Source organism: Narcine bancroftii, chromosome 3, assembly GCF_036971445.1.
Source record: "Narcine bancroftii isolate sNarBan1 chromosome 3, sNarBan1.hap1, whole genome shotgun sequence".
Classification (NCBI taxonomy): domain Eukaryota; kingdom Metazoa; phylum Chordata; class Chondrichthyes; order Torpediniformes; family Narcinidae; genus Narcine; species Narcine bancroftii.
In genome coordinates this window covers 266,441,744-266,513,832 of record NC_091471.1, presented here as the reverse complement: position 1 = coordinate 266,513,832, position 72,089 = coordinate 266,441,744, and the positions used below count along the sequence as shown (strand labels likewise).

The window sequence follows — 72,089 nt, the reverse complement described above, 5'->3', positions numbered from 1 at the left end:
GGAGCAAGGGTGTACCCTACATGACCCTTATCCTGAGGACCACGTTTATGTGTGGCTGCATCAGGCTGTGCTTGGAACCAAAGTATGAGGGCACCAAGTGCCGCTATGTGCTGAGGTTCTACCTGTCCCAGATGTTGTGAAGGTCCCGTTGCCATCCAGTGTTCTAGTGAGGTGGACTTTTCCACATCACATCCTTCGTGGGAAAGTTTTTCCAACCAACACCATCAAGCAATGGTCAGTACAGAGCATTCTGCAGAAACTGAGAGGCAAGGTCTCAGTGGGATGGTTCCCTGAGCAGACTGTCCAGGTCATCTGGTGGAATACCTCATCACCAGGGCTTTCAAATAAGCACCAGGACTTAGCTTGGATGGCAGTGAGAGAAGTCCTCCCAGACAGAACCTTCATGTACAACCCGAGCATCACCCACCATGCACGTTGTCCTCGGAATGACTGTGGTGGAGTGGAGACTGTCGCCCACCTCTTTGCAGAAAGCAGTTTTTCCAAGAGTGTGTGGAGAGGGATGCAAGCGTCCTTGTCACTGTTCATCCCCAGCAGCAGTGTGACAGAGGACTCTCTGACTTACGGGCTGTTCCCGGGGACGCACACACAGTCAGACATCCAGAACAGCTGGAAGAACGTCAACTTAGTGAAAGGTGCATTTTAGTCTGCCTGAAACATGTTGGTCTTTCAGCACACGGAGATGTGGATGCGGGAATGCCGCCGACTATCACATTCCAGGCTGCAGGAGTAGGTGCTGAGGGACACACTGAGGCTTGGTGCAGCCAATGTGAGGGCGCTGTGGGAGAAAGGCCACAGTCTACAGTCCTCCCATTACCAGGCATTGAGGGGCTGAGACCGAGGGGACGCCCTTCAAATAACAGTGGCAGGAGGGAGTAACGACAAGGTGCCTCAGTAGTGGAAATGTTGCAAATATAAAGGATTGTAACAATGTACAGTGATGGAAATTTATTGATATGAAACTAAGGTTAGGAAGATACTTTGTACAGTTGAAAAAATAATATTGTAAATACAGTCTATTTTTGGTTAAAAAATTACTTTCAGTGTTCAACACATGACACATAACCTGATGCTATTAACATTTGATCACAATGGATATACTTCTGAAAAGCCTCAATGCTCTTCTCCAATTCCAGCAAGATTGGCCTTTGGCTGAATAAGAAATGTATGTCTAAATTTTTTTTAAATTTAAATTTGAAATTTAAATGCCTCTGACTTGGTGGTGGAAAGGTCTCCCAGTGAGCTACAGCTGGTCACAGAAACAGCTGAATCATCAGTGCTCTGAGTATCATGCCTCGACCACCCCCTTCCTGGGTCCATGTCAGCTGCTCCACGCTTGTCAAGGTCACCCAGTGGCCAAGGATTCAAGTGTTTCTACGAAACCTGGTTGACCCTTTTGGGAAAACCACTGTTTGATAATGAGAGTCAAAAATAAGTAAAGCACAAATGTTGGCGTGAATGTAGCCTGCGAGTCTGATGGAAAGCAAAAGGGCCCTAGGCAGCTCTGGGCTTGGAGTCTTTCAAACTGTCGCAGTGGATTCCAGGAAAGAGGTCACCTCAGCACAAATTTCCAACTTTCACTGTTCTTCGATTTTTGTAAACTTTCAGAGTTTAAACTTTTAAAGTTAAATGTGCATTGTACAAATAAACTTGCGCTGAAGCAAGTTTTCAAAATTCTAACATTCATTTCAATTAAAAAATTTAAAACATAAAACACCTTCACTCTGTCCGCATCGGTGACAGGGATCTCCCAGTGGCCAACTATTTCAATTCCACAGCCCACTCCCAGGATGTCAAGTCTGTCCATGGACTGTCAAATCAAGACCACGCATAAATTTTCCATCTGGGCTCTCTCCAACTGGGTGCACTAACATCGACTTCTCCGGCTTCAGCTAGCCTTCTCCCCATTCTCCCTCCGTCCCCCATACCCCCTGCCTTCTTTCCTCCAGCTCCCCACCTTCCCTCTCCATTCACAGTCATCCCCCTGTTTGCTGCTGTGCCTTCCCTCCCTTCTCCACCTATTAGCTCTACCCTTTCAGAATGTGCTCCTAACCCCCCCCACCCCCCCAACATCTGTACAGGGTGAGGGGAAGAAAATTTATGGGAAATGACAGGGGTAAGATTTACACTGAAAGCTAGGGTGTGGTGGTAGAGGCTGGTACAATAGGAGCATTTAAAAGACATACAGGCAATTGCATGGAAGTAAAATAGAGGTAGGGAAGGTTTAGATTGGTGGTTGGCACAACATTGTGGGCCGAAGAGCCTGTGCTGAGCTGTAAAGTTCTATTTTCTAATGCCTCTCATCATTTTACAGACTTCTATCGGGTCTCCCCTCAGCCTCTGATGCTCCAGTGAAACCAGTCCAAGTTGGTCTCTAAATTGTGACTGCATTCTTTTTTTCAGGAGAACATAAATTCTATAATCACAGAGCAGGGTAAGTTTTCACTGGAACCTGTCCCTCTCTCTGGAAAAGAGAAAATTATTAACAGTTTGCTGATTTTGGGAGCTTGCTGTACACAAGGGACTAAAGTATTTCCAGCGGTGAGAGTACATCAAGAAGGAATTCGTTGGTTGCAAAATGAGTTGACTCTTTCAAGGTTATTAGAAACGTTCTACAGATTCTCCTCACTCGTTGAAAGAGTGAAACAGCAAGGATACAAAATAGCTGCAGCAACAGGACAGAACCACAACGGGTTCTCGGATTAAAGCTTGTCTGATCCAGCTTTGCATTCAGCTAAAAGTTGCACTTTAATGGGGAGGAGGGATGGGAGACAAGAATTGGAAAGCAGACAAAAATGTTGTAGCTTTACTTTAAGATAGTGGCTGACCATGAAGTTAGGGTGAGTTGACAATAAGCCAATGGTGGATCAGTCACAACGGAGCCGGTGTTCTAGTTCATGTTTCTAAGAAACTGGAGATGTTTTGTTTTGCAACCACAGCGAGGCTGAGGATGAAGTTACTGCTCCCATGTTTTTCAGCTCTTCACTGGGATATTTTACGCACTGCTCCAGAAGTTCTCAGAATTTATTGTCAGCAATTCCTTCACTTAACCCATACAGTACTCAAACAAAAGATCTGCCTGCATGGTTGAAACATCACTTTTATTTTCTATTTTAAATTAAAAATTAAATGTAGACATACATCAAGGTAACAGGCCCTTCCGGCCCACGAGCCTGTGCTGTCCAATTACATCCAATTGACCTACATTCCCCCAGTACATTTTTTGGAATGGTGGGAGGAAACTGGAGCCCCCAGGGAAAACCCTTGCAGATGCAGTGAAAATGTACAAAATCCTTACAGACACCGTGGTCCCAATTTCCAGTACTGCAACCAGTCCACTAACCGTGCCCGAACTGTGACTGTGATTATTTATTTATATAAATATATATCAATTTATATTTACTCTTTTTTTCTGTCTTGGCATAATTTGGTAATTTGTTATTGTTATTGGCGTGAGTTGGCTGCTGCAAGTAAGAATTTTGGAGCATTGGGCAATGAACTCTCAAATGTTACGTCACAGACCAGCAGCAATAGAAATTCACCAAGAAACTGTTATTGTTTTTATTTTAAAACAATATATTTATAATAACTATGAATAATATTACACCTTAATTAACTTAGCCCCAACCATGTGCAAATATACTTGTGTGTGTGTGTGTGTGTGTGTGTGTGTGTGTGTGTGTGTGTGTGTGTGTGTGTGTGTGTGTGTGTGTGTGTGTGTGTGTGATACCCAAACTATAACAGCTTAGCCACAATTCTGGAATGTCAGTTCAAAGTTAAGTCTTATAGATCCTGTGTGGGAACGCAGACTCTTGAACTGATGCACAGAAGTAGTCATGAAGGAGGTGGGAGAGACTGAGTGACCGGACCACTGAAAACTCATGAATCCTTGTCGAGTTGCTTGCTGAGAAATGTCCTCTTGGATGAATGGTTGTCACAACTCCCCTTTTCCTTGGTGAGGGGAAATGAAACATGTGACTTTCACAATGCTTCCATAAACCCCGGCATGGGTCAGTCGAAGTGACTTTATTTTGGACATGGTGGGGTTCAATAAGTCCCCTTCAAAATTATCTTTCCTTTGGTGGCTGTGGGGTTCAATAATTCAGCTTTTAGGGAGAATCAGCCAAATAGTCCATTTCACGCAGAATCACTCAGCACAGTGGTCATGAGATGGCTGCGATCACCAAGTATGCTGTTCCTTTAAATGTTTCTCTCCTATCTCTCTCTCTCTCTCTCTCTCTCTCTCTCTCTCTCTCTCTCTTTCTCTCTCTCTCTCTCTCCCCACCTGTCCCTGAATAAAACAACAAATGTTTCTCTCTTCTCCAAAGGATCAACTTTGGGCACAATCAATACTTCATTGTTGCCACTCAGTTCTCTCCATATTTGTGAATGGTCACAGCCGGTACTAACCCTTAAAGTGACAGTCCTGAAATGAAATGGGCTCATAATACGCACAACTACCTATCCAATCTCCATTGCCCCTTCCCCACTCCTGGGAAATCAAATCACTGATTTGATTCAGATGCTTCAAAAATTTGTGAAAATGATTAGAGCTCAGGGCATTTTAAGATGGATTCCAGGAGTTTACAGAGAGGAGAGGATGGGATTTCAAGGAGGGGAGGGGTGATCATCATGGGGAGTAAGGACAACCAGTTGTTCTGTTAAATTACTCCAACCTTGTGCACTGTGTTCTTCTTGCACAGTTCCCAATATACAGCACTCTGATCTAATGATTTGTCTTTGGGGAGTGAACTTTGAATTATATGCAAATATTGTGTGAATGTGACTCAATAATGTGATATCACAACTGTGTAAATCATTTATGGAACATGTAGAACTATCAGTATTTACACACACATACACACACACACACACACACACACACACACACACACACACACACACACACACACACACACACACACACACACACACACACACACACACACACACACACACACACACCCCCTACATGAGCCTCCTTCTTTCTTGCTCTTTGTGCCACTTATTCACTGCTAACACAGCTTGACTGTATCTGACCTGAGTCCAAATGATTCATTTGCATTTACCTGATGTGATCCAGATCTGGCACAAAAAGTTCAATGCAATCCACCAAAGTGCTGGGAGAACTCAGCATATAAAGCAATGGTTCTCGACCTTATTCTTTCCACTCACATCCCACTTTAAGTATTCCCTATGCCATCGGTGCTCTGTGATTAGGAAGGAGTAAGGTGGTGTGTGGGTGGAAAGAAAAAGTTTGAAAACCATTGTTTTACTCGTACCTCATTGACTCGTTATGTGCACGGTTTCAGAACTCCGAATGAAATGGGCCAATGACAATTTTTCTCAAGCAAAATATTTCAGTAACGATTGGGTCTGGAGCAGTGATTCTCAACTTTCCCTTCCCAGCTGCATACCACCTTCAGCAATCCCTTACTCATCACAGAGCACCGATGGCATAGGGATTACTTAAATTGGTATGTGAGTGGGAAGAAAAAGAGAACCACTGACCTATAGGAAGTAACGGGTAACCAATGTTTTGGGGCTGAGCCTTTCGTCGAGATAATTCAGTCCTTTGAGGCTAGGGTTGGGTTTTCATCTTGAGGTGTTGCTGTAGATTTTTCTTTTTGTATTGAAAGGTTACTAAGATCAGGGGTCACAAACCCTAGGCGAACTTTGAAATTAGGCCCACCCTTGGTCTTTATAAACATTTAGGGTTGGGAGACGAATTAGTGAAGTTTAAAATCATGTCATTCACCTCTTGGCTGTAAATCTCTCCACACGTAGCACGAGTTATTGTAGGTGTAGTGGGCTGGGGTTAAAAACAGATGTAAAACCAGCATGCATTGGGTCCCACATGATGTGTATATGACAGATATTGTGACTGGTGTTGCTATCTTAAACATTAGGTGCAATAAACTTTGCTCTGTGTTATTTTGAGGCAGGTGTGGACACAGATTCTAATACTTGAACCTGCAGCAATTGCAGTTTACACTAAATAAAATCTATATTATTGCTTTTGTTTTGCCCAAATACTTTAAAATAAGAAAAATGTCACATAGCATTAGGAAGAATTTTATTTTCTTTTCAATAGCCTCAAACCTGTTCCTGAAGTTAAAATATCCATAAGTTTGAGTGTTTATTCATTGCCTCATCACTCACTTCTCCTTCCACCTGCATTATATTACCTCCCCATATCTCAAACTCTCTTTCACGTAAATCCTGACCACAATTCCACTTCTTCCACACTCCCATGGGTTAGCCCCTTGTATTGGGAGCCTTGACCAATACTTAATCTTCAATCAACAGCTTTAAACGATGTTAGCAGAATGCTGTTACAGCGCCAGTGACCAGGGTTCAAATCCACCTCTATCTGTAAAGAGTTTGTACGTTCTCCCTGTGTCTGTGTGAGTGTCCTCCAGGAGCTCAGGTTTCACCCCGTCGTTCAAAACATACGAGAGGTGTAGGTCAACTGGGTGTGTAATTGGGCAGCATGGGCTCGTGGGGTGAAAGGGCCTGTTATCGTGATAGATGTCTAACTTAAAATAAAATGCTGCACATTGATATGTGCTGAACCCCCTCCGGTGAGATTCGCACTCTCTGCCTTTTCATCTCCAATTGCCGACAGGATATCCACTGCCTTAACTTCTCCAACCCCTTCAGCCACCGAACGCACAGCTCACCACCCACTCAGCACCGTCATGAACTTTGTCACCTAACCCACGGGCAAGAGAGGCGCTTTTGGGGTCTGGCGCACTGACCTCTACTCAGTGCCAGCCAATTTCAGTCCACTTCCAATTCCCACACAAACATATCTGCTTTCAGCTTCATACGTTGCCAGGGTGAGGTTAAAATGAAACTTTAAGAGCAGCAGGTCACATTCTGTCTGACAAGCCTGCAACCCATTGTCATGAACATTTTCCATTTTCAGGTAACCCTGACTGCAATCTGGTTCCCAATTTCTGTCTTTTCCCTCCCCATTCCCACCACAAGTGGTCTCCTCCACCTATCTCCCTATTTTAATTTTTCCAATATCTTATCATCTCTCGGCCCTTCCTCAGCCTTGCCCCCACCCCACTCCTTTATATTCTTGTTATCTTTCCCTCCTGTATGATAAAGGATTCTCACCCAAAATATTTACATTTCTCTCCATTGATGCTTTGACCCACTGTCTTTTCAACTCTGCTTTGTACACAATGAATAGTTGATTTACAACAGCGACCACCCTCCAGTTGTCAAATAACTTGTGTGAAAAATGTCAAATAAGTCAACGCTATTTCTTTCTACAGTATTACCCAGAATCAGATTTAGAATTCATGAACATGTCACAAAATTCATTGTTTTGTGCCAGGATCACAGTGCAAACATTTGTATAAACCATCTTACTAAATAAATAAAATAGTGGAAGAAAAAAACCAAGAGAGATTTATTCAGGAATCTGATGGCAGCAGGGAGGAAGCTGTCCTTGTGCCGCTGGGTGCTCGTCTTTAAGCTCTTGTACCTTTTTCCTGATGGTAACAGAGTGAAGAGGATATGGCCTGGGTGGTGGTGGGTTCTTGAGGTCAGAGGTTTCTTTCTTAAGAAACCGTCTCTTGTAGATGTCCTCGATGTAGTGGTCTGGTGCCCGTGATGTCGGTAGCCAAGTTAACAACCCTCTGGAGTTTTTTTCTTGTCCTGAGTGTTGAGTCCTCACACCAGGCAGTAGTACAACCAATTAAAATACTCCCCACTCTACACCTGCAGATGTTTCTGAGAGTCTTCGGTGACATACTGAATCACATCAAATTCCTTACAAAGAATAGCTGTTGGCGAGCCTTCTTCATGATTGTGTTAACATGGAATCTCCAGGACAGATCTTCAGAGATGTTAACACCCAGGAATTTTAAGATCTCGACACTCTCCACTGCTGACCCCTCAATGAGGACTGGTTCGTTTTTTCCTGATTTTCTCCTGAAGTCCACAATTATCTCCTTGGTTTTGCGGATGTTGAGTGCAGGGTTGGTGGTTGTGACACCACTCAATGAGGTGATCTATCTCCCTTCTGTACACTTCTTCATTGCCATCTGTGATTCTGCTGACAACCGTGGTGTTATCAGCAAATTTTTAGATAGCATTTGAATTGTGCCTGGTCACACAGTCATGGGTATAGTGAGCAGAGCAGTGGGACAAGCAGACATCCTTGAGGTGTTACTGTGTTGAATCACATTGAGGAGGAGACATTAGCCTCTTGTAAATTGCAGCCCCTGGGTGGCCCTCCTTGGACCTGGGTGCAATTACTGGGGCAAAGGAAGCACCTTTTAAATTGCAGGGGGATCTACCCATTATATCACCAACCTGGTAATTTAAGGGGGATCCCGCCCCCACAATGATGCATCACGCACTCACCAGAAGTACTGCTGGATGATCGGATGCTGACTGCCCGGTGACGCACGCGCGCAAGTGCTGACGTCACCAGTATAAAAGGATCGGCCATTTTAATTTTAAAATCGCCTATGGACGTGACCTAGGTACGTTTAACTGGGTTCCCTGACTACCTCTGAGGTAGGTTAGGGACCCGGTTGGATTCTGACAGGATTGACCAGGTCAGACCCTTTCTAACTGCCATGTAACTGGGGCACTAACCCAGCAAATTGCCCGGTTAACCCCATTTCACATGGCAGTTTGAAAGGGCCTAATGTTTCCAGTTCGTACAGATTGTGGTCTTCCAATGAGAAAGTCAAGGATCCAGTTTCAGAGCAGAAGTGCAGAGGCCCAGGTTTTGGTACTTGTTGACCAGCACTGAGGGAATAATGGTATTGAAGGCTGAGCTGTCGACCATGAAAAGCAGCCGCATGTATGAGGTGATCCAGAGCTGAGTGGAGAGCCAATGACATTGTGTCTTCTGTGGAGCGATTGTGACGATAGGCGAATTGCAGTGGGTCCAGACCTTCACTTAGGTACATGTTAATTCTGGACATGACCAGCCTCTTAAAGCATTTCATCACAGTAGATGTGAGTTCTGCTGGGTGATAGTCAATGTGACAGCCCACCCTACTCTTCTTAGGCACCGGGATGATTGATGGCCTTTTGAAGCAGGTGGGGACCTTCGACTGCAGCAGTGAGAGGTTGAAAATGTGCATGAACATTCTGGCTAGTTGGTTGGCACAGATTTTCAGTACCTTGCCAGGTACGCCATCAGGCCTGACACCTTGCAAAGGTTCACCCTCTTAAACAATGTTCTGACGTCAGCCTCAGAGACAGATATCACAGGGTCCTCAGCCTTTGCAGTGATTCTCATAGGCACTGTTGGGTTGTCCTTCTCAAAGCGGGCATAGAAGGTGTTCTATCGGGTAGTGAAGCATCACTTTGTTTTGTCGGATATCAGGCCCATTGGTCTAGAGAGAAAACTCTCTCTGAATTCTGCCATCAGAATCAGAATATTGAAGACTCTGCAATAGCATCTGAATATAACTGAATTCTTCTGGCTGGTGGGTGAAGCCACTCAATTGTTATTGAGAAAATTAGTACTAAATACAGTGATTCAAGTGAAGGACTGAAGTGCAGTTCTAAGTGTATTGCAAATAACAACAAACAATGGAAAACACATGTGCGTGCATATCTGAAATTTATTTACTTCACTGTAACCTGTCGAACTAGTTACAAAAGGAACCTGGTCTGAATTTTATTGGATGATAAAAATTGGCTCCTTTTCAGAGGATGAAGGTAGTTTGGTTCAAACCGCATCAAAGGATTTACCAAATCAAAGCCAGTCTGTATTAGAGTGAGGGAGCAACGGCTTTATTTGTTGTTGTTTTTGCTTCTCTCGTTGTCCGGTTTGGCTCTGGCTTCCTCCTATGTCATAACTGCGTGAACTTACTGGAGACTTTTCTGGAGTGGGTAACTTGGCAGCTCTTGCCTTGCAGAACTGGGCTCTAGGCCAAGGCAAGTCAACACCTGGAGACAAGTTTTGTGTTTGTGTCATTTAATGATTAAGTCTCTGGTGAAACCTGCAGCTGAGGAGAATCTCATCATTCATGCCAGAATGAATGTACTCTCCTCCCCCTCCCCCATTCCCCCGTCACCACCCCACTAAGGCAGCCATGCTGAAGGGATTCCATTAGTTAATTTTTCTACCCTGTATCTAGTTTGAATGGAAAAAAGTATTTATAAATCTATTAATTGCAACAGTCTCTTACTCTCTATAAAACATAGTATAATTTTTAAAATCTCCTAAGGGGACCAAAAATATTCTACAGTACTAGCTCAATAAGCATTTATTCATATCTTTCATCAAATGAGCTCAGCCATGAAGCTCATTTGGGTTCACACAACGAACCGACGCAGGCTGTGGGCTTCTGGCGACTGCGGTCAAGGGATTCACACCAGGTGACAGTCAACTAGAGACTGGTTCCAGACTGGCTGAAGGGGTCATGGGTATTGGAACTGGGGTGCGAGAGGGCGCCAAGGGCACTAAAGGTTCTCTGATCATGTCGGAGGTTCGGATCTGGAGCTCTGGCTGTGGAGGCTGCAGCAGCGCTGGAGGCGAATCCACAGACAATTGGGGACAGTCTTTTGCTTCTCTTTCTCTGACTGTAAGAGGCGCTTCAAATACGTTATGCCAATGGCGAATCTGTCTGCCTTATGGCAGACGAAAGAAAATTCCATGTAATGTTGCCCTGTCTTTATTAAATAAAGGAATCTTGAGTCTTGACATTATGTCAGTATGTCAGTACAAGGTCTCTTCCTGAGGTTGCATGTTTCGCACACATCATTGCAGTGGGTAAGATCAGTGGGTGGAAAACCAGAAGAGGACCCCTGGGTGATTTTAGCAGAGGATGCTGCCTCATTCATGCTGGATGTGGTCCGCAGGGCAGTGCACCCAGGCGGGGATGGGAGAAGCCCCACGTAAAATTGGAGCTGCCAAAGGATGTATTTTGGCAGAGACTTGGAAGAGCATCCCTACCTCCTTCAATGTAATGCTGATCATGAAGGACTCAGAAGGAATGGTAATGAAACAGAGGAGAGTAGAGAATCTTTGTGTGGGAGTCACACTGTCTGTGGTTAAATATTACTCAGCTTGTCCAATGATAAAAGAATGTAATAGCAGATCACGGCATCTGATATTTAACTTGAGGGCTGATGGTAAACACATGACAGTTGCCGCTCTGCTGGCAAGTCATTGCTCACAGCACTTTCCAGAACTGCAGCTCATTCACTCTGTGTTCTACTTTCCACGAAACAGACCCTACCTTGCCCTATAAGGCCAATCTGTTATTTACAGTTTTGGTCTCCTTATCTATGTCAAGATGCCTCTTGACACAGATGCACATTCGAGAATGAGATTGCTAGATTTTTGGATCGGATTTGAAAAGCCAAAAATACAGCTGAAGACGGAATGCAAGAAATACTCAGGAGGTCAGGTAGCATCTGTGGAGAGGGAAACAGAGTTCGGGATATTATTTTGAACACCAAAGAAATATAGAAATCAAGCAGGACAGCAGAGTTGAAGGATGGGATGAGCCATGATGTCAGATGCTGGAGCAGGTTTAAGGGACTTGAAGTCTTGCACATCCTTTCGATGTCGCAAATTGCTTCACTCGCAAATACAGTAAACTTGACTTCAGTTGAAGTATTGGCTAAGAAACCTGGAGATCTCCCCAACTCATATTGAGCAGTGTTTGAGAAGAAACATGAGGCCTCATTTTCAGGATTCACTTGTAAAACACCATCTACAACAGTACTGTATTCTCTCCATACTGGAAGGAAATGTCATTCTTTCACCCAAAATATTAACTCCATTTCTCTTTCCCCAGATGATGCCATTTCTCACATTTCCTGATTCCAAGTCATTCTAGATGTTAGGGTCATGCCTTTGAAGCTAAACAAAACCTCATGACTTGCCAATTCAAAAGGAACTCTGCAGCTAACACTCAGACAGATTGTAATCATGTGACCTCCTATTGGTGACTATCAGCAGACTCAGAAATTCCATGTTTATCTCACATCTCCATTGCTCTCCAATGTCTGACGGTTAGGTTGTGTTCTGCAGTGTACAGAGCTCCCTCATTTAAAAGAGCACATAGTCATAAACACTCAGATTTGATGAGTAAAAAAAACACTATGTCAAAAATGCATTAACAGAATAACATTTGAATTTTCTTTCACAATGGAAAGACGATATCATATTAGATACCTGTTCACCAACAGACGCCTGCACAAATATATCAGACAGGTGTTGGATTTCGCATGGAGAGCAGGGTACTGCAGTTTAATTACCGTGAATGAGGTGAATGCTGGGCTCGATCGTGTGTTTTAAGAATAAATTGGATAGGTACATGGATGAGAGAGGTCTGGAGGGCTATGGAATGGGAGCAGGTCAGTGGGACAGTGGGAGATGGTAGTCTAGAGGGTCCAAATGGCCTGTTTTCTGTGCTGTAGCAATCTATGGTTCCATGGTAATCGTTTGTTCAAAATGTTAGCAAAGGTCTTTGTTCAACACATTGATATGCTAACACAAGAGAGAAATTTGAATTAAACATTTATTTAAAGCATGCTCATTTGAATAAATCTCTTTTGCATCCTCCCTGGGGCACTTATATCTTTGCCTAAGTGTGGTGTCTAGGACAGGAAATAAACACCAGTTGTGGAAAATAAGTGCTTGATGAAGGTCCATTCTGACTTCTCTGCTCTTTTACTCCATGTGGTGATTGAATATAGTTATGATTGGCTACTGTATTTATGGAGCTGGCCCGCCCACTGGTGACTCATACCCTATGACTCCTCCCCTTGGTCCTGGGCCATAGAGGTTGAGCCACCTGTCCCTTCCCACCATTCCTATACCTGTATCTGGGCCAGCAATGTTCTTCTGTACATTAAAGCCTATCGTTCCCTCAGCCTGGTCTTCATGGTTACTGGGAGTGCACTACACTCCATCTCTCTATTATTAATATTTTATTTAATTTAGACCTACAGCACGGTAACAGGCCCTTTCAGTCCACGAGCTCGTGCTGCCCCAATTGCACCTAACTGACCTGCAACCCCACTATGTTTTGAAGGAAACTGGAGCACCCGGAAGAAACCCACGCAGGCACGGGGAGAAGGTACAAACCCCTAAGAGACAGGGCTGGATTTGAATCCCGGACGCTGGCCCTGTAACAGCGTGGCATTAACCATTGATTTCTGATAAATTTCCTGATATTTGGTTGATAGCTCTTTTCATTAGTGTTGACAATTTCTCTTGGGTTAATGCCATATTTTGGATTATTTATGAGAGTTTGTTGTCAGTTACACGGATGCGATGAATGTCTTCATTGCTGCCAGCTTCCCACCTACGTAAAACAGACTATCAACAATTTAAATAAAATTAACATGGAAGATGCCAGGAAGAGAAAAAATATAGATAATAGAAAATAGATATAAAAGGAATGGAAAAGAACATAATAAATACTTAGTTAGCCCCTGTACAAAATATGTGTTGTATCAGTAGTACAGAGGGATCTTTGCTATCACCTTCTCAACTGCCCAGCTACTTTTAACACATCTTTGCACACATACCCTTGGATCTCTCTTTCCTTGAACCCTTTTTGACATTGGGCCCTCTGTTTAATCTTGCTTATTCTCTTCCTTCCTGACAAATTGCGATACCACCATCCTCAGCATTAAATTTCATCAGCCGTCGACTTACCCTTTCTAAAAGTTGGCTATGTCTTCTTCAAATCCTCCATCATGCCACTGTCATACCGTCGGCAAATTTGGAACCAACATTGCGCTTCACTGGGACTGCATAGGAGACCAGAGATGGGTCATTCAAAGCGGGAGTTATTGAAGAATTGAAATAACAGGTAATTGGAAGCTTGGGGTTACCCTCAAGGACCCCTTCCTGGTCATTTTGTCCTGCACAGATTGAACTTTGGACCGCAAAGTTCAAAGTATGTACTGTGACAGAGTATATAAATATGTGTTTGGGAGACAAATTGGGAAAGCTTTGTTAGAGTATGTCACATACAAACACTTTAAAACAGATTTTATCTGAAATACTGGAGCTCTACTAATGCTAGACTCGGCCCCACAGCCTTTGCAAGAGCTTTGGAGAGTGCCCAAGAGACTTCACTAATGGATTGTTCTTTACAAAAAGGCAACAGATGAAAGATCTTGTCAGAGCTGCAGATTGTCTCGAGCTGTTCTAAGACGGTCATGTGGTTTTGCAAGCAGAGAGAATCAAATAGGCTTTCTTTGAGAGAGAGAGAGAGAGAGACACACACACACACACACACACACACACACACACACACACACACACTGATTAAAAGGGATCAGTCTGTGTCCAGGAACAACACATTTCACTCTGAAAACTGACAAGAACCTTCCTGAGTGGTAACCATTTACTTTTCAAGCACCAAAGCCTGATGAACTTTATAAATGTTAAATTCTGTGCACAGTATAAAAATTGCCTGCAACCAGTGAACTTGGAGGAATGAGAATGGACTGTGAACCAAAGAACTTTTCTGAACTTACACACACATTACATACACGTGCACTTAGAATTAGAAGGGAGTTAAGTTAGGTTAGTTAAGTCAATAGTGATAAGTTAAAGTGTGATTCTGTTTTCATGTTTAAAGATGATTAAAAGCAACTTTTTTTAAAATAACCATTTGTCTTGGTGATTATCTATTGCTGCTGGGTTTTGGGGTCCTATGGGCTCATAATAGTACTCAATAGTACAAATCAAAGGAATCCGTCTTCTGACAATATTTCCGATAACACCCAAAAGCCATTGCATTGATGAGAATGTAATGCAGGGAAAGTCTGCGGATATGTAAAGGTTTGACCCAGGCTGTTCATTATTTTGGCTCTTTGGTCTGACTGCTTTACCAAAGCAAGGACTGAATGATCTGCTTCCCCGTTGTTAAAAATTTGACACTCCTTAGACATGTTAACTTGATTATCCAAGTGCAGAGTGACCAGACTTGGGCCGTCGGAGGAGATGAAGCTCTGAGCCAGAACCGGGTTGCGCTGGCTGCAAATCTAAACACCTCACAAAAGAAATGTTAAAACACAGAGAGAGTAACAGACAAGGTGGTGTCCAGTTCATCAAAGCAGACTGCTGGACTTAAATCACATTTCTACCAGTCTGCCTTTCCTTTGCTAAAGTTTAAGGGGATGTCTTCTTTGTCAGTAAAATGTTCTTGCACTTCTGCCAAACTTAAAACTGTTGACTTAGTGTCTTGAATCCAAAGCCATACTTCCTTATGTTGACGCGTGAGTAAAATGATTTAAATCAGGGTAGTTTTACTCCAGCTCAGGCAGCAGTAAACCTGTGATCCTCAGATGTTTTTAAAAGGCTCGACTAAACCCAGACAGAAGCAGACACATTTTTGAGGGTATCTGCACTGAAACTATTCAATATTCGCACTCGATTTCTAAGAAGTCTCAAATTTTTTTTAACAACATGGAGCAAATCATTTAGTCCATGGCACCTGGGCTGGTTTTTTTTTGAAAGGGCAGTCCTCTTTATTCTATACTATTCTACTGACTCTTTCGCTGTCCTTTATCTACTTGTTTTTAAAATAGTTTTTCACGCTTCAATTACTATCTGTGAATTCCATTTCCATAATTGTATCTGGAAAAGCGATAAATCCTCATACTGGGAGAGGATTGAGGACTTTTAAATGATTATAAAGATGATGGACAACATAGAGAGAAACATATTCACGGGTCGGAGAATTCCAAATTGATTCCTGATCACAAAAATCTCCTTGAAATTTTCCTTTCTTAGATATAACCTCTTTTCGTGATTTCCTGTCTACCTCAAACATACAAAACCACGAAGTGCAACGTGTCGTTGAAATTTCATCTTCTGCATTTGCACTTGGACGTCTTCCCTGCTGATCTTGGTGCCGTCAGTGACGAATACGGTGAAAGGTTTCACCATGGAAACCTTGCGACCATGGAAAAGCGGTAGCGGGGCAACTGGAATCCATCAGTGCTGGCCAACTATTGTTGGACACTGACATGAGAGGCATCAGATGCTGAGTACAAATGGGCAAACATTTTTAGGTAATTTGAACTAACGCAATGTGTCAACATCATTGTGCGATTAAACCTGCTAAATTCAATCAAAGTTTCTCCAACTTCCTACTTGATTCAGCAAATTTGTGTTCAGCTCACAGTTGTCTATCGTAATCCCCATTTTTTTCAGGAAACAAACTTTTTGAAAAAAATGGTTGTCCAGTGTAATCTGTTTCTAATTATAACAGACACAGAGTTAAATTCAGAGAAAACACCAGAGACAAATTGCCTGCTCAGCCTCAATATACTGTTGTGAAATGGGATCTTTTTCCACTACTAGGCACGGATTGGGGGCACTTCTGAAGGTGATGTGGAGTGTCAACCTGGACTTTGTGGAGTGGGTCAGGATCACACACTTCCAAACTCCAAACCACAGCGTACTCTCTGAGAAGCAGCTGTGAGCAGCTGACATCTTGTGGGTCAAGGAGTAATGTAAACAAGGGAGACGCTTGTATGCCAGGTGATGTCTGAAAATAAGACAGCCAAGACAAGGAGGTTCTGTTTGTAATCCAGGCTTCTGGTTTCAAAACATGCCTGATTATCATTATGTGACTGACTTTATTTATAGAATTTTCAAAAGACAGTTCAAACCCCATTTTCATCTGTGTTCTACCTGATGTGCAGACCCAGTAATTGATCCAATATACATGAGTCTCAGCGCAAAAACTCCCACAATTTCCAAAAACCTTCCTATATTTAAGGCTGTGACTCACACACAGATCTCCAGTCCTGGCTGACCTCCCATCACATGTCAGACGAGACAGTATATGTCGGAAGGCTGCTCGACTGTGGGAGGGCCCCATAGACACGTCTGCTCCTGCCTTGCTCTACCTCAGCAGACAGGCACACACAGGCGGACACAGACATCCACTTCCTGCAACCTAATGATTAACATTTGGATTGCTTGGTCCACAGCTCTTTGTCCTGTTGAAAACGAGGGGCCTTTAACTGAAAGTTAAAGTGCAGGGAATATCCACCGCTTGCTGTACTCGCAGACATCTTCTGGCAGCAGTTGCTCACCCACATTTGCATGTGCTTGATACACTTCTCACACTTCCCTGCTTACTATTCAGAGCATGAGCGTGGATGTTTCCATTGCCATTGTATGTGATCCAGGCATGAACCTGGTTCTGATTAATTCTATTGGGCAGAAAAACAGGCTATTCAGCCCACTGTATCTGCACCGACCATAATGTATAAATACCTAATGTATAATTACTAGATTGACATAAAATAAATTACAGCACAGTACACACCCTTTGGCCATCAATGTTGTGCCAACCTATTCCTGCAAAATAAAAAATACTAAACCTCTATTTTCTTTTTGTCCATGTGCCTGTGCAAGAGTCTCTTAAATCACCCCTCCCCCCATTGTTTCAACCTCCACCACCACCCCCTGACAAGGCATTCCAGGTGCCCACCACTCTCTGTATAAAAAAAACTTACCCCTGACATCTCCCGTAAACTCCCCCCCCCCGCCCCCCCCAACTTCACTTTGAATAGACGTCCTCAGGTGTTTGCTACTCCCGGCCTGGGAAAAATGCTGAGTTGTCCGTCCACCCTATTGACGCCTCTCAGCATTTTGTAGACCCCGGGTAAGTCACTTCTCATCCTTCTTCGCTCCAAGGAGAAAAGTCCCAGCTCTGCTAACCTTGCCTCAAAACTAAGTTATAACTTCAAAATAAACAATCAAGGATTAATTTAAGACATGAAAAGGAGGTATGACATCGCAATGCTCAAAATAATTTTGTATCATTTCTCACGCTGTAAAAGTAGGAAATTTCAAAATCTTTAAAGTGAGAGAATGGCTGATAGATCAAGATAGTGTGGGACATGGAGGTGATAATGTTCCCATGCACTGGGTGCCATTAAACCTCTGGGTCTGGGAGGACAGTATTGCATTGCATCAGTGGTGGAGGTCATGCATGTTTAGACAAGTGGTGAAGGTGTGAATCAAATTAATTGCTTTGTCAATGGTCTCCAACTCGGGTAATGTTGTTGCAGCTGCACCCATTCGGGCAAGTGGGAAATGTTGTTTCACACTCCAATGTGCTTTGCAGGTATGATTATGTTATTTTAGGCAGCCGTGGTTTTTGACACTTGATCAGGAAACTGGAAGTTTAGACTTAATCTTGAATTATATTTAAAAACAACATTGCCCAAGTCATGCAGGGAACAGTCGCCCGTTGGATAAATTATTGGGGCTAGTAAAGCTGGTGGTTGGTGGGGGGTGGGGATGGGGGCTAGAATTCTAGTGAAATGAAATCAAATCACACAATGGCGGCTGGAGAAGTAACAGTTAAATAAAAGATTTAGGTCTGAAGTTTAAGTTTAATGCACAATTTGCTTGCTGCCACCTTCCCAGGTATGTAAAATAGACCCACACATACGACTATAAGAAATAGGAGCAGTAGTGGTAGAAATCGAAAGCTTGTGGAGAGACTTGGTCAGCTTGGGAGAATGGGCGAAGAAATGGCAGATGCAAGATAATGTTGAGAAACGTACAGTTGTGCATTTTGACCGAGGAAATAAACGGTCAGATTATTATTTGGATGGGGAGAAAATTCAAACCTCGGAAGTACAAAGGGACTTGGGGTTCCTCGTGCAGGATAACCTGAGAGTTGGCCGCCAGGTCGGATTGGCGGTATAGCAGGCGAATGCTATGTTGGGGTTTGTTTCAAAGGGGATTGTGCATAAGAGTAAAGAGGTGTTGATGAGACTCTATGGAGCACTGGTAAGACCTCATTTGGAGTAACTGTGTGCAGATTTGGGCCCCCAGATCTTAGAAAGGATGTAGCAAGGTTGGAGAGGGTACAGAGGAAGTTTACTAGAATGATTCCGGGAATGAGGAGGCTAACATACCTCTTAACGGCTCTTGGGTTCTATTCATTAGAATATAGAAGAATGAGAGGGGATCTCATTGAAACATTTCAAATAATGAATGGATTGGACAGAGTGGACAGATCACCCTGTCGGGTGATTCCAGGACAAGAGGGCATAGTCTTAGAATTAAAAAGTACAAATTTACAACAGAGATGAGGAGAAATTTCTTTAGCCAGAGGGTCGTGGATTTGTGGAATTTGTTGCCACGTGCACCTGTGGAGGTCAGATCATTGGGGGAATTTAAAGGGAAAATTAATAGGTATCTAACTAGCCAGGGTATCATGGGATGTGGGAACAAGGCCGGAACTTGAAACTAGATGCGAGAATAGTTTAGCTAATGTATATCATGAACAGTTGTGGGCCCAGCACTGACCCCTGCGGCACCCCGCTCACCAATGTCCTCTTATCACTTTCCTGTCCTCTTATCACACCCAATTAACATAGGTCTGTACTTCTCCCCCTCCCATTCTTCCCTTTTAATATCAGCACCTGCCTGCTTTCACTCATACCCTGAGGAAGGGCTCAGACCCAAAATGTCAGAAATAAACCTTCACCTCCTATGATGCAGCGAGACCTGCTGAGTTCCTCTGTGTTTTTATTACCTCCACCGTTACTATTGCCCGGTGCTCCTTCGAGTACGAGTAGAATAAATCTGAACTTTGAACTTTGAGAGAAAAAGAAGCAAAAGAGAGTCCCTTCAGAGTCACTGAGATAAAGTAAGAAGGTCTATCCTAGATTTGGGATTCAGACATTTCCTGCCCAGTTAATCCTTCCAACAAATGGATATGGCTAAATTTGGTGAGTTGCCTCATGGACTCGAGAATCAATGGTCTGATACACACCATCATTAAAATACATTTTTAGCGGGTGTGCAAGACACCATTTCAGTCTCCTGCCACTTACAGCTACTGGTGATTTGCTTTTGAGGTGGTAGTTGAAGGATACAGATATTTTTGATGTGGGCGCTAGATTGGACTTCCCTTCTCATCAAGAAGTAAAACATGAAAATCTGCCGCCACTGCGGCTGAAGTAAAAGCACAATGCAGCAAGCCAAACAGTGGACTTTATATAGAAAAGATAAAGATACATAACCAACGTTTCGGGCTTAAGCCCTTCATCAAGGGATGAATAAAATGTAGGCAGGCGCCCAACTAAACATTTTGTTTGGATGCCTACCTAGGATAAAGAACCCCCAGATCTTGAAAATAATACCATGGAATCTTTTCTGATTATGTCCTTCCCAAGACTGGTTAATTATATGGTTAGAAGTTAAGCAAGGTAAAGAAAGGATAAAGCTCATGAAGTTGACAAATCTGCCCATATTCCATCATCTGTCATGACACCGAAGGGGAGAACCACTCAGAAAAAGCATTAAAAATGAACCTAAACAATTCCCGCATGGGATAACACAAATCCTCTGGGTTTATTTCCAGTGACAGTAATAAACAACCATTTTTCTCCACATACAAGTTGTTATAGGAGATTCTAATGAAGACATTTAGTGACCCAACCAGGGGCAAGGTTGGAGTCCTACTTTGGAATTCTGCATTCTCAAGGTGTATTTCAGAACACCTCAAAGAACTCTATATGTATTGACATATTATTCTGATGAACCCTCTTTATGAAATGTATATTTTGTTCAGGTACCTGCCTACTTTTTGCTCATACCTTGATGAAGGGCTCAAGCCCGAAATGTTGGCTTTGTATCCTTATCTTTATTATGTAAAGTAGGGTCTTTGACCAGCCTTGTGTTTTTCCCCTTCCTCGACAATATTGATTCCCACTCATTTGAGGAGGCAGTCAGGGCTTCAGTTCATCTTCTCAGCTGAATGACTCTTGCAGTGTTGCCCTGGATTTTGAGGTTTGGTCTCTGAAAAGAGACTTTAACCAATGTCTGGAGAGGAACACTACTACCTCTGCCACCTCCAGTAGAAAGTGCCACCCACTGATTCCCAGCCTCCAAAAATACACAAACATTGGATTCAACGGCATCCCGAAAAGGATAAACAATAGGCTCAATAGGCTGAATAACCTCCTTCTTTACCGTAATTAATTCGAGGAATTCGTCTTTATGAAAAAAATCCCAAATAATAGAGACCTTGCAAATCACCAAAAGTTTTGGAATTAGTTACAGAGATCATTTTCATTCCTGAAGGAAAAACACAACCAGAAGCCAGCAATAAAATATTGTTTAGAGAATAAAAAAAACTTTCAACACTGGTAAGGATATGATGCCAATAATTAGAGAGGTAAAAGGTATAATGAGCCTCAAAACAAAAGCAGAATGAACTCGTTTGCCCGAATGAATTGTTTCTCCATTGTAAATTCAAAATAATTCTCAGTATGGGCATTCATTGTTGGAGAGCGATACACTGAATGCAAAGCATTCTTGGAATGCAGTCCTGTAACTTGGTCTGATAATAATCTACCACGAGATCCTGCACTGTTGGCCATGAATGTTAGTCACGCCATAGCCACTGGTCAGCTGTGCATGGGAGCTCCTTGCCAACCAGCAAACAATCTTCCTCATTTACTTCCTATGACGACCTGACAGCCATCTTTTCTGCATCAAATAGATGTTATAAATCTTTAAAGTTTGTAGGAACCATATCACTCCTGCTCCCTCAACTGGACTTCATTGTCAAGGATTTGCTCAGTGATCTTAATTTTTGAATCAGACTTTGTGATGATTAATTCAAGTCAGGTTGACTTGCAATGAAATAATCCAATGGGACTGTTCAGTCAAAACACAAAATGCTGAAGAAACTCAGCAGGTCAAATAGAGTCCTTTATGTAGCAAATGTAAAGATACATAACCAATGTTTTGGGTTTGAGCCCTTCATCAAGGTATGAGAAAATGACACAGGCGTCCGAACAAAAGTGGGGGGGGGGGAGGAGGAGGGGACCGTGGCAAAGGCAGGAGTTGATAGGTGGAGAAAGGAGGAAGGAGACAGCAGTAATGAGGGGAATGAGGGATGGCTGGGTGGGTGAGGGAGAAGGGAGGCAGAACAGGAAGGGGGAAGGAGAGAAAAGGAAAGGTGGAGGTGGTTTAGTGGAAAGCAGAAAAGTCAATGTTAATGACATCTGGCTGGAGATGGCCCAGATGGAAAATGTTCCTTCAAATGGCAGGTCGCACTGGCAAGGTGACTGCCAACTGAATATGATTCAGCACCTCAGGAGGCAAGAGGAGACTCAGAGGTTTACACATGTAGGATGCAACAATGAATATATTATAGAAAGGTTTGATTGGCTGTAAAGCAAGTTGAACATACTCAAGACAGAAAAGCCCGATGAAAATGTTTGCTCTGTAAACGAGGAGACCAAGTACACCTATATCTGGAATTTTGTATAAAGGTTTCTAAGTTTGCATATATGTTTCATAAAGAGTACCATGAGAGTTCATCAGAATAATTCCTGGGAAGGTGGGTTTGATGGAAGAGAAGAGATTAAACAGATTAGGCTGGTATTCTCTCGAGTTTTGTGGAATAAGGGGTAATTTCAGAATCTGAATCAAAATTCATTGTCATGAACAAGTCTAGAAATTTGTTGTTTTGCATTAACATCACAGTACAAACGTTCATACAAACCACCTTACAATAAATAAAAATAGTACATGAAAAATCTAAGTAAGGCAGTGTTTTTGGTTCAATTGATCATTTGGGAATCTGATAGCAGTGGGGAAAAAGCTGACCTTGTGCCACTGAGTGCTCATATTTAGGCTCCTGTACCTTTTTTCCCGATGGTAGCAGAGTGAAGAGGGCATGGCCTGGGTGGTGGGGGGGGGGGGGTGTCCTTGAGGATAGAGGCTGCTTTCTAAGAAACCTACTCATGAAGGTGTCCTCGATGGAGTGAACTCTGGTGCACATGATGTCGCAGGCCGAGTTTACTACCCTTTGGGTTTTTTCTTGTCCTGAGCATTGGCATCTCCATACCAGACAGTGATGCAACCAACCAGACTGCTCTCCATGGAACAACTGTAGAAGTTTTCGAGTCTTTGGTGACATACTGAATCTCCTCAAACACCTCACGCAGTTGGAGAGCCTTCTTCGTGATTGCATTGATGTGGAGGCTCCAGGACAGATCCTAAGAGATGTTGACACCCAGGAATTTGAAGTTCTTGACCCTCTCCACTACTGAGCCTTTGATGTTCATTGATTTTCATTCATTGATATATAATCACAATTCTTACCTGTCTTGTCAGGGCAGAGGTGGTTTTGGTGTTTGTTGGCTAGGATAGGATAGAAGCCTTGCAGGGTTGCATACTCCAGGAAAGCAGAGGACTGGCACAGAGCACTAGAAAATGGGGAGACCACCCACCTCCCCCCTCCCCCATTTGAGTAAGAGAACCAGAGGAGATGACCATGGCAGCGAAACAGTGAGGGGCTCAGTGGCTGAAGAACACACAGGTGGCGGACTGTTGGTGACTCGAGTCGGGAAAGCCATGCAGGCTACTGGCTGCTGGCGACTTGGGTCAAAGGATTCACACCAGGCTGTGGACTGCTGGAGGCTGGTTGAAGGGGTACCTGGTATCAGAAATGGGATGCGAGAGGGTGCCGAGGACGCTGAAGGCTTCCTGATCGTATCGGAGGTTCGGATCTGGTGCTCGGGTTGACGATAGTTTGGCTGGAGTCTGTGTGGCTGAAGAGGCTGCAGGAGGTGAATCCACAAACCCTCGGTGACTCTGGGGGGGACTCTCTTTTGCTTCTCTTTCTCTAACTGTATGAGGCGCCAATGCTCAGGACAAGACTGATGGCATATCTGTTTGCCCAACAGCAGACTAATGCAAATTTAGTGTAATATTACAACTGTTTTATTACATGACATTAAAGGAATTTTGAATCTTGAAAAATGGCTTCACTCAGAGAGTAGTGAACCTTTGGAATTCACTATGCTATGGGAACGTGGAACCTCATTCACAGAGTTCAGTAGATTTTATCAAATAATATGGAATAATGATGCAAGAGGTTAAATGATCCAACATGATTGATTGAACATCAAAACAACATGAAAGCTGTTTAGAGCTTGTGTTTTTAAAGTGCAATCTTTTGCTTTTTTCGTGCCTTTTTCCCCAGTGCTGCTCAAAGAGGCCAAGCTGAGATTGTGTGGCTGATTTCTACTTTGAACTGCATTAATTCCAACTTCTGAGCAGCGTTAAGCATCCAGCCTGACCCTTGCAGCAAGGATGGTTTTCCCACAGAAAATGTTCTGGACAAGGCTCAAATTTAAGATGTCTGATGGGAATAGCCACTCACAGACTTCCAATTCCGTCACTAGCATAAGGTTCTCGGTTCTGTATCGTCACCAGGAAAATTAACTACATAATGGCTGTGCGTTGCATGAAAGACTGATGCAATAAACAAATAACATTGTCAAGAACTGAGCTGATGCCGTAGGTAGTTTTTTTTGCCTCCAAGCTGGAAGATTGTGGCTTTAAGACCCATTCTTGGTTGATGATTATATTCAAAATCTGGGTGATGGATGGTCTAGTGGAGAAATGAGTAGGCACGGCTTTTTAGATTGGGCTCTAAACCAATATTCACGTTTTCTCAGGTGAAATACTACATGGCCAGGATATTCTTGCTCAAGCTGTGGTTATTTATTGCTCATCTTTCAAACAATATCTTTAAAAGAAGGCATCTGGTAATTATCAACTTGTTGTCTCCTGGAGCTTGTGTCCATGTTTTCAGCTTCACCCTAGAGACTGTTTCAGCTGAAAAGTCTTAAGGCCTTAAAAAGCACTGTTTAAATCCAAGCAAATGTTGATGAACATTTGGCTGCAACCTCCACCATTTTGTTTGAGCACCTGCCGACATTTTGCTCATTCCTTGATGAAGGGATCAAGCCCGAAACATCAGTTACCTTTGGCCTGCTGAGTTTCTCCAGCTTTGTGTTTTTACTTCAATCATGGTGTCTGCAGACTTTCATGTTTTACAAATGTTGATGAATTTTGTTACGTCAGGTGCCCTGAACTTTCCCTCTTGATGAAATCTAGGAAATGACAAAAGATTAACTGTCACATTGTGCATATTTTATGCAACTCAAAATTACGTCAATATTATTGAAGTATATGACACAAGAACATCCCCAACAGTGCTCGTAGCTTTAAGCCATACCCAATCTGGAAACTGTCCAGAGGAGAATAAGTATTTCTGGACACTTTCTAAGATGAAATAACTTGGCTTCTGCAGCTGAGAAACCCTGCTTCCTTCCCACCCCAGGGGAGGGGATGTCACTGCCAGAAGCTGAGAACCCCAAGGAGTCTCGGAATGCAATCTAGACACATCTCCTCACCCCGCCCTCCCCCCTTCCTCCCACTCTCCACACCTCTACTGATCCCAGCAGTAAAAGAGAACTGTAAGACTCTCACAGTGGGAAAAAATAATGTTTTCACACACTGCCTTTGCTTGCTCTACAGGCATTGAGTCCCCTTATTTATTCTGGCGATGTGACAAGCCAATTCAGAAGCAGTAGAATGTAACTGAGATCCTCTCACAAGCTGAAAATGCATTCAAACACATTGAACATTCTAATCAATGCTACTCCAGGATCTTATACTGCTGCAATGTGATAATGTTTCCAGGATGTTTAAACTTTTTTTATTTAACTTGTCTTGACAAGGGATTACCATGAACTAAATTTTATGAACCCTCACAAGAGAATGAAATGGAAAATGTTTGAGGGAAACCAAAATTGGGAAAGGCCCTCCCTAACCTTGTTGAATAAAACTTTCCAATTAATGCCATCTTTCACAGTAGCCCTACATTTTCTGGGATTTAACCATTTCCTAGTTAAATGCTGTACTGTATAAATGACAATTGCTCTCAAAGTTAAGGAAGGGTTAATGATTCTTTTTATGCCATATCTCATTCTCAACGCCACAGTCACTATTGTGAATAATCCAGATCCTGCCCTTGTATTCACAAGTTTGGCCTGTGAAAGGGCAGTGTCTGGAAGTGACAGTGAACATAAGAACAATTATACACTTCCGCTGACGAGAGAGGCAGAATGCTGGGAAACAGAGGGAGTTTCCTCCGCTCCGGCACCCTTAATTTGCAGAAAGACCTGTCCTTTGTCAGCCTGTGAGAATTTTCAATATATCAGCTTTTCAATTGTATCCAAACTTGATCCGTTGTCCTTGGAAGTTAATCATTTTCTTCAAAATTCTTGGCATTTATGTTTATTATTAAATTACTTGGCGCCTCTGCAAATAGTCTCCTATTTAACAAAGAGGTCCCTTCCAGATAGTTTTGTTAAAATGACAGATTATAAAGCAATTAAGTCAAAAGGTAAATAGGAGAAAAGAATACAGTTCTTAGTCTTGTTTTCAAATCTCTCCATGCCCTCACCCACTCGCTGCCTTTGCAATCTCCTTCAGTTCTACAATTTTCTGAGATCTCTGCTCCCCGCTTCCCTCTTGAATTCTAAGCTCTTGCATATTCTCCATTTGATTCTTTGTAACATTGCCATCTGCACCTTCGCTTCGTCCCCTAAAGGCTGGACTTACCACTCCTAGTGAGCGTGCTGCTCCTTTGCCATCTGCAATTTTCTAGGACCCGGTGGGTGCTCGGTTTGGTAACAATCCAGTGGACAATATTTAAAGAGAAATGGATTAAAATTCACCTTCATGTATGTGACTTTGATGGATAGACACAAAAAGCAGGAGAAAAAGACCTCCTTTGCACGAATCCACCAAGACAAAACCAATGTTTCATGAATTGTCTGACCATTCTACCTAAAAGCACGGTGTAGTGTATATTATTCTTCAAGGATCATTGCACACATCTATTTTCCAGGGTCACACTGCAACAGACAGGAGTGAGAACAGGTGGAAGAGTTGTCCTTTTCCTTAGCCAACTGGTACTAGAGCAATTGAAGTGAACTAGTTATAATCCCCGATGAGTACTCCATTGAAGTGTGAGGCCATTCAGTGCTGTGGTGAGCTGTTAGACAGAATCAGACACACACAAGGTAAAGACAGAATAACAGGCTTTAATCCACAAAGACTTCCACAGAGTCAGGCTGGCTGTGGCTGCAGCAACTCAGTGTGAGGCCTCAGGAAGCCAGCACAGACTTATACCTCGGAGGGTGATTGAAACCCGACCGGGTGGGGCTTGATCCATTCAGGCTGACTGATTGGCAGACAGCCAGGTGTTGTCCTGTCCCCTTACACTCCTGCAGGTTTCCCCCTGCAGTAGGCCGGTGATGTACCACCACAAGTCCAAACATCTCTACTAACTTTAATGAGAGATGGAGTGGCACTCAAGTCAGCTGTCTGTCCATGGCACTCCTTCAAAAGGTTTAGGAAGGCTGAACCCATACCCTTCAGACACAGCTTAGTATGTTGGTGATCTGCAGATTTGCATGTCTGTCATTCCTATAAGCTATAGCAATGTTTTCTTGACGTTGAATTTCAAACACAAATATAAACCAGCCACTGAGAATGACATGTTTGTTAATTCTCTCCACCCCCCATGGTTGATTGGCCCACATGCGTACAAATTCTGTTTCCTTCATTACTGACCTCACTCCTATCACAATAGATTCCCCTGTCCTCACCTTCCACCCCATCAACCTACGTGTCTTCTCCTCTGCTCCATTTCCCGTATTGCAAATAAAGTATTGAATTTGCATCTTCCTTGCCTTCCATGGGTCATCAACATCCCCATTGCCTCTTGCATCATCTGCCTCAGGATGTTCAGGAGATACAACCCAAGTCATTCGTCCATTCGTCATCTGTTTGTCTATCCAGAGACTGCAAACTCTTTCCTGAACCATTCAGGATGTTGCAATGCTATTTCCTAAACCTTGGTGAGCTATAAATACACATTATGTGATCACTGTAAAACTGCCCCGCAAGCATGCTGCTCAACTTCCAACTGGGAGGTGCAGTGGCAAAGTAGTGATGTGGTCTCACAGCACCAAAGACCTCTAGCACCATCTGTGTGGGGTTTCCACATTCTCCCTGTGACAACATGGGCTTCTTCCGGTACTCCAGTTTTCTCCCACATCCCAAAGACATGCAGGCTCGTAGGTTAATTAGTTACTGTAGCTTTCCCCCAGTGCGTAGGTGAGTGGTAGAATCAGGGAGAGTTGATGAGAATGTGGGGAGAAATTTTACAAAATGGGATCAGTGTAAACGTATGGTCGATGATCAGCACAAAATGGTGGATCAAAAGGTCTGTTTCTCCCCGATATGACTCTCCATCGAATCTCTTGCATTGTTCCAGTGAAGCTCATTATGAACTTGTGGAACATCTTTTGACCAGCCGCTTTACAGCCTTAATGACTTAATCTTAAAGATGAACAGTTCCACGTTCTGACCCTACTGTTCCCATTTGCCCTTCTATGGAAGCACCTTTCATTGCTTTGTCCCATTACTACCCCTGTTCACCTTACAGTATCATTATCAGTATTTACCCCACTTAACCCTCTCTCTCATCCCTTCTCTTCTGTGCTTTCCACCCCTTCTCCTTCCCTTTGCATCTTTTTTTACTTCTTTCCAGTTTTGATGCATAGACATCATTAAATCCACAAATGCTGTATGAGTATTTACAAAGTTTTATTGATTTTATTTCAGATTTTGAATTTCTGCCCTTCTGATCCAGTCCTCATCAAGGGCTCACTTGTGGAGAGGGACAAGAACTTCAATTTCTGGGTGTCAGCATCTCTGGCCTGGAGCCTCCGCGTCGATGCAATCACAAAGAAGGCTCGCCAGCGGCTAATACTTTGTGAAGTGTTTGAGGAGATTCTGGACATTGCAATGTCATGAAATTTAGTGAATCAACACATCCAGTAACTTGTTGTTGTTGATGATTAGAATTTATTGTCATACACATCACACCTTCACTTTACTACACTATCATTGGAATCAAAACGTCACCAGGAGCCTTGATAGTCAAAGCTCATTGAGGTGGGTGTTGCATTTTAACTTTTATTAGTGTTTGCACAATATCCACTGTGATTATGGACCCACTGGCTGCAAGGTTTGGTAGAGATAAATTTAGTAGTGGTCGTATACTGAAGGGAATTGGGTATATACTTGGAAAAGAAAGATCAGGGCGTTCTGGAATTGGTCGAACCCACAGATGCAGCCTCATTGATCGTACTCCCTCCTCTCAGAGAAATTTGTGCTTCCTGTAGGATAGGAACGTTGGATTATGTTGCCATGTTGGATCAAACAAACCTGCTTGTAAAAGACACCATGATACTCATTCTGAAGGTAGCAAGTGTCTGGCTGCCTCACAGCGCGAGTCCCAGGTTCGATGAATTCGATCCCTGGTTGTTGACTGTGGGGAAGTTATACATTTTCTCGGTGACTATGAGCATTTCCAATTAGTTTCTTCCCAAAGACCTGCTGGTAGCTAATGCAAGTTACCTCTTGGTAGGGTTAAGTGGGAAAATATATCAAAGTGGAGTTGAGGATATCAGGGGAACAGGGAGAGTGAAAATGGAATAATGATTGCTCTACTGGGAACATTCAGAGATCTAATTAGTGAAATGGTCTATGATGTTGTAACAAGTGTTTTATCTGTTGATCAAAGTTGCAAAAACATGATCAGAGCAGCTTGAAGGGTCAAATGGCTTACTCTGATGTAGATTTGCACTGACTGTACATAAGAACAAATACCGTATAAAGTCAATCTCAAGTAAAAGTCGATCCTAGTCTTACCCCTCAACACGGGAGCCCTCAGGCCAGAGCTCCTAATACCTCAGTTACGAACTCTCACCTCGGCCCCAGGTTCCCTCTGGCCAAAACTCCCAGTACTTTCGTCGTGAACTCTCACCCTGGCCCCAGCTTCCTGCTGTCAGGAGCTCCTGATGCCTTCGACATGGATTTCCCACCCGGACCCGAATGGCCTCAGACCAGAGCTCCCAATGCCTCCGATGACTCAGATACCTACCTTGGTCCCAACCATCCCCGTTCCAGCATCCATGCTGACTCCCTTGCCAATTCCCTCACCAACCTCGGCCTCTGTAAGGCTGACACCTTGGATACCTCTGCTGCTGCATCTCAAAGGCTCACCCCTCCCCACACCACTCCTTACCCTTTGCTCTCCCCTCACATCTCTCCCTAGTCAACCCCCATCTCCTCCTTTGAGCTCCTCCTTTCTTCTCACTGCCCCTCCCAACCCTTTGTGTTTTTACTTCAGTCACAGTGTCTGCAGACTTTCGTATTTTACTCTTATGGTTTTTGTTACTTGGTAGGACGAGTACTTTGATGCTCAAACTCCAAATTATGACTTTAATTAATTGTGTTTTTGTTCTTTATTCATTTCGAGATCATTAGGACTTCTGCTACAGATATGATATTTTGGATTCTAGTGTGAATTTCAGCCCCTCAAAAATATATCTATGTAATGGTCGACCTCATGAACTTAACATAAAAAAGGTCGAGAAAATTCAACTTTTACATGAGTATGTACAGTAAATGGTTGCTTCATTTAACCACATGAATCCTGGAGAATACTCCACCATTCAGTAAGATTATTGCTTCTCAGATTTTGGGCACACCTTCATTTTCTACCAGTTCCCTGAAACTCATGACATTCTTATCATTCCAAAAATGTTTTTTTTTCATCTTCTAATCTATTCAATGACAGTGTAGATTCGTGGCTCTTTTAGAGAAGAAATTCCTCCTAAATTGGTGACCACTGAGATACTTCTAAAACCTGATTTTGGACTACCCATTGAATAGAAACATGCTCTCAATATCTCTCCTGTCAAGCCCCCTTCATAATTGTGTTGTTTCAGAAACACCTTTCATTCTTGTGAACTTCAGTAATATACTTAAGGTCCTTTCACATTTGCATCCCACTAAATTGGCCGTTCAGTGTCCTGGGATAGGAATGGGGGTTAGGTTTTTCACACTTGACCACTCCTAACTGGGACCGCAAACACTTTAACACTTGCAAGGTGCCATCCCTGGGGTTAGGAATGTTCTACCTTCTACCAGTGACATCATGACACATCGAGCAATGGTGGACCTGCCCTAAATCCTGATCAATGTATTATGATCTTATATTTGAACTAAATTAATCATGCCTAATTATAACATAATTAAGCTTTATGTACAGCACAGTATGACCCCTTCAGCCCCTGTTGTTGTTATGCCGACCTTTATAAAACTTTAAGGGACCGTGGGAAAGTTATAGCAATAAATCACAATAGCGGCAATTTTTAAACAGGATGGGAAAGTTTGTAGCGCTATAGCGCACAATTTATAAATACCATGGGGAAAAAGCAATGGCAGACCTGCCCTCCCAGAATTCCATGTGGCAGAGAAAGGGCTGAATGCCTGGCTGCATGCATGGAGCATTCATGGAGGGGCTTCTCTGATGCATGGTATTCTGGGAAATCAGGTCTATTGCTTTTTCCCCACAATCTTTATAAATTGTGCGCTATAGCACTACCAATTTTCCCATGCTGTTTAAAAGTTGTCTGCTATTGCTATTTATTTCCTCTCTATTTCTCTCCTGCTGCAACCTTCCAATAGCAAAGTTTATACCTTCATTTTAATCTTCCTTCATGTTCTTGAACTCACACAAAAACTTGGGTTTACCATTTCACACTTGCCTGATTGCCACGTGGGATCTGAGATTGTACTAGGGGCTATGAAATGATGTCATCTGACACCAGTGTTGAGCTGTTTTTGCTTTCACACTAAACACTTTAAAAGTCAATTGGCAGTTAATTCCTAGGTTCACTTTCAAGTGTGAAAGGAGCTCTTGACACCTAGAAAGACAATGCATAAACATAGTCCTAATCCAGGCAAATTGCAGTTGGGCAGAAAGGTCATCATAGACATGCTGGACTGAAGGGTCAATTCCTGTCAGGTACAAATCTCTTAACTTTAAGTAAAACTTTTCTCAAAGCTCAACCACCTTCAACCAGGAATTGAGCTTCTCAGAACTACACCAATTAAAATATATAATTCTTGAAGTGGGAAACCAAAACAATGCACAATACTCCTGGTGTGGCCTCATAAACTCCCTGTTTAGTTGTAGCAAGACTTCCTTAATTCTGCACTCAATCCTCTTCAAAATATGGAACGTGCTTGGGATATCCTTGTAATCCCAAGAATTTGTTGCATGAGAGTGTGTTCATTTTTAATGACATTGTAGCTGATAGTAATCTTGGAAGGCAATTGTTTTTAGTGCTGATGTTTGCAAATGCCAGCTGGACCTTATTGTTGAAATGATCTTTTAGCCTACTTCTGTAATGTGTGATGTTATTTAATGTGTGATGCAGCACTGATATCCTGGAGGACATTCATCACATGAGAGCACAGCGGTAACCTTAACTGTAAAACACACATAGAAATGCTGGAGGAACTCAACCAGTCTTGCAGTGTCCATAGATATATTACCAACGTTGGAAGGGCTCAGGCCTGAAATGTCGGTAATACAGTAAAACCCCTGGTATCCACCTCCAGCGCATATGGGGATTGGTAGATGCCAGAAAAGTGTATTTTCCAGTTGCTTGAGACTTACAACGCCTAATTAATGCACCTCCATTAAGAATAAACAGTTTAAAAGAAAAAAATACTGTACTTACACTGAATAAACTTTACTTCCATGAATATATAAACCTAAAAGCAATTGATTTTATTTTCAATCACATTCTTTGAAAACATTTAACCGTCGCTGCATCTGCAGGTTCCTCCCCCTCCATGGAGCCGCTCAAAAGACAAACAATAACATTATAGATAATTAACCCACCCCTCCCCCAAATTTACAGATAAAGTGTCTGACTGGATGATTCTTGCTAAGGAGGGATAAGGAGACACTCTTCATCCTGGGCAACGCCATTGCTGTTTCACACAACTTTATTCAAATAGCTGCTACGAGCAAAACCCAACCAAGGCCCTCCCTCCGCTGGCTGAATATTTGCTCCTGGCTTCACCAGAGGTTTTATGTGTTACTTCAGAGAACATTTACTTTTACCATTTTAAATTTGCATATTTTTTACCTATTATTTTCCTTTTTTTTTTAAATTAATTTTCCTCGATTTTTTTGCCAGTTGCTTGATACAGCTGGGGGGGAGGGTGGGTGGGTTTACGTATATCTTTACCTCCTATGGACGCTGCAAGACCGGCTGAGTTCCTCCAGAATTTCTGTGCGTTTTTACTATAATCACAGCCTCTGCAGACTTTTGTGTTTCACGCCAGCCTGAACTGGAGCAACATGTGCAAAGCTAGGAAAGAATCTTGTGGCATTTTAAACTGAACTACCACAGAGGGGATGAAACCCAAAGTGGAGCATGTGATCTCTCGCTGACAACAGGTTGCCTATCTAAACTGTGAATTCAGTGGACCTCCACATCTGGCCACTCTGTTGAATGAACTGCCTCACTCCTCTTATCAATGAATGCAGTTGTATTAATGCAGTTAAAGGCTTCAGGAGCATAACTTTTATTTTAATTTAAAAAATGAATTTAGACCTACAGCACGGGTAACAGGCCTTTCTAGCCTATGAGGCCATGCCGCCCAAATACACCAATTAACCTGCAACTTCCATTTTTTTTTTGAAGGGTGGGAGGAAACCGAAACACATGGTTGAATCCCAGGGAGAACATATGGCAGCGCAGGATTCGAACCTTGGCCGCTGGCAAAGTAACAGTACTGCATTGAATGTTATGCTAACTGTTCCACCCTAATTAAGCCCATTGGTGTTCCATTACTGATCCACAATGCCAGGTCAGAAAATATAATGTCAGGTTAAATGCTGGTCAGAGACATGGGTTTTGAGGAGCATCAGAACTGTTCAGAATTTTCATGCGATAACAAAGCGCTTGGAGTATTGGTATTTCAAGAGAGATATCCTTGCCTTGGGGGCACTGCAGAGTAAATGCCAGGATGATTACATACATGAAGGAATTATGAAGAAAAATTAAGCACATTGCATCTCTATTCTCTGGTGAAACACGAAAGTCTGCAGACACTGTGATTGATTCAAGGAAGAAGGGCTCAGGTCCGAAACATCAGCAATACATCTTTGTCTCCTATGGATGCTGAAAAGACCGGCTGAGTTCCTCCAGTGTGTTTTTACCTCAATCACAGCGTTCACTCCATAAAAAGATTGAGTCAAGACAGGAGCTGACATGATCAAGAGGAGTTTAAGCAGCAAATGATATGAAGCAGGAATAGAGTTGCGCAACTGCATAAAAAACAACTTTATAGATATGGGGAGGTCAGAAAATCTCAGCTCATTTGGTTCATATATAAATTGTTTTGATCATTTTGGAACATCCTGAGATTGCGCAATATCCTTTAGAGTTGGTTAAGGAGTGAAGGATCCAGTCAAAATATGCTGATCACAATTACATGATTAAAACCAGATAATCTAATGAGCAAAAGATATCTGACAATCAAGTAATGGCCAAGGATTAAGTGGAGCTCCCCTGTTCATCTTCAGACTGCAGGGACAAAAGTTGGCATTCCCTACTGAGGGTAGAAGAGGTTTCATTTGAAAGAGAGCACGTGGATTTTTTTGCTATCCTTGAAATCCTTAATGAGCGAAAGGCTTTGCTAGTCATGGCTGATGAGCTTGGCATCGTCAGCTATGTGGTCATAAGAATGAGGCTGGAGAGGTGATCATTTAGTTTGAATTGTCTAGCAGTGTAAAAAGTGAGAATTGTTCTTTATGAGTAGAGCAGAATATTACAGACTTTTTAAAATATTTCATTTTTGATTTTCAGAACTAATTTAAATACAAATAAACAATACATTTTCCCCCCAATAATGGTGTATATCATAGAGCCTTTTTATCCCTAACCCCACCCCTTACCTCCTTCTCATACCCTAATACAACAAAGAAAAGGTTATATAAATTAAACAAATACAAAGAACAAAATGTCATTAAAGTTGAAAACCTTTAAGGGAACACAAGGAGAACCCAAAGAAACTTAAGAGGAGAAGGAACAAAATACAAGAGCCCATTGCCTACACCATGGCCCACTTCACTGATCCACTACTGGCACGGTTCTTGCATTCACTTTATCTAAAAGAGGTAGAATTATATCTGGGCACCAATGTGTTGCGGATAAGGCTGCCATACCCAAATGAATGTGCCATATTTCTTCCTTAAATTGTACGTGATTTTTCTCCAGGGGAAAACTCTGCATCTCCCTATTCCACCGTGTAATATTTAGCTGGGAGTCGGACTTCCACATGACCGCTGTACACTTCCTGGCTACCGACAAGGCGACCTTCACAACCTGAATTTAGTATCTAGACAGTTTAAAACTCATGTCCATAATGTTTCCAGATCCTGTGGAGTTTACAGATTTAATTAAACAAAAGATGGCACTGGGTATTCTGTAACCCACGAGGAAATCTACCTTTATTCCCATACTTGCATGAGAATTGAGAAATCCTATTAACTTTTATAATTTGATTAAAGAGTACCTTGCCAATCATATTTTGCATAACAATGACTTCCCCCATCTTTCCTAGACCTGGCAGTAAGCCCAAACACAATGTGGACTGAAGGCAGAACAACCTGTACCAAAACACTGCCATGACCCAGGATTCTTGGAAGGCATCTCCAGGCCTTGCAATATCAGAATATTATTCTGTTTTGATTTTGCTGACCTTTTAAGAAAATAAAACATGCAGAAAGTTCCTTTTCTATCTCTCCTATGCATAAAGCTACATGATGCATATCAGTACTTATTTGATATTTGTTTTGGCTTGGCTTCGCAGACGAAGATTTATGGAGGGGTATGTCCACATTTGCTGCAGGCTCGTTGGTGACTGACAAGTCCGATGCAGGACAGGCAGGCGTGGTTGCAGTGGTTGCAAGGGAAAATTGGTTGGTTGAGGTTGGGTGTTGGGTTTTTCTTCCTTTGTCTTTTGTCAGTGAGGTGGGCTCTGCGGTCTTCTTCAAAGGAGGTTGCTGCCCGCCGAACTGTGAGGCGCCAAGATGCACGGTTGGAGGCGATATCAGCCCACTGGCAGTGGTCAATGTGGCAGGCACCAAGAGATTTCTTTAAGCAGTTCTTGTACCTCTTCTTTGGTGCACCTCTGTCTCGGTGGCCAGTGGAGAGCTCGCCATATAACACGATCTTGGGAAGGCGATGGTCCTCCATTCTGGAGACTTGACCCACCCAGCGCAGTTGGGTCTTCAGCAGCATGGATTCGATGCTTGTGGACTCTGCCAGCTCGAGTACTTCGATGTTGGTGATGAAGTCATTCCAATGAATGTTGAGGATGGAGCGGAGACAGTGCTGATGGAAGCGTTCTAGGAGCCATAGGTGATGCCGGTAGAGGACCCATGATTCAGAGCCAAACAAAAGCGTGGGTATGACAACAGCTCTGTACACGCTGATCTTTGTGTGTTTCTTAAGGTGGTTGTTTTTCCAGACTCTTTGTGTAGTCTTCCAAAGGCGCTATTTGCCTTAGCGAGTCTGTTGTCTATCTCTTTGTTGATCCTTGCATCAGATGAAATGGTGCAGCCGAGATAGGTAAACTGGTTGACCGTTTTGAGTTCTGTGTACCCGATGGAGATGTGGGGGGGCTGGTAGTCATGGTGGAGAGCTGGCTGATGGAGGACCTCAGTATTCTTCAGGCTGACTTCCAGGCCAAACATTTTGGCAGTTTCCGCAAAACAGGACATCATGCGCTGGAGAGCTGGCTCTGAATGGGCAACTAAAGCGGCATCGTCTGCAAAGAGTAGTTCACGGACAAGTTGCTCTTGTGTCTTGGTGTGAGCTTGCAGGCGCCTCAGATTGAAGAGACTAGATGAGGTCCTTACTCAGGAAGAGACATGTAAGGCAATTGAACAACTGAAAAGTGGCAAAGCAGCAGGTATGGATGGAATCCCCCCAGAGGTCTGGAAGGCTGGCAGCAAAGCTCTGCATACCAAACTGCATGAGTTTTTCATGCTCTGCTGGGACCAAAGAAAGCTGCCTCAGGACCTTCGTGATGCCATCATCACCCTGTTCAAAAACAAAGGCGAGAAATCAGACTACTCAAACTACAGGGGAATCACTCTGCTCTCCATTGCAGGCAAAATCTTCGCTAGGATTCTCCTTAATAGACTAATACCTAGTGTCACCGAAAATGTCCTCCCAGAATCACAGTGTGGCTTTTGCGCAAACAGAGGAACTACTGACATGGTCTTTGCCCTCAAACAGCTCCAAGAAAAGTGCAGAGAACAAAACAAAGGACTCTACATCACCTTTGTTGATCTCACCAAAGCCTTTGACACCGTGAGCAGGAAAGAGCTTTGGCAAATACTAGAGCACCTCGGATGCCCCCCCAAGTTCCTCAACATGGTTATCCAACTGCACGAAAACCAACAAGGTCGGGTCAGATACAGCAAGGAGCTCTCCGAACCCTTCTCCATTGACAACGGCGTGAAGCAAGGCTGCGTCCTCGCACCAACCCTCTTTACTATCTTCTTCAGCATGATGCTGAAACAAGCCATGAAAGACCTCAACTTATTTGATATAGAGAAATTGCATTGGCAGAAATCTCCACAACTTAACAATACATTTTAAAAACTTTATGCCCCAATTTCATCCTAACAAGGAAATTGTCCTCTGGACTAAGAATCCTACCTGGATCCCTCCGTGCCAGTTCTCTGATGTTGTTTCCCCAATTTTTTTTTAAATTTAAATTTAGACATAAAGCTCAGTAACTTGCCCTTTCAGCCTGCGAGCTCATGCCATCCAATTACACCCAATAGACCTACAACTCCCCAGGGCATTTTTTGAAGGAAACCAGAGCACCTGGAGGAAACTTGCACAGACATGGGGAGAACATACAAACTCCTTGCAGACAGCATTGAATTCGAAGCCGGGTCGCTGGCAGTGTTGCACTAACCTCTAACCGCGCCACCCTTTCTTGACCTGCAGACAGGTCAGAACCACCCTTGGTATGAAACAGGAATCTCCTTCACACCAGCCACTAAACATAGACCAGCTAGCTATTCTCAACCTGTTTTTGGCTAAGGCCCCCTTAGGACTTTTCTCATAGTTAATTGGCTCCCTTCCTCGTGAAGAAGTCATGTTGATTTCTTCCATACTTCTCTCCTATTGACTACCTAAAAAGCATTAAAAAAAATTGTTTCCCGAGGTGAAAGGAAAACAAGGCTTTTACTTAAATGTGCTCTCAGGTAGGGGGGAAGGGGAAGGGGAGGGGGAGAGTGAAGGGGAGGGGGAGGCATAGGGCACCTGTTGAGAATGACTGATGAGACAACAAATCACAACTAATTTCATTTTACTGATACTAGGCAATTGTTGATGTGAATATGGAAAGTCTGCAAGCTTTAGAATGGATGTTCTTCAGCCATTGCTTTATAAAATAGAAATAAATATATTTTAATTTAGACATATAGCATGGTAGCAGGCCCTCGATATTAAACAAAATTGAGATGATCTTGTACATGACGAATGCAGCATTAAGATATTGATATTGGTTCACATTTGCTATATAAACATTCCATCAATATGAAATTAATTCACTCAAACTGAAAGTCACAGAGCTTAGATTTTGCAACAACATCTAACATCTTGACATATGACAGGTAGCACCAAAAGTAAGGCCCCAGTGCAAGAGGTCAGTCACACGGTGAAAATGAGCCCATTAAGCAGAAGGGAGAAATTACAAAGTCTGTTTCCTGGCTTGATGGTGAAGTTTAGTCTTTCACTACTGATTCTCGGAAGCACATGCAGTATCTTTGTTTCTGACCCTCAAAGTGACCAGATGCGTATTGACAAGTTTATTCTAGCTGTCAAGAGGGCGATTGATTTTCTACAGATGTTGTTTCACATCCGTTGAAGTGAAGTTTCTGTCTTTGCCCTCCCTAGGTTTCCCAGAGCTCAGTCCCTGGACATGCGTTTTTAAGGAATTCACTAATCATGTTCCAAAAAGTGAAACCTAGTCTGTATGAGCAATGATCTGGAGGACTTGGCGATTTCTGGTCTCAAGTAGCATCACAGGATCAGCTCAGCTAGGACTTGGTCTTTGAGAACAAACTCACCTTGAATTATATAATGTGCTTAAAACACATCTCTGGTATCCTCATCTGCCATCGTTCATTATTCTTGTAATTTGCATAAGTAATCCAAAAACATCTGTGCCTAAAGGCTGATTGGACAGTAAACACCTCAGCCAAGAACAGCAATGGGGACTTTATAATCAAAACTGCTCACGCTAACCATCTGAGACTCTACGATTTATTAAGCAATATTTATTTATTTTTACATATGTATATTTGTCCTGTGTATGTATTGCTTGTCCGTATGTGTGTTATGTCTAGTTGTGTATTTACATGTTGTCCACTGAGGACCAGAGAACCCTGTTTTGTTGGGTTGTCGTTGAGATAAATAAACTTGAACCTGATCATTGAATTTGATATACGTATTTCCCCTCGTGTGCGTGTCTCAGGTATCTCGAAGGCCCACGGCTTTCCGATTATTTTACAAATTGCTGTGAAAGGAAAAAAAAACAAACCACAACTTTTTACAACATAATTTTACCTAGAATTTTATAGACTTGTTCATGACAATAAATTCTGATTCTGATTTTTGTGTTCCCAGGAACCCATCTGTTTTCCTCTCAGGCTACCGACTTACAACCCAACAACATCTCTTTCTCACTGCCACATTTCTGTATCTTTTCCATGCAAACACCACAAGCATGTCCACGGCACCCTGGCCCATGTTCTCATGGAAACATGTTTACTTTGAGTTCCTTATTCAATTTATCCATGACTATCTTTGACCCATATTTTAGTCTTTCCTCTACTTGAAAAAAAATCCTTTCATTTGGTCTGATTTTTGAAACGATCACTTTTGTGTTTAATTTTTCATAAGATCCCCAGGCTGTCCATTATTTCTTGATGGTTGTAACCACTCAATTTATTATTTTACTGCCCTGAGAATGAAGATGAAAATGATCACTCCCACAGAGCCTTGTATCCCCCTTCCCAGCCCCCACAGTCTGTACCCTAAACAACATACAAACTTTTAAAATGCAAAGGATTTCTTGCAACTGGTTCCATAATATAGTGCTGCAAGCAATTGATTAAAGTTCACAGCGAGAGTAGCAGGGTGTTCCACAAAGTCCACTGGTCCAGTCCAGTGTGCGCTAGACCTTACCTGCAGCAAGGGAACTTGCTGGGTCATTGATCCTGGAGAATGACGCGAGTGAATCTTTTCAATTACTGTCAATGTCACTGCACTTGCAGCTAACTAGTGCCTTGGCTTGGAGTCTATAATCTGAGACCCTCTGGGGACATGATAACGGTCAGCTACTGCTACACACAGTTAGTCTTTACATGTCAGTTCTCCTTGACCCTGTGAGAGAATCACCACGAGGGAAAAGAAAGAAAAACAAAAATACGACAAAACAGTTTGTTCTAGTGCTTGCTCATTGGACACTGCATTTGACCCAGTCAGTAATAACTTACAACAGGCTTTGTGGAAATAAGAGTCTTTCTGACTTAGATTGGTGTTGATTAATACATTAAAGCATTAATGGGCAGCATGGTTAGCACAACACTGTTATAGTGCCGGCAATCGGGACCGGGCTTCAAATCCTGCCCTGTCTGTAAGGAGTTGGTACATTCTCCCTGCGTCTACATGGACTTTTGCCCAGGGCTTCGGTTTAGGTTAATTGGGTGAAATTGGGCAGCTCATAGCTGAAGTGGCCTGTTACATGCTGTATGTCTAAATTAATGAATTAACCAAATATTAATGTGTAAATACAACTTGGTTGAAACATTTCAATTGTGAATCTGCAGGGGTCACTTACTGCATCCGATGATCCCATCATGGTCTCCTCTACATCGGAAAGACTAGACACAGACTGGAAGATTGTTTTGTTGAGCACCTAGGTCCTGTCCATTGCAATAGCGTGGATCTCCTTGTGGCCACCTATTTCGATTCTCCATCCCGTCCCCTTGCTGACATTTGTGTCCATGGTCTCATGCACTGCCAGACTGAGACCACCCCAAATTGGAAGAACAACACCTCATCTTCCGACTGGGCACCCTCCAACCAGGTGGCATTAATATCAACTTCTCTGGCTTTCATTAAACACCCATCCTTGTACTTCTTCCCCCGTCACCTTCCCCTAGCTCATGATAAATTCTTACCTTGTCCCTTATCATATCATATTTGTGGGTCTGGATTCCTCCCCCACCTGGCCTTGACTGAATTCTGTGACTTTCTGAGATTTCCTGCTTCTAGTTTGTTCTGCTTATTCCTTGAAGAAGGGCTCAGGCCCGAAATGTCGGCAATATATCTTTGTCTCCTATGGATGCTGAAAAGACCGGCTGAGTTCCTCCAGCATTTCGGTGTGTTTTTACTAGTGCTTATGTTGGGACAGATGCAAATAACTAAGGGGGGGGGGTCCAAGGATGTGTGTTGCCTGGCAACAACAGCCAAAATTGACATTCTATTAGTCCTGACCAAGGACAGCAAGGGGCTCTAGAATTTGGATTAGCTAGTAACTGCAAATGACTTGATGAATTTCTAACTATTTCATTTCACTCTAGAGTCACATGATTTACAGGAATAAGGGGAATCGAATCTTAAAATACCTTGGAGAAGGGAGGCATGTCTGAGTGATACGTTCCTAATGTGGTTCATCATGTAAATGGACATTGCATAGCTTAATGTTGGTGGGATCATGCTTGCTGCCTAGGAGGTGACTGTTTTGAGATTGGTTACTTTCAGATCAAGTTGGAGAATTTAAACCCATGCATTTGTATGTCTGGAGAGCTCTTGGGGTTGGAGGGGAAGGGAGCGCTAGTGATGGACCTCCTGCCAATCATGTGTAATAAAGGAGTACTGGGGAAACTAAAGTGTCTGTGTCCTCCATTTGTTATGGTATATTTACTGAGGAATAGAGCACAACCCAGGACCCGAATGAAGGAAGTCAGAAAGCGACCGACTACCCACAGCTTCAACATTTGAGATAAACTTCCCCATTTCAAGACAGGTTTTGAGTTCTGAGTTCAGCCTATTCTAAATCTCTGCTGTCAATTGCAGAGGTTGTGGCTGGTCATTGTGTTTCTCCTGAAAATAGGGGAAAAGAAGAACTGCTTGTGGTCACCTGGAAGAAGAGGTTATCTTTTGGAAAAACCCAAGAGGGAACAAGTTTCTTCGATAAGACACTTAAGTTGCTGATTTAAAAAGATCAGTTTGTGTATTCGATGAACAACAAATATCTCTCTCTGCAACCAACAAAGACCTTCCTGAGTGGTAACAACTTAAATTAAAGCACCAGAGCCTGGTGAAGATCATAATTTTTAATTCTTTGCACAGTATGGAAGATTGTCTGATATGAGTGAACTTGGAGAAGTGAAAAGTGAATGAATGGACTATGAAAATGAACTTTCCTAAACTCATAAACATTACATACATGTGACTGGAAGTCACGTGATGGAGTAGTGGCCGGACGATGAACTCCAGCCCTCTCCAGAAAAGTTGAAAAAAATAAAGGAAAGCACAAAGGCACAAAAATAAAAATTAAACTAAAGTGAGTATAAAGGTGGAAAGAAGATGGCGACGAAAAAAGAAAAATCGAAACCAACGGTAAGAAGAGAGGAAGAGAAGACAACGGAAGAAGAAGGAGAAGGCCTTACCTGTTCGAAGAGGCCCGCGGTGGAGAGAGAAACCCGCTCCCTCAGGTCGGTAGAAAGTGGACTACAAAAATGGCTCGCTGAGCCGAGTAAAAGTGCGCAACCGCGCATGCGTGACTCCTCGCGCATGCGCGATGCGCATGCAAAAAAACACACCGACGGGAGGGGCGACCAGCTGGGGAGTCGATCTCCACAGCCGGCAATGACAGCTACAGAACAGCAGCAGCAAGAGGAGAACATAGAAGACAACGAAAACAAGAAAGAAGAGAAGAAAAAGAAAACAAAGAAACAACAGATGGCCAACCCAGAGGAAGAAGAAGAGGAAGAGTACAGTGAAATGGAAGAAGAAGGGAAAGGCAAGACAATGGATATACTTTCTCTTATTAAAGAATACATGGATTCATTTAAAGAATGGCAAGCACAAGAATTTAGTGATTTAAGAAGAAGAATAAACAGTACAGAAGAGAAAGTGAATAAAATAGATATGCCCATATCAGAAATAGGAAAAAGAATGGACAAGGTGGAAGAACAAGAAGCAGCAGTAGAAATAGAGGTAGAGGACTTAAAAAAGAAATTAGAAGAATCTAATAAAAAAGTTAAAGAGACACAAGAGCTGTTAGCTCAGAAAATAGATATAATGGAAAATTATAACAGAAGAAATAACATAAAGATATTGGGCCTTAAGGAAGATGAAGAAGGCAAGAATATGAGAGAGTTTATAAAAGATTGGATCCCCAGGATCTTAGGATGTCCAGAACTACAGCAAGAAATGGAGATAGAAAGGGCACATAGAGCATTAGCCTTTAAACCACAACCACAACAAAAGCCAAGATCCATTTTAGTAAAATTCCTAAGATATACTACAAGAGAAAAGGTACTGGAGAAAACAATGGAGAAAGTAAGAGAGGACAACAAGCCACTGGAGTACAAAGGGCAAAAAAAATTTTATTTATCCAGATATAAGTCTTGAACTCCTGAAGAAGAGAAAGGAGTTCAATACAGCAAAGGCGATTTTATGGAAGAAAGGGTATAAATTTATACTAAAGCATCCAGCGGTATTGAAAATATTTATTCCAGGACAACAAAACAGACTATTCTCGGATCCAGAGGAAGCAAGGAAATTTGCAGAACAACTACAAAACAAGCAGAGAGATGAAGACATGTAATAAGAGTAAAAATGACCACGAACTATATGTATGTGTGTAAAGGGGTATATGTGTGTATATATATAGTGTGCATACATAAATGTATCCGTATTTAGAGGAAAATATATAGAGTATAGACAAGAATTAATAAGGGAGGGAAATGGAATAGAGGGAATAAGGAGGGAATTAAAAGAGTGACCTTTGTTACATATGAAAATTGAAATCTTTTCTGGGGGGGCTGGGTGGGGAGGAGTTACGGTCACTGCAAAATCAGCTGACGTTTGCGAGTGAATTCGCAAATCCAAATGGAGAGGGGAGATGTGGTTGTCCGACAAGGGATAAAGGACAACTCAGGAGGGGGAGGGGAGATTGGGGTTAAAGAAGTTTTAAATAGGAGAATAGGGAAAATGTTTGATGTTTTAGAAATGTTGTCTTATAAAGTGTTCAAAACAAGAAAGCAGAAATGGATAAGAAGGAAAGGTAATGATGGAGAAACGGAAAGGGAAGATAAACAAAGAATAAAATGGCTACGCTGAACTATATGACTTTAAATATTAACGGAATACATAACCAAATTAAAAGGAAGAAACTGCTAAATTTGCTGAAAAAAATATTGATATAGCATTTGTGCAAGAAACACATTTAACTGAATTGGAGCACAAGAAATTAAAGAGAGATTGGGTAGGACACGTAACAGCAGCATCGTATAATTCAAAAGCAAGAGGAGAAGCTATATTAATTAGTAAAAATGTGCCAAATAAAATAGAAGAGGAAATAATAGATCCAGCAGGGAGATATGTAATGATAAAATGTCAGATATATTCGGAGTTTTGGAATCTACTCAATGTATATTCACCTAACAAAGAAGATCAAAAGTTTATGCAAGATATTTTTTTGAAGATAGCAGATACACAAGGGAACATATTAATAGGAGGGGATTTCAACCTGAATTTGGATTCAAATATGGACAAAACTGGGAAAAAAATTAACAGAAAGAACAAAGTAACCAAATTTATAATTAAATCGATGGAAGAAATGCAACTTTTGGATATATGGAGGAAACAACACCCAAAGGAAAAGGAATATTCATATTACTCGGCTAGACATAAAACATACTCAAGAATAGACCTATTTTTGTTATCAGCTCGTATGCAAGATAGAGTAAGAAAAACAGAATATAAAGCTAGAATATTATCGAACCATTCACCCTTAATATTGACAGTAAAGTTAGAGGACATCCCTACAAGAATGTATAGATGGAGATTAAACTCCATGTTACTCAAAAGGCAGGATTTCAGAGAATTTATTGAAAGACAAATTAAAATGTATTTTGAAATAAATACGGAATCAGTGAAAGATAAGTTTATACTATGGGATGCAATGAAAGCGTTCATTAGAAGTATAATAATAAGTTATGTAACCAAGATGAAGAAGGACTATAATCAGGAAACAGAGCAGTTGGAAAGGGAAATAGTAAATATAGAAAAAGAATTAGCAATGAAGGAAGATACAACTAAAAGAAGAGAATTGGCAGATAAAAAAATAAAATATGAAACACTGCAAACATATAAGGTGGAGAAGAATATAATGAAGACAAAACAGAAATATTATGAACTAGGGAAAAAAACGCACAAAATTCTTGCATGGCAGCTTAAGACAGAACAAGCTAAGAAAATAGTATTGGCATCAAGGAAAAAAGACAAACAAATCACATATAATCCAAAGGAGATCAAGGAAAACTTTAGAGAATTCTATGAACAATTATACCAAACTGAAAACGAAGGGAAAGAAGGGAAAATAGATGAATTTCTAACTAAAATTGAACTACCAAAACTACAAATAGAGGAACAAAATAAATTAACAGAACCATTTGGAATAGTAGAAATACAAGAGATAATAAAAAAATTACCAAATAATAAGACACCAGGAGAGGATGGATTCCCAATAAAATTCTATAAAACATTTAAAGATTTATTAATTCCTCCCCTCCTGGAAGTAATCAACCAGATTGATAAAACACAAAGCTTACCAGATTCATGTAAAACAGCAATAATTACAGTAATACTAAAGCAAGGGAAAGATCCACTCACACCAGCATCATATAGACCAATATCTTTACTTAACACAGATTATAAGATAATAGCTAAACTATTAGCAAACAGATTAGCAGAGTATGTACCGAAAATGGTAAATCTAGACCAAACTGGATTTATTAAAAAAAGACGCACAACAGACAATATTTGTAAATTTATTAACTTAATTCATGCAGTAGAAGGGAGTAAAGCGCCAACAGTAGCAGTTGCTCTAGACGCAGAGAAGGCCTTTGACAGAGTAGAATGGAATTATTTATTCAAAGTATTGCAAAAATTCAGTTTACCAGAGAAGTATATTAATTGGATTAAAGCATTATATAAGGGACCATTGGCGAAAGTGACAGTAAATGGATATGTATCAAAGCAATTTAACTTAAGCAGGTCAACACGGCAGGGATGCCCACTATCACCTTTATTGTTCGCGTTAGCTATAGAACCACTAGCAGAATTGATAAGAACAGAAAATAATATAAAAGGGATAAAAATAAAAGACAAGGAATATAAAATCAGTTTATTTGCGGATGATGTTATAGTATACTTAACAGATCCAGAACTATCAATAAAAGAATTATACAAGAAATTGAAGGAATATGGAGAAGTGTCGGGTTACAAGATCAACGTAAATAAAAGTGAAGCAATGCCTATGAATAATGCGGATTTCTCAAAATTTAAGAAGGAATCACCATTTAGATGGCAAATGCAAGCAATAAGATACCTAGATATACAAATAAATAAAAATCTCGGCCAACTATATAAACTCAATTATTATCCACTAATGAAAAAATTACAGGGCGATTTAGAGCATTGGAAAGGTTTACCACTAACACTAATAGGAAGGATAAACTGTATTAAAATGAACATTTTTCCAAGGATATTATACCTATTTCAGGCATTGCCAATACACCTGACAGAGAAATTCTTCAAGGAGTTAAAGAAAATAATAAGGAAATTTTTATGGAAAGGGGGGAAACCGAGGATAGCACTAGATAAATTAACAGAATGGTATAAACAAGGAGGCTTACAACTGCCAAACTTTAAAAATTATTATAGAGCCGCACAATTAAGATACCTATCAGATTTTTATCAAACAAGGGAAAAGCCAGATTGGACCAGATTAGAATTAGATAAAATAGGGGGAAAGATACCTGAACACATATTATATAAATGGGATGAAAAATTGGTACAACATAGAAGTTCTCCAGTATTACATCATCTACTCAATATTTGGAAGAAGATTCATGTAGAAAGAAATAAAACAAATTATCAATTACCAAAACTAATATTGACGCAAAACAAGTTACTCCCTTTTATAATAGATAACCTTTCCTTTAGAGAATGGGAGAAAAAAGGGATCAAAGGAATAGAAATTTGTTTTTCAGGAAATAGATTATTGAACAAATGAAAGATAAATACAATATAACTCAAGATACAGTGCTGGCATATTACCAATTGAGATCCTATTTGAAGGACAAATTAGGAAGCAGTCTGAGTTTACCAGAGGGAAGTAACTTTGAATATGTGATTACAGATACAATGATAATCAAAAGATTTATAACAAATATGTATATTAAACTGCAAGAAAAGGAGAATGAGGAAACAAATGGTAAAACTAAACAAAAATGGGAACAAGATTTAAATATAAAGATAAAAAAGGAAACATGGGAGAAGTTATGTTCTGGAACGATGAGAAATACAATAAATACGAGGTTACGTATGATACAATATAACTGGATACACAGGCTATACATTACTCCTCAAAAGTTAAATAAATGGGACCCAACAGTATCTGATAGATGTTTACGATGTAAAAAAGAAATGGGAACAACAATTCATGCAATCTGAACATGTGAGAAAGTAGAAAAATTTTGGGAAGATCTAAACCAAATATTAAATAAAATTACAGAAAACAATATACCAAAGAATCCAGAGATCTTCCTCTTAAGTAACATAAAAAACAAAGAATTTGGAATTGATTTGGAGGATCCACAAAAAAGATTTGTTAAGATAGCTCAAGCCGTAGCAAAAAAATGTGTTATGTCAACCTGGAAATCGGAAGATAATTTGAAAATACAACAATGGTATATAGAAATGAATAAATGTATTCCATTAGAAAAAATAACATATAGTTTAAGAAATAATATTGAAATATTTGAACAAATATGGGAGCCTTACATGAAACACAATAGCGAAAACCTACCGGGGACATTCACTACCTAAATTAACGAAAGGAGAAGGAAATGAAAAGAATTGACTCAGTGGAATTTCTTGTTTATTTTTATTGAATGACAACATTGTTTGACTGGTTTAATGTATCTTAGATTTTGTACTTTAAATGGACGGGAGGGGGGAGGTAGGGAGGGTGGGATGGGAGGAGGGGGGGTGCGAGAAAATGGCACTGTATATATTTGAAAAGGTAAAAGTATGTATCATGGTTAATATGGTTTATGGTGTGAAAAATAAAAAATTTAAAAAAAAACATTACATACATGTGTGCTTAATTAGAAGGGGGTAAAGTTAGATTAAGTTAAAAGTAATAAGTTAAGTGTTGATCGAATTGTTATGCATTAAGAAAATAAAACCATTTTAGTTTAAGTAAAAAAATTTTTAGAAACATTTGAGATAAAGTTGTATTTTATTTGTTACTCCCTCAATTTTCTCACCCCTCCCTCCAAAAATTAACTTCCAAAACTCTTCCCACTGCCGTGCATGAACGGGATCTCAGATGTTCGAGTGTCAGTCAACGTCCCAATTTACCCAGTGAAAATGCTCCCTGCGTGAACCCACACACATGAGTGCTGTCAGGGAGTTCCACTGCGAAAGGTCACCATGGCCGAGTTACCAAGTATCATCGTGCTTCCTCCAGATGTTGCCAAGCGCAGACTGGCGAGACCATGCTCAGAAGTAAAAATTGCGGAGAGAGAAAAACGATATAGGTTTCGGGTTCAAGACTTCTCAGTGATTAGAATCCAAGCTTTTCTCATCATAACCAAACAATCATATTTTTTAAAAAGGTGGTGACTGGCGTCAACCTGGATGAAGTAGTCACTTTCAACAATGAGTTTTGAAATCATGGCCTTAGTTACTCGTCAAGGTACTGGTTAAGTCAACCTGATAGTTTTGCAAGATAATTGCAGAAATTATATCCTTATCTAATACCCACACATCTACATTTTTGGTTAAGAATCAATAAGTAGGAGCAGCGATCTGGGCTTCTCAACTTAATAGCCCTTGAAAGCACATATCATGGCTATCCCTCAGGGTTAAAGATGATGGACTTCATTCCATTTTCCACAGAGCAAAGACACCTGTGCTTGTATTTCTTTAACGTGTACTTAATGTTGGACTCCAAGAAGCACACAATACTTCACAAATCAACCAATTAATTCCTGGGGTATGAAAACCATAATGACTGGCGCTGACAGATATATTGCAGTCTTCTTCCGTCTTCACAGCCGTTGAGTTCAAAGTAACTTCATCCACCTGTTCCACCATTGAGGTCTTGGTTGAATGTTCTTTGTCAGGGACCTCACCCTTGACCTTACTGCCATGGGTGGCCCTACCAGAAGCATAGCTCCAGGCAACATCGATCTTGTCTTCACAACACCACACAAGCTTCTCCACCATGACAAGATGACAATCCACGGAGAAGTGAAAGCACAAATGCAGTGACCGAATCCATAAATTAAATCTCCTGTCCAATTATTGAGAAATCCTAAGTGGGGTAGTCTGGCTCATTGGGAGATGTTTCACCTCATTATAGGAAGGGTTGTGGAAATTATGGTGCAGAGGCAATTTACCAGGTTGTTGCCTGGATCGGGAAATGTCTTATGCAGCAAGGTTACCAGAGCTAGGGCTATTCTCTTTGGAGCAAAGAAGGATGAGAGGTGACTTAATAGAGGATTACAAGATTCTGCAGAGATAGGATAGATATTCAGCACCTTTTTCCCAGGGTGGGAGTAGCAAATACCAGAGGACATCTGTGCAGAGTGAAGGGAGGAAGGTTTCGGGGAGACATCAGTGGTAAGTATTTTACACAGAGAGTTGTGGGTCCTTGGAATGCCTTGACAGGGGTGGTGGTGGAGGCTGGAACATTATGGACATTTAAGACTCTTAGACAGACACATTCTTATTGTCAATTACTTCTTTTTTTTGCGCTTCTGACTTCCTTTAAATCAATGGTATAGCCATGGATCCTTGCATGGGTACCAGCTATGCCTGTCTTTTTGATAGCTATGTGGAACAGTCCTTGTTCCAAACCAACCGTGGCACAAACCCCAACTTTTCTTCCTTTACATTACATTGAGATGATTTCCTGCATCCATGTAGAATTTGAAAATTTTAGAAATTTTGCTATTTACTTGGACTATTTCTGACACGTCACTCCCTGTTCTAGATCTCTCTGTCTCCATCTCAGGAGACAAGCCAACTATTGATAGTGACTGCAAATCGACTGACCACAACTTATCCCACTCTTTCTCCTGTCGGGATGCTATCCCTTTCTCCCAGTTTCTCCACTTCCGACACATCTACTCTCAAGATGAAGCCGTCTATTCCAGGACATTTAGAACAGAGCCATCTCCCATATTTATTCTGCTGCTCAGAGTTTAGCTCTCCCACCCTCTCCCTCCAAACAGAAAAGGAATAGGCTTCCTCTGTCCTCACCTTCCCTTTCACCAGCCGCATTCAGTTAATCATCCTGCCAGCTGAAACAAGACCCAAGACCAGTCACATCCATCCACACCTCCCCACTCCTTTCCACCTTCTACAGAGTGACTCCCTCATCCGCTCATCTCTCCCGACCCAGCTCCCCATGAACCCTGGTACTTTTTTTGCTCTTGTATCTCCTCCCTCACTAGCTTTGGGGACAGTGGGGTGTTACTGGGAAAGGTTGGGATGCATTCCAGCACAGAGCAACCTGTCAGTTAGAACTGGTGACAGAAGTGAAAGAAAATGTTGGTCAGACTCCATCATTCAATTATACTGGCATAAATCCAACCCAGTGGCAGCACCAAGCTACAGGTAGGTCCTATTTAACTTACCAGTTGTCACACCAAAAGATGTAATCCATTTCAGAGGTCAGTGCACACTAACTATGTCAATTGCCCAACACAAGGTGGCCTAATAGATATTAATCAATAACTTGCCTTGGGTGGAACCCTGGCTGCCCTGCTGACTGCCTAACCTTCCAAAACCTCAAGCAACAAGCCTTTAAAATGAAAGGACTGCAGCCAAGGCTGGATTCTTGATGATTGCTATACTTGCCTGCTGCATTGTGAAACCATTCATCTAAATGGTGCTAAATGCACCATGTTGTACTCAATATTAGGGTTAAAATCTTAAGGAACCAATAGGGTAGAAATAAACGCCCCTACTTGAGGATTTATAGGGGCTATATTCAAAAAATTAAAGACAGACCTTTTGGAGTGATGAATAAACATTCGGACACAAGACAATAAAATCTGGAACAAACAGTTTTTTCTTGCTCTGTCATTTTTGAATCTGAAATTATGAAATGTTAGCCAAAAACATGAAGGGGTATGTGGAAAAGCTGGATCTCTAAAGTTAAGTTGAATAAACGAGTGAATAGTGGACAGATTTGAGAGGCTGAATATCCCAATCCAAGTATAAAATCCTTACCATTTCTTGGACAAGCCCACATCAGTCCGAACCCCGGAGAATGTGATGAAAGATGGAAATTCAGCAATTCAGGACAACACAAAGTGCTTTACAACCAATTAAGTATTTTAAAGTTTAGTCACTGTTGTAAACAAAAAGCCACAGGAGATGATATTGCGGAATTCTGCAACAAGTCAGCAGGTCAGGCAGTATCCTGCTAAGTGTTTTCATTATTTTGTGTTTTTATTTCTGATTCCCAGTATCAGCAATTTTTGTTCTTTTCCAAGGAGTTGCAGGGACTAATTGGCTTCCAGCAACTTGCCTAAACAACAGTTGGTCAAAGGATAAACAATCCTTTATTGAGGTTGACAGAGGGGATAATATTTTCCTGGGCAGCACACCCTTGCGGTAGCACCAATGACCATTTCTAATGTTACGAGCCCAGAGGACCCCAAAACCCAGCAGCAATAGATATTCTCCAAGACAAATGGTTACTTAAACAAAAGTTGCTTTTAATTATCTTTAAACATGAAAACAGAATCACACTTTAACTTATCACTATTGACTTAACTAACCTAACTTAATCCCCTTCTAATTCTAAGCGCATGTGTAAGTTCAGAAAAGTTATTTATTTCACAGTCCAATCTCTCTTCTCACTCCTCCAAGTTCACTGGTTGCAAGCAATTTTTATACTGTGCACAGAATTTAACATTTATGAAGTTCACTAGGCTTTGATGCTTGAAAGGTAAATGGTTACCACTCAGGAAGATTCTTGTCAGTTTTCAGAGTGAAATGTGTTGTTCCTGGACACAGACTGATCCCTTTTAATCAGCCACATCAGTGTCTTGCCGAAGAAACTTGCCCCCTCAGGGTTCTCCAGATGATAACCTCTTTCTTTCATGTCACCACAGAGTTCCTTTTTGTTTCTTATTTCAAGTGAAGCATTAGGCAGACAGTCCTCTCCTCTTGTATGGACCACAAGGGCTTTGGTCAGGCTGAACTAAGAATTCACAACCCGTCCTCCAAATGGGGTTTTCCACGAGCTTGCCAGCTTGTCCTGTTCCAGAACCAGCTGCTGATGCTGACTGTAACACTGTAGAACTGAATTCTCTCTCTCAGAGAAAAGTCTGTTTTTCTCTCTCTGCTTGCAAAACATGACCCTCCTAGAACAGCAACCTCCACTCAGCCTGACTGCAGCTCCTTCTAAGCTCTAGATCTGTGTAAGTGTGTTGAATATTAGAATCATGCCTACTGTTTCTCCTGGCAGCTCATTCCAGATACAATTCCCTCTTAAATATCTCCACTCTTACCTTAAACCCATTCCCTCTAGTTCTAGAATTATCTACCCTGGAAAAAAGACTGTAAACATTCATTTTATCCATGGCTCTCATGATCTTATAAACTTCTATAAGATCGTCCCTGCACTCCAGGGAATAAAAGCCCAGTCTCTCCAACCTTTCCCTATAACTCAAGCCCTCTAGACCTGGCAACATCTTGACTGATCTCCTCTGCACCCCTTCCAATTTTGTTATGTCCTCCCTTGAGCTGGGTGACCCAAAATGCACACAATACTCTGAGCGCTCTCACCAGAACCTTGTACAACTGAATCAAGAAGTCCCAACATTTCCACTCAACCTCCCGTCCAATGAAGGCAAGACTCCTTCATCCACTTTGTCCACCTGAGTTGTCACAATGAATATGAGATGATGGGGGCCAGAGTATTAAAAGTTGTCAAAATAGAGATTAACATATTGGTATTTGGGGGAGATTATGATAGGGAAATTGTATCAACTCTGTTCTACATTACATTGATAACACTTTTATGTTTGTAGAGCACTTTGGGATATTCTGGGGTTATGAAAGGTTCCATCTAAAAAAGGTTTCCTTTAGTATCCAGAGTTACGTGTCCAATTAGGTCAACAACCATGGAAGTAAACCCTTGGAATATTCAGCAACCATGGGAATAGATGGATTACTGGGGGAGAAAGAGCTCTGGATGCAAGTTGTGAGATAAACAAAATTTCATTGTCAATATTATTAAGCTGCAGGTCTGGACTTTGAATTTTGTTTTGAAGTTGAGTTGGAGGAAGTTGGGGTTTGGCAAATCTTTTGAACATTAGTCTTGTGCAATAAATTAACTTCTTCAATTTGGCAGTTCTGCGCAGTCAGTTTTTGCTTGGCATGTAAGAGTATTAGATTGTCCTGTGTATTTATGTTTGAACAAAGATAAGTTCTTTCTGATCCAGTAAGAAGTATTTGAGGTTCAATGGCAACTAAAGCAGACATTGTCAAACAACCCCCCACAAACACCTTCACCCCCTCCTACCCCCCACCCCTCCCAGGTTCCCTGCTAAACACAAAGTACAGTTGGTTCCAGAATCATTTGTTCCTCTGTGGTTTAACAGTCTGCACATTTCTCAACAATAAATCCTGATTCTGCATCACACTATGTGCTCTGTTATTGGCATCCACTTTAATCACCCAGGCAGCTTGTCAGTCCTTATCGTCACTATCTCCTAAATCTGCAAGGCCTTCAAATTGCAGCTCAACTGATCCAAGTCTCCAACTTTTCCGTTTGCAGTTTTCTCCTCCACCACCTTTTGCATCGATCGCATTGCTTCTCTGATTCCAAACATCCCTTCCCAGCTCTTCTGACCCAGTGTTGGCACACATACATGTTAGTGTGGGCTGGAAAGAATCATGAACACCTCATCTCCAATGCCAATTGTAGCCCACTGATAAGCTGTCAACCCTGGAAGTAGGTAAGAACAAGTTCAGAATGGAGTTAAATAGGAAAGTCTGCAGACTCTGCGATTGTAATGCAATGGACAAAAGTGCTGGAGGAACTCAGCAGGTTACCCAGCCTCTATAGAAAGTAAAGGGTAACCAATGTTTCAAACCTGACCTCAGAATGGTATTGTTTTACTGGTGATGAGTTGGTATATCAGTGTGAGTATTTATTTTCATCAATAGCAAAGAACCTTTTCTAATGCAAGGAATTTATTTCAAGTCAACCTCAGCTACATTTTGATATGAAGTGTTCTTTTAACTGGGGACTGGTGAATAGAGTCAAGTATTACCTTTTGTTCTCTGCTCAATAATGAATCTATTTTTTACAAATTGGAACACCTGTACTTAGTACAGTACCAAATGGTATAAAGCTGCCTTCAACAAACACCCCCCCAATCCCCACCAAATTTCTACAGATGTGTGCTGACTGGCTACGTCATGGTCTGGTATGGGGATACACCTGAGCATAAAGCCCTGCAAAAGGTAGTGGACACAGCCCAGGACATCGCAGGCAACCCCCACCCCCCCGCCACTATTTAAGACATCTACAGGGAATGCTGCCATCAGAGGGGAGCAGCCATCATCAAGGATCCACCCCAACCAGCACACGCTCTCTTCTCGCTGCTGCCATCTGGAACGAGGTATAGATTCCACAAGACTTGAGCCACTTGAGTTCAGTAAAAGATGCGACCCCTCCACCATCAGACAAACTCAATTTAAAAACTTTTATTTTTGCACTATTGATTATATTTTCTCTCTGTATTGCACAGTCAGTTTGTTTACATGTGTTGAGTAGTTTTCTTTGCACCACAATAAGTGGTAATTCTGTTTCACCTACATAAAAAAGGGTTGCATGTAAAGTCATGTATGTACTCTGGTCCTAAATCTGAACTTTGACTTATTAATTGTAAACCCCTTATACTATTTCAGTATTTCTCTAATGAACCCATTGCTTCTTTTACTTGGGGGTACACTCCTTTGTCCACTTTTCTTTTTTTAGTGGTTTCTCAGGATTGAAGATGACTTGCTTTCCACTCTAGTTTTCCAAAGTCCAAGTGATATCAGCGATACTAGGGCAGAAAGGTCTCAGTTTGCACTGGTGGGTAAGTCTGTGAAGCAGTCCACCCCTGTTCCTATGGAAGCTCACACGAGCGCCCACTTTGCGCCCAGAAATGTTTCAATGCTGTCCCACCTTAAACATCCCCAGGCATCTAAATTTGCAGATTACTGGCCCTGGATTCAAATCTTGGTTGATTTTATTTCCATCCTCTTCCCCTACCACCCCAATTCCAAGCAGACCAGGCTTACGCTGTCTATTTTGACAAATAATAAACTACTAATTAATCCACTGAGAGAGCAGGAACACATCATATTATGACCAATATTGTTTACTTTCAGGTGCACTTTCTTGGAACACATTTGTAGCATTATTTCCTTGGCACATTAATAACAGTGACTCATGCCCTCAGATCTGCTGAATGTCACTTTTGTAAAAATTACCAGAATGCTGTGATGATTCAACCACAAGTTTATTAATTTCATTTAAGCGCTCTACTCTAAATGATGCATATTTGCTCTTTCATTGATTTGGGGTTATGTTTGTCCATACTCCTCCAAGGTTTTCCTCTGTCCGAAACCCAGCAAAGGCAAAACATGGAGTTTCTGACACAAAGTGAACAGATCATGAGAGCACTATTTGCACTGGTGTTGCTCATCACTATCATTTACTTATTGGCATCTGGATGGTCCAGTCCGACAGCTGTTTCTGCTCGGGAGACATCACTGAACCTGGAGAACTCCTGACTGAATTTGTGAGCCTTACCCCATTGGTATTCTCCACCCGTGCAAGATGAAAGTCACGTGAACTGCCCTTGATCATTTCCTTTTTTCTCACAGATGATTGACATGGAAATCCCTGTTGACAACTTTCAGGTGTTTCATTTGTTGGGTGGAGTGTAATGTCATACACACCACAAATCAGTTAAAGACGTAGTTGAGAAACATTAATACTTCAACTGCTTAAAGGAAGCAGAAGTCAAAACATATTTCAAAAGTTACTGGTGTCATCATCTGTCTCTTAAATTATGTGGTCCTGCAATTGTTTGCTCAAACCTACCTTGATGGCTGGTTAATTTGAGCTAACAGTTGTACGGGGACATCATATTTACAACATCCAGTTTTAGTGCTGAGCCAGAGACACTGGAGATGGCCAGGGTCAAATTAAACGTGAGAATTCCTACCACTCAGCAGTCCAACTGCTTTAATAATTCCCAGTTGAGAAGGATCACTGAAGGGCAGGCCCAAAGGCTGGAGATGCCAACTGTCAACTGGGCAGTGAGGAACCCAGTTTGGCATCAAGCAGATGTTCAGAAAGTGGCCACTCCTTCCATCCCCCCACTTTCTAGCTGAGTACACTGGTAAATCCCAATGTTCACATCAATCACTGGGCACTTGACACAATCCAGCCCAATTATTCTATCCATTCACTGGCATTTCAGCCTTGTGATATTTTGAAGATCGTGGTTTCTCTACTGACGTTCTGGCCAATGTTTAATTACACAATAAACATAACTAAAACAAATTTGCATTGATAATGTGATAATGTGTTGGGCACAAACCAGCAGCCTTGGTTCTTCAGTTACATCTCTGCACACCATTCAGTGGTTGCAAAGCTCTGCGTATAACATCAAACTCTTATAAGATGCTGTAAATAAGTTTGTTCTCCTTCCATTGCTTAGTTCCACTTCAGAGACTGCAATGTTCAACTGAACCATGACCAACATTTTCAACAACAGCAATTATATTCATTGGTTGGGTTGTAGCCAGTCTCCCTTCAATGTTTTGTGTTAAAATATAGTAAATGCAGGGTGTAGATTCACCACAATGTCACAAGGCCAACAGTGTTAAATGATGAAGTCATTCCACACAAACTTGGCACATTTGCTTTGAGTCTCAAAGTTTGAAAGTGATCTAATTGGGAATTTAAAATGATTAAGGCCTTTGTTAGGGTGGATAAATAGAAACAATTTTCACTGGTGCAGAAATCCAAAACAAAGGGGCATAATCTTATACTTATGTTATTTGGAAGGAAGTCTATCAGGCAACTCATCCGACAAACAGCATTCTCCGATATGCAGGGCAAAGCAGTGCAATGCACATATACAGACAAAAGGCACAGTACATATGTACATATATTAAAATAGACCTTCTTAATTAATAGTAGAGTCATGGAAAGTTGTTCTAACAGTCATTTGACAAACTCACTGCCTGTGAGAAGGGATAGTGGACATTTCACAGTGGAAATTCGGAACCTGCACCCTCTACTGTAAGACAGACAAAGATTCGCTATGAGCGAAAATTGGTCGTCTACAGCCAGAGAAAGAGAAGCAAAAGAGAGTCCCTCCCAGGGCCACTTAATGTCCATGGCCTCCCCTCCAGCGCTCCCGCAGCCATGCAGCCTTCAGTCCAAACTATCAGAAACCTGAGCTCCAGATGCACACCTCTGACCTGATCAGGAAGCCTCCAGCACCCCTGGAACTCTCTCTCGCTCCTCTCCAGCCAGTCTCCAGCTGTCCACAGCCAGATGTGGGTCCTTTGACCGCAGTCACCGTCAGCGTGGGTTCCTTGAGGTTCAGGCCAGAAATGTGGCTATTTAGCTTTACCTCCTATAGACATTACTAGACCAGCTGGGTTCCTCCAGCATTTCTGTGCAATGTTTTAACATAAAGCCTCAAAGCTTTGGAACATTTGAAACACAACGAATAATCTTTGAATTTATGATACATGTCAAAGAACTAGCAACACCTCCTGAAGTTTCTCCTCCCCTTGTGCTGTACATGACGTTTTCGCTCCTTGCCCAAATCATCATTCTTTACACATGAGGCTTGGCAGGTAGGTTTTAAAAGACAGAGGGGTGGAGTGCTTTAGGGAAGGAATTTTAAAGCCTGGGATTTTTGTGGTTGATTCCAATGGTTGGTAAAGATCCAGGATGAGAGGACATTTTTATTTTGTGGAAGAGTTGCAGATCTGAAGGCGATTAGAAGATTAGCGGCTTGGGCTTGTGCCACCCAAGTCAGTGTACTGAACTTCTTCTTCCTTCTGCTTCAGATCAGGGAATACACTTCTGCTCTGAGGCAAACAGTGAGGCCATTGAGGGAAGCATATCATTCACAGATCGGGCAGAAGATGGCTAATGCAGGTACGTGATTAGTTTGTGAGGTATTGTACTTATAAAACATGAGGCAGCGCAACTGCTTTGAAACTGAAGCTCACTTTAAAGTAATACTAGCCTTCAGACTAACATTAATACTCTTTATTACAGTGAGGCCTGCAATGGGAAATAATCATTTATAGTGTGTCCATAATCAGGCCTATAAGTAGTGAAAGATGCCTTTGAAATTATGAAAGAAATAGGTAATAGATGTGAATGGGTTCGTCAATGCAGATGTCAGAGAACAAGGGGATGTAAGTTAAAACTTGACAAGCCAGAAGCAAAACAGAGATTAAAACATGTTTTTCCCACAATGTAATAGATAGTTGAATTAAGCCCCCAGCAAGTTTTGTTAATGGTAGCTGAGTTTTTCCCACTCACTTATTTCTCTGGTTTTCCCATATTTTTTGACTGCCAGAGTGGACTGTCAGTCAGGGGATATTGGCCTTTTCCCACTTTTATCTTCAATCAGACCTACTGAGCCTCCCTCCACGTCACATCAGTTTATCAGCTTAGATTTATTTAAGTGATGACACTAGAGTGGGAAAATATTATTAAGTTTGCTGGTGGCTCCCTTCCAGTTACAAAACTCTTTGACCTGCTTTTCTGTAATTTATAGAAGAGAACGGCCACAACATAGGATGCTTGAATAGCCGGCCAACTGCTTGATATTCAGCAAATGGAGCCTGACCACATTGCATCAGGATGGAGCAGCAATTCACTTGTGGATCTGTGGGAGTCCAGTGGTCTTCCCTCCATCGGAAAGACTGGACGCACACTCGACCACTTCACCGAGCACCGTCGCCCTGCCTGCAGCAGAGTCAGGGATCTCTCAGTGACCAGCTGCTTCAATTCCGCGCCCCACTCCCGCACTGATGTGTCTGTCCGTTGCCTCGTGCACTGCCAAACCAAAGCCACCCATACATCGGAGACACGACACCTAAAATTCTGTCTGGGCGTTCTCCAGCAGGTTGACTTCTTGGGTTTGTGCTAGACCAATCCCCGTCCTCCTTCCCTTCCCCATCCCTCCGTCTCCTTTCCTCCAGCTCTCCCACCTTCACTCTCCGTTCACAGAGCCAATCTCCCTCCCTCGTTTCCTGGGCTGCCCTCCTTCCCTGATCCACCTATTACCTCTTGCCCATGCTACTACCTTGCCCCTTGCCCCTGCCACTCTATTCAGGTGCCTGTCTGCATTTTGCTCATACCATGATGAGAGGCATGAAATGTTGCTTTGGTACTTCTATCTTTGCTATATAAATAGACTGTTTGACCTGCTGAGCTTCTCCACCAAATTTTATCAGAAGCCACTCACACACCCTGATTACTTTCCCAAGTGAGACTTTGAACATAAAGAGAGACTGATCGAAATATCCAGCAATTCAGGCAGCCGAAATGGTGAGCATTTTAAGTCCAGAACTCTTAATCAGAACCCAGAAAGGTCATGGAACTGAAATATTAACTGTATCTCTTTCCACAGATGCTGCCTGACCTGCTAATTGTTTCCAATCTTTTCAGTTTTTATTTTAGATTTCCAGTGTCTGCAGTTCTTTATTATTGAGACTCAGTAAAGAGTCTGCTTCATTCACTGTGTTTACCACGCTTATTTATTTTGAATTGGACAGTGCTTCATTTCAGGGAAGGAAAGGGAACTTTTGTTTATTTATTTAGATATACACTACAGTAACGGGCCCTTTTGGCCCATGAGCCCAATTGCACCCAACCTACCCCTGGTAGGTTTTGAACGATGGGAGGAAACCAGAGCATTCGGAGGAAACCCATGCAGACACGAGGAGAACGTACAAACTCCTTACAGACGGCACAGGATTTGAAACCCGGTCCTGATCGCTGGCACTGTAACAGCATTGCCCTATTCCAGGGGTGGCCAACTTCTTAATTTTTAATTTAGGCATACAGCAGGGTAACAGGCCATTTCAGTCCACGAGTTCGTACAGGGGTGTAGGTTAATTGGACAGCATGGATTCATGGGCCGAAATGGCCTGTTACCCTGTTGTATGTCTAAATTAAAAAGGAAAAGGTTGGTCACCCCTGTGGTTAACTGCTACGCTAACTGTGCTGAATATTTCCAGCGTTTTCTGTTTTAATTTCAGATTTCCAGTAATTGTGGTCATTTACTTTTGTGGTCTTTTGTTTCTACTCCACAAGACTTCACATTCAAGAGACCATTCTCCACGATTTCTTTCAAATGCACTGGGATGTCATTTACAGATCCATCTCATCTGCCCTCCTCCCACTCCTCACATCCATCAGCATTTCTGAAAGGACAACTCCTTTGCATCTCCCTAATTCACTCTTCCATCTCCACCAAAACCCAATCCCCTTCTCATCCCATGCAGCTGCAATAGGTGCAGCACCCAAGAACATTAGAATATAAGAAATAGGAGCAGGAGAAGACCACTCAGCCCATCAAACCTGCTCCACTATTCAATGAGATCGTGGCTGATCTGATGATAGGCCCATTTCCACCTACCTGCCTTTTCCCAATATCCCTTAATCCCTTTATGTAAAAATTGAACCAACTTTGTCTTAAATATACTTACTAAGCACCTACCCTTTAATCACTTTCTCCCAATCACCTAGAGATCCATATAATTCTTTAAGCAACAACTCACTTGGACTTCTTCAACAGAAATTAGGGCTCACAGCGTGCTCTCCTCTCTATGGAGAAACCCAACATAGTTTCAGTGAGAGATTTCAGAACTCCTCCATTTAGCCCACAAGGGAAACCTTAAATCAAATCCACTCCCTCTGTGTGATCTCTCTGCCTTTGGATTCTTACACTGTTTCATCGTGGGCCAAAATAAGCTCACAGTCAGCAAGGAGTAAAACACAAAAGTCTGTAGCCACTGTTGTTGAAGTAAAAACGCGACGCTGGAAAAACTCACCAGGTCAAACAACATACAATAGCAAAGATAAAGACACATAACCAACTTTTCGGGCTTGACTCTTTCAAAATATAGGCAGGTGGCCGAACAAAATGGTGGGGAGAGGGGGTGAGGGGTGTGGATAAGGGATGGAGGGAACACCAGTAAATAGGAGGAGGGGGGATAGCTCTGAGAATGGAGAGGGAAGGTGTTGGAGTATATCCACATCATACAGCTTAATCGCTCCCGTGAATTTTTCCTCTTTGGAAGAAACTCATTGCTTTGAAGTTTGAATAGAAAATAAATCCACATTTGATCTTTACCACAACTATTTTCCAAAACTCGAGCTTGAATTTTTCAGCTTGAACCAATAAGCACAAACAGCCTACCTTGAACTTTTTTTTAAACCTAATGAAACTCAGCTATCAATAAATGTCAACAAAACAGAATTTATGATACTCATTTTGCTTTTTTATCAGACTGCACACAAGTTTTTAAATGTGTGGAAAAACTACAGATCCTATCTGTCTGTGGGTACACTGCCTGGTAAAGGTGAAGGTGATAAATTTTAATTAGTTTGAATGTCCATAAGCTACTATACTTAAACTCTTTAAATTTAGTTGCACTTCATGAAGATCATAAGTTCATCTGATGCTTTTTTTTTGAAAATATAAAGTATCTGATTTTGCTGAAAAATAATCACCAAATTAAACGAAAACTAAGAACTTTAACCTCCCACCAAAACCTGCAACAATCACAGGTCAAGTATAGATTATATTCTAAATATTGCCGTATATGTGGTGATGAAGGTGGTAATTAGTGGTAATTTTGAAACTATCAACTCAAGGTCTTTAATAAAAACAGAAAATTGAAACACTCAGCAGATCAGGCAGCATCTGTGGACAGAGGATGAGAGTCGCATGTGAGTAAACCATGTAAGTCAGCAGTTCCCGTGATTGAAGTAATAACGCAACGTTGGAAAAATTCAGCAGGTCAAACAGTGTACTTTACAGTAAAGTTCCAAAAATCCAGAGCACCCGAGAACCCAGACTCTCAAGCTTTTGAAATTCACCAGGCTTTTTGTGTGTGTGTGCGCGTGCGTAACCGCCACAGATGCACAGCAGCAACAAGCGACCATGCTTAATATAGGTAATCTTATCACAAAGAAATTCATTTGTACATTGCATTTTTCATTTATAATATTGATTTGTAACATAATTTCAAGCATTGCACACTTTATTTGTAGAGAAAAAAATTCATTTACACTTCTGTCAAGTGTTTACTTTAAAACTCATTTTGATAAATGAAGCTCACTCTATTGGCTAATGAATAAACTATTAACATTTACCTGTTCGTCTCTTCTTTAATCCTCCTTAAATTTGAATTTTAAAAGTTCTGCATGACAATCCAGAAAATCCAAAAATCCAAACCGACCCACTCCTTGAGCAATCTGGATTTTAGGACTTTTACTGTATATAATGAAGATAAAAATACTTAACCAATCTTTCATCGAGGTATGAGCAAACTCCCGAACACTCTGAGTTGTATATGTCTGGGGATCTTGCTGTACATGATCGTACTTGCCCATGGATATCATATTAAGTTAGAATAGGGCGGCACGGTTGGTGTTGCGGTTAATGTAATGTTGTTACAGTGCCAGCGATCGGGAAGAGGTTCGAATCCCAACACTTCTGGAGAGGCATATTGATGAATTGAAATGAAATAAAATTTAAATGACCACAGACCAGCAGTGTGGTTGGGTCTGGCAATTGAACAATAGTCTACAGCAGCCATTGTCAAGGGGAGGGCCCCACGGCTCCCCCCTGCCCAAATGAGACCACAGTGCATTGAAGTAAAAATATTGTTTTCTTTTCACCTCATGTAACATAAATATATTTTATGTTTTTTTATGTCGTTGGTAGAAGTACGGGGGGGGGGGGGAAAAAGCATAACTTGACTGCTTTACAGTTTGAGCAGAGTCATGGGTGGGGGGATGGGGGCATTGCTGAAGGTTGAGAATGGGTTCTCTACAGCAAGCTGCTTACAGCATCGGTAGATGAAATTTAGTTGGGCTCTTTTTCTTTGGACACACTCTGTGAAATCTGGCTCACATCTGTTCCAGCAATGTTTTCTGAGAATAAATTATATCTCTTAAAAACCCTACAACTAAAGAAATAGAAAGTTACTTTAGATCCAGTTAAACATGTTGTATCTACATCTTTCAGCCATGACATTTCCCTCTCATGATGTGCTGGTTCTATTACTAAGAGGATTCATGTATTTGCATATTCAATACTAAATGTAAAGTACAACTCGTGGCTTTGCTTTTAATAAAATTTAGTGTAGGTTTTGTGCAAGGGTTTTTATGTCTTATTTTCAGATTTTTTTTCTGTATTATTCCCTCTTCCACCACCTGAGCTGAACAAACCCAACAAGGTGACATTTCATTTTTCATCTATTTTTGGGTTCCTTTATTTCAAAGGGTTGGTATTAAGGATCGGGTACGTTGAGGGACGATAAGAGAAGTTGACCGAGATCTCACACAGTTTCTCCTGGGCCCAACTCCTGATTAAAAAGGGGAGACTGAACAGTGTTGCATCGCCCAAAGCCTTCACCAGCAAGAGTTGCACTTGATAGTTTGGTGTGTGTTGAAGAAGCCTGCAATATTGTTAATGCCCTCCAGGAAGAAAAGGAGGCCAGGTATCTACAAAAAGAGGGGGGAAAATGCACTGGGTTCAACTCGACATTTATGGAGAAATAGAGACCTGATCTATGAAAAAAGGGCACAATGAGAGATGATCCAGAGTTCAAGGGCTCTGATATCAGAGCAATTTTGTACTCCACTTCTGCTCGCTTTACATAAAGCAAATAAATGCAACAGCAGAGGCCTGCTGGTTATTCCTGAATGCCTTGGATTCTTCAACCAGAAAGTGCGTAGATGGGTGTTTTCTATGAACTCATGCCTGCAAAAGGTTGGGCGACTCAACTTGCATTTCTGTCAACATTTTCTGTAGCATGAATGGGCAATATCCTGAATTATGACTCATTACAATTCCTCATACAATTTGTGGGTGGAGAAAAATGGTTCTTTATTACTAATTACTAGAAATAACCCAGGGGATATGTGATGTCTTGTGAAGGAGTTGTTAAAGTACAATTTAAAAGCTTTTTCTAAGTGTTTCTCCCCTTCAGTGTCATGACAGATGATGGACAGATTTGTCAGCTTCATGAACTTTTGTCTTCCCTTACCTTGTTTAACTTTTAGCCGTATGATTGATCTGCAGATTGACCTGTCATTGGAAGGATTGACCTGCCGTTGGAAGGATTAACCTGCCGTTGGAAGGATTGACCTGCCATTGGAAAGATTGACCTGCCATTGGAAGGATTGACCTGCCGTTGGAAGGATTGACCTGCCGTTGTAAGGATTGACCTGCCGTTGGAAGGGCATAATCAGAAAAGATTTCATGACATGATTTTCAAGATCTGGGGGTTCTTTTTCTTAGAACATTATTTCGCTTTCAGCCAACATAACTAACCAGGAACATGTCTGCAGGTTGAAGTCACCCTCCAGTCCTGAGTGCAAAAAATTTTGGCTGCAGTTTGATAGCAGCATGTCAGAAAACAGTAGGAGAGTTGGAGAGTTCGCCCTACTGTCCTGGCCAAAATTTATCCCTTGTCAAGAGTTCTAAACATCATCATGTTGCTATATGTGGGAGCCAAGCACCTGACCAAGCATTTTCTTCAGATGCTTGCCTTCATTTTGCTCATAACTTGATGAGGGGCTCATGCCTGAAACATTGGTTCTGTATCTTTATCTTTGCTATATCAAGTACACTGTTTGACCTGCTGAGTTTCTCCAGCATTGTGTTCTGAAGTGCCAGTCAGTGATGCCATAGAAATGCAAATCTTTTGGATTCTTTTTCTCACTGCACCTTGAGAATGCAGAATTCCTAAGTAGGGTCCCAACCTTACACCCGGTTGGGGTTTGCTAAATGAAGCTGGTAACATTTGGTCTGTGTCAAGTGCCTTGTATCCCAGTAAGTCGGCCGTTCGGTGTCCCGGGATAGGAACGGGGGTTTGGCCTTTCACACCAGACCACTCCTAACTGGGATACTGAATGATTTCACACTTGCAAGGATTTATCCCCCGTGTTTGCTCTGTTGTGCCTGCAATGCAATTGCCCTTTTCACACTTGCCTGATCTCAACGCTGGCATTTGCACATGCTAGGGATTGTACTAGGGGTTGCGACCGGCGTTGAGCAGATTTTGCTTTCATACGTGCCACTTTAAAAGCCGATTGCCATACAATTCCTGGGATCACTGGCAAGTGTGTAAGGGGCTGATAGCCATCACTAGGACCACGTGTTTTCATCTTGTTAAGTGACATCACAGGCCATTGTTGAGGCCTAGTCTTCATTTCAGTAAAGTAGTCTTAAATCCAATTACATTTATTTTTGTCTTCTAATGTGGCATTCCCTTCTACTTGGGGTGGGGGGAAGTGTGGAGGAGGGGGGCAGAGAAAAAATTCCTAACACATTGCCCGTTGCATAACATTTAAATTTCTTTGTGCCTGTATCTAATCTCAGATGTGAAAATCAAGCATTCTTGCCTATTTTTGTAAACCATCCAGATAAAGTGCATGTAAGATGATTTATCAGTCAAGGTGGGTCTTTCAAGTGCACCTTATTTTGGCTAGATAGCAGTTAGATTAGTAAATAATGAGGTGATAATGGATCTATTTAGACAAACATCTAACAAGTTATAATCGCATCATTTCACTGATGAGGTATCTCTCAAGTACCAAGGTCAGGAAAGTAACATTTCAAAAAATCTCCACAAGATTAATTAGATTTAGAGAATACATTTTGGCCTTTTGAGTAATGTCCGCATCTGTTGAATGGATAAAGAAAAACCTGAACACTGAAAATCAATGTGAAACCTTTTGATGACAAGGGCATGGTTAGTCCAATGCTATTACAACACCGGTGACCCGGATTCAAATCCCGCACTATCTGTAAGAAGTTTGTACTTTCACCCTGTGTCAGATATATTCACCAAAATGAATTTCAGGAGACTTGCACTTCCTTGAAATCCGCAGTTGATTGCTGTTGGTGTAATATAGTTTGCAAGTCCCAAGGTTACACAGGGAGTTCCAGTAGTTTAACCCAGAAGCAAGGTAGAATTGGCAACGCACCTCCAAGACAAAATGAAGTGGGGTTCATGGGGAGTCTCAGAAATGATGGTATTGCATGTGCCTTGTCCATCTGGGTAAGGAAACCCATACAGACACGGGCAGAACATACAAACTCCTTACAGACAGCACCAGATTCGAATCTGGGTCACTGGTGCTGTAATATTATTGTCCTAACACTATCCTAACTGTGCTGTCTATAATCATCATTTTATCATGAGAAAAAAGCATACACAAGGCAAGTGATGAGGTTACATTATTAAGAATGAATATATTCCAAAGTATGTAATGTTGCTGGCATTTATTGTCCATCCCTAATTATTCCGTGGAAAAGGGACTGGTGAGGCTATTCCAGAAACAGATGTTGATCATATTTGTTAATTGGAAATCATATACTGTACAAGCCATACCAATTATGGTCCTAATGTTCCGTTTGGGCACTCTCCAACCAGACAGCATGACCATGGACTTCTCCAGCTGCTATCTTTCTCTTTGGCTTGGCTTCGCGGACGAAGATTTATGGAGGGGGTAAAAAGTCCACGTCAGCTGCAGGCTCGTTTGTGGCTGACAAGTCCGATGCGGGACAGGCAGACACGATTGCAGCGGTTGCAAGGGAAAATTGGTTGGTTGGGGTTGGGTGCTATAAACACCTCACAAATCTCTCTCCCTCTTCCTGTCTCTTCCTCCAGCTCTCTTCCCCCTTTCGTCTCCATTCAGAAACCTACCCCTTCCCTAGCAAATTCTCAATTTCTTCTTTGCACTCACATACCACTTTAAGTATTCCCTGTCCCACCGGTGCTCTGTGATTAGTAAGGTGGTAGGTGGGTGGGAAGTAAAATGAAAACCATTGTTTTAACAGTACCTAATATATGTGCACGGTTTCAGAATGCCAAAAGAAATGGGCCTGTGACAATTTTTCTCAAGCAAAATATTTCAGTAATTGGGACTGTTAGCCTGTGCTCCTCACCCCTTCTCCCCGCCTTTTAATTGTGAGGCACCTGCCTGCTTTTTACTCATACCTTAATGAAGAGGGGGGGGGGGGTCAGGCCTGAAATGCTTAGTTACCTTTTACTACCTATGGATACTGCGAGACTTGCTGAGTTTCTTCAGCCCTTTTGTGTATCCCATATCAATTAAGGAAGGCAGATTTTCTTTTGTAAAGAACATTAGTGTAAAGTTGGGCATTGAAAATAATTTGGTAATTTCATAGTTCACTGTTACTGATCCTGCCTTTGATTTCCAGTCTTTTCTAATTATTGATTTTGATTACCAGCTGCTAGGATAGGAATCAAACTTTTATATGCATCTGTGCATCACTGCACACGTCCAATGACTTGACCACTGACAGCATAAATCAGCACGCTCCAAACTTGATGCATAGCTTTACGTTGAAGAGGATATATTTCTTGGATCATTAAACCCTGTAACTATTTAAACTTGAATGAGCAGTTATCTGAAGCAAACAAGTATGCCAAGTCACCCGACAGAAATGGGTTTCTGTAAAATGTTCAATTTGATCTGGAGGGCGCGCTGACCAGATTTTCTTCTCTCTGACATCATCCACAGCTCAGCTCTAAATTAGATGTTTCTGGATTCAATTCTAACCCCAATGTGATACAAATAGACAGATATGCCCAGTTGAAGTGCTTTATTTTAGGCTAATGGTTCTCAACCTTTTTCTTTCCACTCACATACCACTTTAAGTAATTCCTATGCCATCGGTGCTCTGTGATCGATCGAGGTGGTACGTGAGTGGGAAGGGAAGGTTTGAGAATCATTGCACTAGTCCCAATTACCGAAATATTTTGCTTGAGAAAAATTGTCACAGGCCCATTTCTTTTGGCATTCTGAAACCGTGCACATATATTAGGTACTGTTAAAACAGTGGTTTTCATTTTTCTTCCCACCCACCTACCTACTACCTTACTAATCACAGAGCACCGGTGGCACAGGGAATACTTAAAGTGGTATGTGAGTGCAAAAAAGAAAGTTGAGAACCACAGTTTTAGGCAAAAATGCTGAACCAAGGTCTTTCCTTTGGTGATTGCAGGTACGGGGTGGAAGCGTTTCTCCCCAAAAAGCTGGAGGAAACCAGCAGGTCAGGCTGCATCCATGGAAGGCAAAAGGTAGTCAATATCTCAGGCCAAAAACCCTTCTTCAGATCAAGCAAGAAACAGGCAGAATAAAAGGGTGGTGAAAAAGCATGGGTTGGTGGGTGAATAGATGGGGGACCATGCAGCCTTGCCTTAAAATGTTCCGAGTTCCAGAACATTTTAACCAGTTTTTCTCCCTTCCTCTGGGTTTGGCTGCAAGATCTAGGAACGTCTTAATGTAGCATTGCAATGCTTTTCAGATATCCTGAAAATGCACAACCGGTCATGGAACTTTGAAAAGTACCAACTTCTGCACCTCCTTCACACAAGGTGGCAGTGAGGAGGGGAATGAGAAGGCGGCAGAGGGGGGGGGGGGGGGGTAAACAGTCAAGAAACAGGGGCAATCTTAATTTTCAAGACCCCAACACAACCTGTCGTTTTGTTCCTTGCTGCCAGAATGCAACACAACCAGCTTCATAAAACTAAAAATCTCAAGTATATTTACCATTCTGAAACCCTTTGGAATAACACAAGTCAGACCAACAAGTACTCCGACATTTAAATATTTATTGTAAATATAATTTGCAATTTCATTCTGGTACATTTCTTGGAAAAAATCATTTTAAATCACGTCTTTAAGATCAGTTATATTTACAATACACGAGTTTAAATAGTGTTCATTCAAATTGCACGATGCCCATTACACGCCCTGCATTCGCTCCTGGTTTGAAGCTCAACGCCACGGTTAAGCTCCCTAATTGCTGCAATTCTCCTCCATGCAACAAAACCAGTGGCTCTTGTTGGTTTAGTCACACAACACTAAAAACCGACAACCCCCCCCCCTCCCCATGTCTTTTTTGTGCAGCTCCTCATGGGTTTGACTTGTTGCCCATGAGGCGACCCTCCAGGTGCTAGGGAGGCACGGCCGCCACACCTTGTCCAATAAACCATCCAGACAGTCTTTCCTGGTGTTAACCCATTTCCTTCTCTTTCGATTTCACTCCAGTCTCTTTTTAAAAAAAATATTTATACATGTACAAAGTGTCCTGGTTCGAAACCTCTTCCATTTCCAAATTTGCTTCCTCATCTCCGACTCCTCGTCTGCTCCCCTTCTCGTCTCCGGGAGCGGTTGCAATCCACCTGCCGCTCCGAAACAGCCAAGCCCCTCCTGTCTTGCCGATTTCTCCATTGAAGAAACTGCGGCTCTCATCCATCCTGCTTTTAAAACGGCACATTTTTCTTGTTCAAATATTGCGTTTTAAAAAAAAGAGTCGCCTCTCGTGATCTTTCAGCGTTCTTGCAGGGAAACGGTGGGCACCCACTGATTCTTGTTTCTGCTCTCCTGGCAGTAGCGTCCGACTTCCTCCAGTGCCTCGCATTTCCAAACGTCGGTATGAGAGTTCTGTTAATAACATTAAAACACAGAGACGCGTCAGCATACCAGCGCGTCAATTCCAGTCAGCCTGCACCCGTCACGCAACCTTTTAAGTTTCACGTCTGTTGCAACAGTTTAACCCGGTAAATGCCACGATCAAGCACTGCAGGCTTCACCTCATTCTGCATGGCTCAGGCAGACTTCCATCCCATTCTGCGTGGCTCAGGCAGACTTCCATCCCATTCTGCGTGGCTCAGGCAGAATTCCACCTCATTCTGCGTGGCTCAGGCAGAATTCCACCTCATTCTGCGTGGCTCAGGCAGAATTCCACCTCATTCTGCGTGGCTCAGGCAGAATTCCACCTCATTCTGCGTGGCTCAGGCAGAATTCCACCTCATTCTGCGTGGCTCAGGCAGAATTCCACCTCATTCTGCGTGGCTCAGGCAGAATTCCACCTCATTCTGCGTGGCTCAGGCAGAATTCCACCTCATTCTGCGTGGCTCAGGCAGACTTTCATCTCATTCTGCGTGGCTCAGGCAGACTTTCATCTCATTCTGCGTGGCTCAGGCAGAATTCCACCTCATTCTGCGTGGCTCAGGCAGACTTTCATCTCATTCTGCGTGGCTCAGGCAGACTTTCATCTCATTCTGCGTGGCTCAGGCAGACTTTCATCTCATTCTGCGTGGCTCAGGCAGACTTCCATCCCATTCTGCGTGGCTCAGGCAGATTTCCATCCCATTCTGCGTGGCTCAGGCAGACTTTCATCCCATTCTGCGTGGCTCAGGCAGACTTTCATCCCATTCTGCATTAGATTACTTTGCAAAATTGTACGAGAGCTGTCATATTTAAAACAGAACTCGTTACGCATCAAGGTTGGGTGAGATGACGGAACCTACCGTGACCAGCATGCAGTGAATGTCCAGGGGCTCAGCGCTCTCTCCCCCAGCCTCCAGAATTTGCTCCAACCGCTTGACGCCCCGCAGCCGCACGATGTTAATGTCGTTTTCACAGCAAAACGCTTGGATCAGGGTGAAGTGTATCTGAAGGGCGATGTCGCTCTCGTCGTCCTCATCGACCGCCAGGAGACACAGAACGACACTGTCGGGGTCACTGCACGGGACAACAAAAAAAAAACGAGAGATGGGTCAGAATACATAGGGAAATGAGAGCTTCCAAATGAAGTAGATTGCATGCTTGCAGGGTTTAAAAAATACTTACACATTCATCAGTTTCGCCGATTCATAAACTCCAATGGTTAAGCACCCCTGGCGCTGCGCGGCCACCAACAACTCTTCCAACACTTGGTCAATGGTCTGCATCCTAGGCAGAAGCAGGAAGGGATTTTTTAAAAAAAAGCAACAATACGTGGTAAAACAACTGCACATTTTTCAATGCATTGATTTTTCTACTTGCCAAAAACCAGGACAAATGCATGTTTTAAATTATTAACCGAGCTTACTTTTTGCTGGTGTTGTCAGTTCCAGTAGTATCTTCCAGAGTCATATTGCAGTAATTAAAATCCAAGGGTAAAAAGAGCTCGCGAGTTGCAGACTTCGAGGTTGATTGCAACAGTCCCCAAGGTAGCAGATCTCCCTCCAAGTTGACACAATAATCCACTGCGATCTCCACTTCGTTCTGTACCTCCGGAGCCGCGTTCGCCGCTTTTTAAGAACGTGTGTCAAACCACCCACCGGCTCATTAGCATATCACCCTTGCAATTGGCAGGCTGCACCACGTGGGCGCACCAGCACATGTCGTCTCCTTTCCCTTGCCAGAGTTCTGGGAAATTCCCTGTTTCTTTCCCAGTCTCTGCAGCTTTCTTCGTGACTAAGTTTCGCGTGGTGTGGGGATTATTTAAATTGCACACTTGCAATGAAGCCTAAGATTCAAATGATAAAACTTCCCTCTAACTGGGCATCCACAAGACTGTATTTCTCATTTGAAGTGCATGTGAGCAAAACTTAACGTTGAACCCACAAAACAAGTCCCAAGGTGCAGATCCTTCAAAAATTACGACTTTTTTTTTGCAAAAGTAAGGGGTTAATCATCTTTATGTAATTGCAACACCCTGCGAGTTTCTATTGCACTAAAACACTGAAGTATTTTCCAACAGGCTCCACTGGAAATTTAAAGTGAGGCGAGGGGGGTGAGA

At 42.0% G+C, this 72,089-nt stretch overlaps 1 protein-coding gene and 3 long non-coding RNA genes across 6 annotated transcripts; 1 reads left to right on the top strand and 3 right to left on the bottom strand.

Moving 5' to 3' along the window:
- Positions 1–20,345: 20,345 nt before the first annotated feature.
- LOC138758716 (uncharacterized) lies at positions 20,346–51,520 on the bottom strand. Its single transcript, XR_011354396.1, has 2 exons — positions 51,418–51,520; positions 20,346–24,936 (listed from the first exon to the last, which is right to left on the bottom strand). It is a non-coding gene; the product is annotated as an uncharacterized lncRNA (long non-coding RNA).
- LOC138758715 (uncharacterized) lies at positions 28,539–65,720 on the top strand. Of its 3 annotated transcripts, XR_011354395.1 has the most exons (4): positions 53,878–54,158; positions 58,294–58,384; positions 59,016–59,791; positions 64,563–65,720. It is a non-coding gene; the product is annotated as an uncharacterized lncRNA (long non-coding RNA). The 3 variants fall into 3 exon arrangements; XR_011354394.1 differs by lacking the exons at positions 53,878–54,158; positions 64,563–65,720 and adding an exon at positions 28,539–28,858 and having other exon boundaries at positions 59,016–61,727; XR_011354393.1 differs by lacking the exon at positions 64,563–65,720 and having other exon boundaries at positions 59,016–61,727.
- LOC138758714 (uncharacterized) lies at positions 31,413–40,259 on the bottom strand. The gene is made up of 3 exons (XR_011354392.1): positions 40,054–40,259; positions 39,292–39,382; positions 31,413–36,885 (listed from the first exon to the last, which is right to left on the bottom strand). It is a non-coding gene; the product is annotated as an uncharacterized lncRNA (long non-coding RNA).
- Positions 65,721–69,109: 3,389 nt separating the features above from the next.
- Positions 69,110–71,589, bottom strand: LOC138758713 (growth arrest and DNA damage-inducible protein GADD45 beta-like). Its single transcript, XM_069928050.1, has 4 exons — positions 71,397–71,589; positions 71,156–71,257; positions 70,834–71,047; positions 69,110–69,964 (listed from the first exon to the last, which is right to left on the bottom strand). The coding sequence occupies exons 1-4, from the start codon at positions 71,438–71,440 to the stop codon at positions 69,851–69,853; spliced, it is 474 nt and encodes a 157-aa protein (XP_069784151.1). The 5' UTR covers positions 71,441–71,589; the 3' UTR covers positions 69,110–69,850.
- Between the last annotated feature and the right edge of the window lie 500 nt (positions 71,590–72,089).

Coding starts and splice junctions, on each gene's coding strand:
- LOC138758713 (XM_069928050.1), bottom strand. CDS start 71,440: ATGACTCTGGAAGATACTACTGGAACTGACAACACCAGCAAAAA. Junction 71,258..71,396: donor ACTGACAACACCAGCAAAAA/GTAAGCTCGGTT, acceptor GCTTCTGCCTAG/GATGCAGACCATTGACCAAG. Junction 69,965..70,833: donor TTCACTGCATGCTGGTCACG/GTAGGTTCCGTC, acceptor TGTTATTAACAG/AACTCTCATACCGACGTTTG.